Source organism: Peromyscus leucopus, chromosome 1 (genome assembly GCF_004664715.2).
Source record: "Peromyscus leucopus breed LL Stock chromosome 1, UCI_PerLeu_2.1, whole genome shotgun sequence".
Lineage (NCBI taxonomy): Eukaryota > Metazoa > Chordata > Mammalia > Rodentia > Cricetidae > Peromyscus > Peromyscus leucopus.
Window position 1 is genome coordinate 56,374,058 of NC_051063.1, and position 60,948 is coordinate 56,435,005.

Below are 60,948 nucleotides of genomic sequence, written 5' to 3' on the forward strand. Positions count from 1 at the left end.
TCATTCAGAGCTCTGACCGAGAACTTAATACTTATGATTGAAAAAAGCTGAGAAATGTTCAGTACTTATCAAGTATGGCAAGTCTTATTCAGATTTTTAAGGGGTAATCTTTTGTATTTTCATATTTCCAGCTTAACTCGCTCAGTTTGTCTTTTTCTATTCTCTTATTAGTAGTTAGAGCACGCAGGAAAGATTGTTCTTGATGAATCGTCTACATACACCATGGAACATCTGGGAGAGTTAACCGGCGAAAAACAGTTGTCCATGTTCTGAATGTTGTGTAGGCTTTGGGGTTCGTGGTCTCTGTTCCACTGCGATGAGTAGATCTTGAGAAACTCAGAGTGGCGTAGTTTCTTTTTTCTTCTTCACAGCGTACGCGGATATTTCATGCACTTGTGTAGTGGTGTGTCATCTGCGTATTATTAATTTGTCAGAGAGGACTGCTTACATACTTTAATCGAACGATATACTATGAGGTGCTCAGATAGCAGAGATTCATTAAATGACCTGGAGCTAGGATATTTCCACTCCTGTGAGGAGCTTATATTTATTCAAGTAAGGATTCTAGCCAGAAGAGTTACTGACATAGTCAGATAAGTTGTAATATCAGACCATAGTGTCTTTTTCGACTTGGGTGATAAAAGGAGAAAGAGTGCTTTGCGTTTGTGACTATAGATCGATGTGGCCTTTATTTTGTACTGCAAGGTAATGCTTGGCTTTCGCATCATAGTGCATGTGTATTCATGTTCGAGTATTATTAGATTATCTCTAGATACAGGTTATAAGTTATAGAGATGATATGTCAGAACACATCACACCTCATTGTGGAATGATTAGCATTCTACACTTCTTAATATCTAATGTTTAAATCTAAACTATGATCTTGGAAGCTTCGTGGTTGCTTCCAGCACCTAGCATAACAAATAAGCAGGGACGATGCTAGAGGAAGAGGCATGCTGGGAGCTGGTTTGTAATCTATCTAGTGTCTTTACAACTTAAAGGAAAAGAGGTGAATGGTGTTGGAAGGAGGGGAAGAGGGGTGGACGACGAGATGTCTGTGGAAGATGCTGTCCCTGTAGACAGAGAGGAAGGCAGGGCAGAAGGCCTGAGTTGAAAAACACGCCCTGGTGGAGTGGTCATGAGGCTTAGCCTGGATACAAAGCATGAAGAGGAGAAATCAATTGTTCGTAGTGCAATATCTGATTCTTGAGGTGGGCTTCTGTTGATGGGGAGGGAAACCTTTTTTTTTCTGTAGACTTTTTTCAGATAACATCATTGAATCATAACCAGCCTGGCAGTATGATGATGACCTAGCTGCAGAGGGAACAGCTCGTTGGTGAATGATAAGTAAAGGCAGAAAAGATAATGTCATGTCTCCATTGGGGAATGAGCATGAGCCCGAGATTCTTACTACTGATGAAAACCATGTCTCCATATGCAAAAAATTAAGCAAATGAAAGCAACCAGTATAAAGTTACGGAATCTACCATGTTTAAAAAAAATAATAATGGCTTATCAAGTAAAGAATTGATGAAAAACAATGAAGATCAAATGTCCATCTCAAAACACTGCTTTTACAAAAGCAGAATAAAAAAATGAAATGAAATGAAAATGCTACATTAATCATGGAGTAAAAAGAAGCTGAAATTAATTGATATGAGTGGGATCAAGTGGATTGAGAGGAGGCTGTGCAGTGTGCCAATCTTTCCTTTGCCTCAGACAGGTTTCTCTTCATAATCAGAAGAGTTGCTTCATTTCATCTCGGAGCAGGAAACAGCAGACTGCTGTTAAAACAGATAAGTTTAACTTGAATATGCAGTATTGCATGTTAGGGATAAGTGCTTATTTTTGTAAGAGCTGTGGAGGTATTAAATATTTGTTCTTGCCTGACCCCTTCCTTTGGGGATTTCAGGATAGTGAGCAGTTTTCCCATCCAGCCTTTTAGAAGTTCTAGGCCTTGTGCCAATGGGCTTTCATGATGGGACAGTCGGTAAAAGGCTTTTGCATCCTAAATAACTTCATCACAAAAGCCTTGTATACATGATTAGTGACTGCTTAAATCACATTGCTTACAAAACTAAGGAATCTTTTTCACTTGATTCTCTGAAGAGCCTGTGAAAGGGATGTCAGCATTATGTGCTGAAAGTCAGATATGTTCATCTTGCTAAAATTTAAATGTGCTAAATGTACTTGTGCTTAAACCATTAAATTATACAAATTAATAAAATACTTGGCTAGAGAATGTATGTATTTAGAAAGCTGTCTCCTTATTTAAATAAAGTATTGTTTGTCTGTAGTTAGTGTTGGGCAATCTGGGGGGGTGTTCTTTTCTAATCTTTCAGAAATTTTGTCTTCGAACACTTAAACGGACAAGATCAGGACTTGCAGAAGACCGAATTTAACTTTAAGGCAGGAAAGACAAATTTTATTCTCCATACAGTGATGAATGAGCATTTAATAATTCCAGGCGTGGCATAGAGGCCCTCTAAATAAGGAATAAGTACCTTAGACAGGTGGGAGGTAATGGTCAGAGTAAAAGGTAACTACATATTTTGTTTCCAGAAAGTCAGGGGTCTAATTTGACAATGGCTAAACATCTAGGGTAAGATAACTTTTCCACATTTCCAAATTTGCATGTTAAGTTTAAATGCTTACGACCATCTCATCCACTGTTAGCCTTTTCTCACCTCACTTGAGCCAGGAGTTGGGGTGGGCATGTGGGTTTTTAAAATTTTTCCTTTGCAGAGGCTTCATTTCATCCTTCATGAAGCTGCTCAGGATTTTGACTTGCATATGAGTGCTTGGCTCTGTCTTCTGTTCTGCTAGTGAGTGTGTGGGACCTTGCAGTGAGTTTTTCATGGAATCCGGAGGGAAGGGAGAGGGGGGGCTTACTTGTTTTAGCTTTTTTTTACAGACTACACAGAGAATGCAGGTGTCTTGACTTCAGGTCTTGTCTGTTCTTTGGCAAGTAATATGCAGTACTGTTCGAATCTGCTGCTATTAGAATGCATTGTGACCGACTGGATATGGTTAAAAGTTGTGTTTTCCCAAATGTTTGGAGTAGTGATTGTGGAGGAAAACCATGAGTGATACAGGCTGAGTGTTGAGGAAATGGCTCTGCAGCTTAAAGTAACACGTGTTTGTGATTGAAGCCAAGTTCCTTTTGCGTGCTGCTTTAGGTAAATGTTTTTGTTCATTTTTGGTGAGGGGGGATGGGGGCACTGAAGCCTTTAGTCTTTTCCAGATTCAACCTAAAATCTTGACAAGAAATAAATTCAGACAAGCAACATTCTTGAAGAAATTTTAACTGGCAAGTGGAAATGTTTTAACAGTTCAGTGGTCTTTAGTGCATTGTCTGTGTGGGTGTCTCTCTCCCCTCCCTTGGTCTTAATTCTTACATGCAGGAACATTGAGAACAGCAGACAAGTTTGCGAGGGGCCAGAGAAGCCAGACCCAGTAAGGAAAACAATAGCCCCTTTATTTTAAATCATTAAGTGAACCAAGCGTTGCTTTCACTGTGGGGATTGGGAAGCACTAGTTCTTTCAGATGTGCTCTTCAGACTGTAGAGGAGCTTCCCATTGAACTCACCAGTGGACAAGATGAGGACACCAGGTGAACAAGCCTTTTCTTGTTTAAGATTAGTGACTGGTAAATGAACTAGTGTTGGATCCTCTTCAGCTTCATGCTGGAGCGGTTAGCATGTGATGAACAAGCGGTGTGTTGTTGGCCTTGGGGTGGAGGGGTGAGGTGGGCGCTAAGCCTTTTCTTAAGATTTTTCAGGTACCCCTCACTAAAGACACCAAAGGCTTAATGTAGGACAGCGGAGCGAACCTTCCTGTGGCAAGAGACAACCAAGCACTATTATACCAAGGTCAAAGTGGTGTCACGGTCTGGTTTTGGTTAGCAATGAGAACTGCCTCAACACCCTGCTTGGAGTGAAGAATACTGGAGTGTCCCTGGGCTTGTTTTAATGTCCAAAAAAAGCTGTTTTTATAGCAGCTGTTACCAGCCCATACCTCATTGTGCTTGAAGGGGAGGGAAAGGGGGAAAGTGGGCAACCAGTTTTCCCTAGCTTTTCCAGAAGCCTGTTACAAGGTCTCCCCACAAGTGACTTCTCTGCCACATCGCCACCCTGTGCCTTTGGCTTAATCACAGACCCTTCACCCCTCACCTTGATGCAGCCAGTAGCTGGATCCTTGAGGGCATGATGCGTAATCGGTTTCAAGGTAACCACGGTGCCAAGGTCCGGTGGGTTGCACTAGAAAAGGCCATTTTTGTCCTGCCTGTAAATTAACAGAACATTAAATCACAGCTAAGTAGCTAAGATGTTTTTAAGTATGTAGCACCTATTCAGTGACTAAACAAACTTAAACCAGTCAGGGGAATAGTAATGTTTGATATTTGACTGCTGGGTGGGAGTCAGCTGAGCAAGGCAAGCCTCGGTTAGGAAGCTGCTGGGTGGGATTGCCAAAATTCTCTGCTAAGACTTTTTCAGGTGGACATTACAGACTTGACCAAGCTAGCTTCTTAGCGGAAGGAGATTCTTCAGTAGGGCTATAAAGGTTTTTCTTTTCCTGAGAAAACAAACTCTTGTTTTCTCAGGTTTTGCTTTTTGGCCTTTCCCTAGCTTAAAAAAAAAAAAAGCAAAAGATGCCGGTGGTTGGCACTCCTGGTTTCCAGGATGGGGTTCAAATCCCTGCGGTGTCTTTGCTTGATTCTCAATATTAAAAGGCCTTAGCATTTCCTTGGGGCGGTGAAGGCTCAGGAGATGGGAGCAGACACGTTGTGGATCTCTGCCCAGCCTCAGTGTTAAACTTCTCAGTAACTGGTAGCTGCTTTGTCTTTTTCAGGTTATGCCCAATTCGTCTAGTGTTGACATAGCTCCATTATCAGATACTTTTCATTTTACAAAATAAAAGCTGAAAATCTTCATTGGTGTGGTTCTTTGGTGACTGTACAAGAGATGGGCTTATTCTAAGCCTGCTGGACTCCCAATTTTTGATATGCCTCACTCAGCTTCCCAGGTTATACTCAATTACAAGCTTGCCTCCACTCCCTAGGGCTTGATGGGTTTGTTTGGGGGGGGGTGCATTAAGATATGGTTTATGGCGGCAGCGGCACACACCTTTAATCCCAGCACTCAGGAGGCAGAGCCAAGCAGATCTCTGAGTTTGAGGCCAGCCACCACTGCCCAGCTCAGTGATGGTTCTTTGATACAGATTGCTAGCTATAGTATAGGAGAGGCCTAGGTCCTGTGTGGCCCTTCCCTTATGAATGGAGTCACCCTTGGCCATGGATCCCTGAGCTGCCCTTCCTTGCTGTTCAGGCCTTACTCCCTGAGAAGAATCATCCTGGATTGCCCATGAGTGCTCTGGGAAAGATAGATGCTAAAGGTGCTCTACTTGGCTCCTGTATGCTGTGAAGTAGTACTGTGTGGATGACAGTCATTTTCAAGTAGTTCAGGGAACTGTAGGGTGTGTAAATGATGTAATAAGTCCCGATGGCATTCCCAGGAGGGAGAACGGAACTTGGGTGTATGTGACACCATGTGTGGGGATGTGCACACACAGTGCTTGGAGGTTTCAGAGATCACACTAGTCCTAAGGCCATGGCCCAAGTTGGGAACATGTGCTCTTTTTGCCATTGAAGGCTGTGGAGAGAAGACTTCCCATTGCTCTTGAGAACCAACAGCAACAGATCTGGTTTCTCAAGCCAGGAGGACTACATGTTTTTCCTCTGACAGATTACTAGTTCTGGCTGCTGTAAGGATGGGGCTGGCTGGGTCCAGGCTCTCCATCCCTAAGTCGTCCTGCTCAGACTTTATTACCTGGGCAAAAATATTCTGGATTGATAAAGGTTCTGCACACAGCTGGGAACCTGTGGTGGCAGGCTGTACCTAGCACAATTGGGCCTCAGCTGGTCAAACTGAGAAGTCCTCAGGTTAGCAAAACTGGTTGTGACGCTCTAACTGGGTCTCTGCCAAGGCGGTCCTAGTCAGTCTCCCAGTACTCCAGTGTTCCTCCAGTGCAGGGCCGCTTCACAGCTGGAGAGGTAGCCCGATCAGGTGGCAGACCAAGCCAGCTTGTGCTTGACCTGCTTCCCCTGGTATGGTAAGGCTGAACTAGACCCTGCCAGGAGCCTCAGTAAGGGCCCATTCTGGATTAGACCATAGGTCTGTCTCCTGGAGAAATAAATGTGTTTCCAGAGCTGAAGGCCTTGCTGAGGCACAAACAACATTGGAGAGCACGTGATATGAGCCAGGGAGGGGCTAGATGTGGAGCTCGCCCTACCTGATTGGGGCCAGGATTGGAACAGAAAGCAGGCTTGGGAGTTTCCCAAAAGGTCAAGTTGGGGTCCAGAGGCTTCACATAAGGTTTGGCTGTGCAGCCTCCCAGGGTGACTGAACTTGGGTCCTTGGGCCTCAACTTGTGGAGTGCTGCTAGTGTTCCAGGGATGAAGCGCTGTTCTGTACCCAGATGTGCTGCCCACATGCTCTGATTGTACAAAGGGTACTCAGGCTTCATCATCCTGAAACAACAGCATTTCCCCAACCAGACTCGATGTCTATCCCCAGCCACAGCCCCAAAGCTTGTTGGTACAGGCCCAGCAGTACAGTGTCTCTCTGCCAAGGCATGAAGTTAGGGAGGAATCTGGGAAGATGTGCTGTGATTTCTATTTTTTAGGTAGGGTCATAGTAGCACCAGGGGGATTCTACCTATGTGGCTCAGGGGGGTCAGTTTGAAGTCATGACTCCGTCTCCTGAGTGGGATTACACAGGTGCGCCAGTATGCCTGGCTGCCTGGATTTCTGACTCTGAAACTCGGGCCTTTTGTCCTGCCTTTGATCAGTTGACAAACTTGAGAACTGCCCAGCCTCTACAATGCTACCCTTTAAATGGATACAGTGCTTTGTTAGCACTGGGTCAGAGACTAGGGTATCTGGGCAATTCAGAAGTGACTGAATTTTGCTGCCACCTAGTGTACAAACATGGGATTGCATGCAATGTCCTTGAACTGTTCAGGTTAATCTATCTTTCTATCTATCTATCTATCTATCTATCTATCTATCTATCTATCTATCTATCTATCTATCTATCTATCTATCTAGCATCTATCATCTATCTTTCTTTCTTTTTTAATCTATCTTTCATCTATCATCTATTTATTTTGTTTTTTCTAGACAGAGTTTCTCTGTGTAGTCCTGGCTGTCCTAGACTAGGCTGATTTTTAACACTGAGATCCACCTACCTATACCTTCCAAGTGCTGGGATTGAAGGCATGTGCCATCACCGCCCTGCTAATTTTTTTTTTAATTTTTATAATTTTTTTTTGTTGAGTCTCTATGAAATTCTGGCTGTCCTGGAATTTTTTTGTGTAGACTAGGCTGGCCTTGAACTCACAGAGATCCTTCCTTTTGCCTTTGCCTCTTCAGCAAATCTTGCCAGCCTATATCTACATGACCAGCTAAAAATTTTAAAAAGATTTATTTTTAGCTGGATGTGGTGGCACATGCTTTTAATCCCAGTACTTCACTCAGGAGGCAGAGGCAGGTGGATCTCTGTGAGTGCCCTTGTCTACAGAGTGAGTTCTAGGACAGCTAGAGTTTACGTAGTAAAACCTTGTCTCAGACAATTTTAACAAAGATTATTTTAATTTTACATGTATGAGTGTCTTGCCTGTATTTATGCATATGCAACCCATGCAGTGCCTGTGGACGTCAGAAGAAGGGCTTGGATCCCAGGTGGTTGTGAGCCACCGTGTGGATGCTGGGAATCAAACCCAGATCTCTGGAAGAGCAGCCAGTGCTCTCCAGCCCAACCCCTCCCTACTGTTTAAACACAGGATCTCATTATTGGATCAGGCTGGCCTCAAGCTCACAGAGACCCGCCTGCCTCAAACTCTTATGTGCTGGAATTAAAGGTGTGTGCCATGCCTAGCTGCAGCATATCTTTTTATCCCTTAGTAATGTGGTTTGAATGAGAATGGCCCCCATAGGCTGTTACATTTGAATGTTGGGCCCTACGTTAATGGAACTATTTGAGAAGGATTAAGAGGTGTGGCCTTGTTGGAGGAGGTATATCACTGGGGGTGGGCTTGGAGGTTTTCAAAGCTCATGCCAGGTGATCTTGTTCTTTCTTTGCCTCTAGCTTATAGATAAGATGTGAGCTCTCAGCTACTGCTGCAGCACTGTGCCTGCCTGTGTGCCAGCATACTTCCCGCCATGATGATCATGGACTCACCTCTGAAACCGTAAGCAAACCCCCAATTAAATGCTTTCTTTAATAAGCTGCCTCCGTCATGGTGTTCTTCACAGCAGCAGAACAGTGACTGAGACAAATAGTGTTCTAGTATACAGATATCCCACATTTTAAAAATTACTTTTATGCGTATGAATGTTTGTGGATCACATTTGTGCCTGGCTCCAAAGGAGGCTAGAAGAGGGCATTGGTTCCCTGGAACCAATGAGTTATAGCTTGTTATAACCTCTCTTGTAGGTGCTGGGAATCACCCAGGTCCACAGGAAAAGCTCTTTAACTGCTGAGCCATTTCTCCAACCCCTAGTCCATTTTTTTTTTTAATCCATTCAGCTGTTACTGTCAATTTGACTACAAATAAAACATTTGGTGGCTCATGCCTTTAATCCCAGCATTTGGAAGGCAACACAGGCAGATCTCTGAGCTCAAGGCCAACCTGAGCTACATAGTGAGACCCTGTCTCAACAACAAAAAATTTCATTTGCTGTAAGGCTGCTGGCAGAGTTAATATCCCTTTCATATAAGATACTTTATGGTGACGCTTCCCTTTAGTTCCAGCACAGGGAGGCAGAGGCAGGTGAATCTCTGAATTTGAAGCCAGCCTGTACTGCAGAGAGAGTTCCAAGACAGCCAAGGATACACAGGGAAACCCTGTCTCAAAAAACCAAAACCAAAGCAAACAAAACAAAACCCCAAAAACTTTGTTAAAATATCACTAACTCGAGCCTGAATGTATTTGTCTTGGTCACTGCGCTATTGCTGTGAAGGGACACCATGACCAAGGCAACATATAGAAGAAAATATTTGATTGGGGGCTCCCTTACAAAGGGTTAATCCATTATCACAGTGGGGAGTGTGGCAGCAGGCAGGCATGGGGTTGGCAAAGAAGTTGAGAGCTACAGCTTGTTCCAAAGGCAGCAGGCAGAGAGAAAGCTATTGTACCTAGCATGAGATTTTGACACCTCAAGGCCCAGCCCCAGTGACACACCTTCTCCAATAAGGCCACACCTTCTAATCTTTCCCGAACAGTCACCAACTAGAGATCAAGCATTCAATCATATGAGCCTATGGGGCCTTCTCATCAAACCACCGCAGTTGTGACCTGGAGAGGGCCTCATTGCTTTCCACAGGCAATGCCTGAGACTCTCAAGACTGTTCACAGCAAAGGGCCTGTCTTCCTGTGTCTACTGGCTAGACTTTCACATTTTGGGGTGTAGTACTGTCACTGTCCCTTGGGAATCACTCAGTGATAAGAGAGTAACTTTGAACTCTACTACCAAGATCCTATATATGGCCCATGATTGATGGTGTACTCTTTTAATCCCAGCATTTAGGAGCAGACACACACAGATCTCTATGAATTTGAGATCAATCTGTTCTACATAGTTAGTTCCAGGTGAGCCAGGGCTACACAGAAAAACCTGCTTTAAAAAAAATCTTGGGGCTGGAGAGATGGCTCAGTGGTTAAGAGCACTGGCTGCTCTTCCAAAGGATCAGGTTCAATTCCCAGCACCCACATGGCAGCTCACAACTGTCTGTAACTCCAAGATCTGACACCTCACACAGACATGCATGCAGGCAAAACACCAATGCACATAAAAGCAAATAAATTATTTAAAAAAAATCTTGCTGGGCAGTGGAAGCACACCCCTTTAATCCCAGGACTGGGACTGCTGAGACATCCTGTCTCCTGGACTGAAAAAGTACCAAGTTCTTGGTTTTTCCATTAGGAGTCAGGCACTGTTGACTCCGAGGACCACAGCCTGTAAGGCACGCTAATAATCCCCCTTCTAATATACACAGTCATCCTAAAGCTTTTGTTTCCTTTAGAGAACTCTGACCAACACACCAACTTTTATGTGGGAATCCAAACTCCAGTCCTCACACATGCACGGCAAATGCTTTATCCACTGAGCCATCTTTCCCGCTTTAGACTAACCATTATTATTATTACTATTATTATTATAGGTTTTTCAAGACAGGGTTTCTTTGTGTAGCCTTGGCTGTCCTGGAACTTGCTCTGTAGCCCAGGCTGGCCTTGAACTCACAGAGATCCACCTGCCTCTGCCTTCTGAGTGCTGGGATCGAAGGCTGCACCACCACCACTCAGCCTTTTAAATTAACCTGTTTCTCTTTAGCTACCTTTTTTGCCTTGGGGCTTTTTAACCTCCCTTTCTTCCTCCCTCCCTCCCTCCCTCCCTTCCTCCCTTCCACTGCTCCTCTTGGCTGGCTGGCGGCTGCCTGGTTTCTGCCCCTGCGTGTGCCCCTCTCTTTCTTCCTCATTCCCCTCTCCTTTCTCTTCTTCTCTTCTCTCTACTTATTCTCTTTGCCCACCAGCCCTGCCTGTCCCTCCTCTGCCTAGCTACTGGCTGTTCAGCTTTTTTTTTTTTTTTTTTTTTTTTTGGTTTTTGGTTTTTCGAGACAGGGTTTCTCTGCGTAGCTTTGCGCCATTCCTGGAACTCACCCTGTAGCCCAGTCTGGCCTCGAACTCACAGAGATCCGCCTGGCTCTGCCTCCTGAGTGCTGGGATTAAAGGCATGCGCCGCCCCGCCCCCCCCACCCCCCCCACCCCCCCCCGCAGCCTCAGCTTTTTATTAGACCAATCAGGTGCCTTAGGCAGGCAAAGTGAAACAGCACCACATCTTTACATAATTAAACAAATGCAGCATAAACAAATGTAACACAGCTTTACACAGTTAAAGTAATATTCTGCAGCATAAACAAATGTAACACATCTTTGTCTAGTTAAAATAATATTCCACATCGTGTGTGTGTGTGTGTGTGTGTGTGTGTGTGTGTGTATACATGTGTGCACATGTGTATGTATGTTTGTGAAGGCATGAATGTGTGTGTGGAACCAGAGGACAACTTCGTTCTTCCTCAGGAACACCACTACCTTAATTTCTGAGATAGGCCTGAACTGGTCTGGAGTCACCAAGAATGCTTGGCTGGCTGGCTAGGGAGGCACAAAGATCTGCCTGTCTCTGCCTCCCGACCGTTGAGATTGCACGTGTGTAGACTCTGGGTATCTAACTCAGGTCCTTGAGTCTGCAAGACAAGCCCTGTATCAGCTGAGCCCCCTCCCCTAAGCCCTGTCCTATTTATTTGATACTTGGTATCACTATGTTGCTCAGACTGGTCTGAAATTCTTGGGCTCAAGGGAGCCTTGGACCTCAGCTCAGCTTCCTCAGTAGCTGGGATTGCAGCAGGTGCCTATTCCTGGCTTAGAATGGATTTATTTGTTTGTTTGTTTTGAGGGTGAGGTTGGTCGAGCTCACTATCTAGCCTACTGTGCTGGTTAGTTGTTTGTTTGTTTTTGCCAATTTGACACATGCTAGGGTCATCGATGAAGAGTGAACTTCAAACAAGACAATGCCTCCATCAGATTGGCTTCTAGGCGACTCTGCGAGGGTATTTTGTTGATTAATGATTGATGTGGGAGGTTGTGCATTATATAAAAAATATGCATTGCATTAAAACCCAAGTGAGCAAGCCATCGAGAGCAAGCCGGTCAGCACCCTCCATCCCCTCTGCTTCGGCTCCTGCCTCCAGGTTGCTGCCTGAGTTCCTCCATGATGGACTGTGACCTGGAAGTGCAAATAACTTTCCTTCCCCAGTTTGCTTTGGTCCTGGTGTTTATCACAGCAGTAGAAAGCAAACCAGAACACCAAGGCTAGCTAGGAATCAGGGTCTGCAGGCCTGATGGTAGAATGTATTTTTGAGGGGAGGGGGAGATAGCTCAGTGGTTAACAGCGCTTGTTGCTCTTGCAGAGGACCCAGGTTCAGATCCACAAGTCAGCTCACAAGAACTCATAACTGGGGATCTGATACCCTCTTTGGGCCTTCCCTAGCACTGTGTGCACATGGTGCACAGACATACATGTGGGCAACACATCCATACAGGTAACATACAGATGAGCAAATCAAACTGAGCAGTGGTGGTAGTTGCTACGGCACTGATGGGCCAAGGGATGGAAAATCGCCCGCATCCTCCTCAGGGGATCTTGGGAGCCATGGCTGACAAAGCTTCCCAGAACAGAACCAGAGCACAGAAGAGCCGCTCACCCCAGTGCAAGCAGGAGCCTGAGCCCCTCTCCATTGAGACGGAATACATCCCAGAAGGAGGGTCACGATCCCCGTGAAGGCTGTGGGACTAGCCTGGGCCCTTGGCTTCCCCTGTGGAATCCTTCTTCGTCCTTACCACGCAGGAAGTGGCCAAGGACCGTCTGAAGTAGATGAAGGCTCGGCAGAACACGGGGGCCTTCAACCCGGGTGAATATGAGAGTCAGGGGTTCGGGGCCTCCTCCCAGCAGCCCGGTTCCCTGAAGTTGGGTTTGGAGTGCAGACTGGATGAACACCGCAGCCTTGGGAGAGGCAGGAACAGAAGTCCTGTGTAGCCGATTGTGCTCATTACCACTGAAGTCCACCAGAGGGCGTATGGTGTCCAAGCGGCTGCCAGCATTGGCCTCTTCCACACAGAACAAGCCAAAGGTGGGGATGGGGTGATTGGGGGGGGGGGGGAGGAGGGGGAGGGAAAGGAGGGGAGAGGGAGAAAACCAAGCATAATTTTTCTTTTTCTTTTTTTGAAACAGAGTTTCACTGTGTAGCCCAGGCTGACCTCAGGTTCGTAGAGATCCACCTGCCTCTGCCTCCAGAGCGCTGGGATTGGAGGCCTTTATCACCAAGACTGCCAAACCGAAATATTTAAAAAGAAAGAAAAGAATGGTTTTGGATTTAGGAAACAGGTTGCAAAAATTTTTTTTTTTTTTTTTTTTTTTTTTTTTTTTTGTTTTTGTTTTTGTTTTTCGAGACAGGGTTTCTCTGTGTAGCTTTGCACCTTTCCTGGAACTCACTTGGTAGCCCAGGCTGGCCTCGAACTCACAGAGATCCGCCTGGCTCTGCCTCCCTAGTGCTGGGATTAAAGGCGTGCGCCACCACCGCCCGGCCAGGTTGCAAAAATTGTTTGACACATTATGTGTCTTTTTTAAAGCAAGAAACACACAGGATGAATTTGCTGCTAATACATGATGTTTTGACATTGTTTCCAGGCAAAAGCACATTGCTTACCAAATCCAACACAATCTGAAAGGAATGGAATTGAGGGCACACTGGGCTGAGCCCAGAGCTTGTCTTTGCAGGGCAGTCCTGCCAGGAGAGAGGTGGAGTGGAGGAGAGATCGGCGGGCAAAGGAGGAGCAGCACATCACTGCGCACGAAACTGTTGGAGGGCCGCTGTGGAAGAAGAAAATGGTGCCTCTGCTCATTTCTGGTGCTGCTGCTGCTGAGGGTGGCTCCTGGGGAGAAAAGATGGAGACAGGGCTTTTCCCTGCGTGAGGCGTCCACTGCAGATAACTGAGAGTAACTGCAGTGAAAAGGTAACTGAGATCTGTAGACAGATTTTCCTTTGAGCAACCAGCTCACAAAAAATGACAGGGAGACTTATTATTATGAAAGCTGGGCCTTAGCTTTGGCTTGTTCCTAACTAGTTCTTTTTTTTTTTTTTTTCCAGGGGAGAGCGCGAACGCAGTCTTCCACTACCACCAATTATGCAGTCGAGTTTCCCACATTTGGGGAAATCGCAGGGGTCAGCACATCCAGAGTGCAATGGATAAGCCTTGCCCTGGGAAAACCACCTTCGTGATCATGGTATCCCCCCTGCCAGTTAAGTATAACAAACTTTTTTTTTGATTTTTAGAGACAGGGGTTCTCTGTAGCTTTGGAGCCTGTCCTGCCTGGACTAGCTCTGTAGACCAGGCTGGCCTCGAACTCACAGAGATCCACCTGGCTCTGCCTCCTGAGTGCTGGGATTAAAGGCATGCGCCACCACCATCCCTAACTAGTTCTTATAACTTAAATTAACCCATATCTTTTCATCTACGTTCTTTTATGTGGCTTGGTTACCTTTACTCTGTACTGCCCATCCTGCTCCTCAACATTTGGCTGTGGACTCCGTCTTCTTTTTCCCAGGTTCTCTCTCTGCCTGGAAGTCCCACCTATCTCTCCTGCCTAGCTATTGGCCATTCAGCTTTTTATTACACCAATCACAGCAATATATCTTCACAGGGTACAAATATACCACAACATTTCCCCATTTTTGTCTAAATAAAAACAGAAGGTTTTAACTCTAACACAGTAAAACTATATACAATAAGAGCAAATTATTGGGGTTGGGAATTTAGCTCAGTGGTAGAGCCCTGGGTTCGGTCCTCAGCTCTGAAAAAAAAAAAAGACAAAAAAAATTATCAAGTAAGAAATGCATTCACAGTGTCCAGTCCATTAGTATTTCACAAATTCAGAGAAAATATTCCATTACCTATTCTATCTTAGTGAGTCCAAAGTTTTGTATCTGATTTACTTTTTCTTTTTCTTTTTTTTTTTTTTTAGATTTTTTAAAAAGATTTATTTATTATGTATACAGTGTTCCATCTGCATGTATGTCTGCAAACCAGAAGAGGGCACCAGATCTCATTATAGATGGTTGTGAGCCACCATGTGTTTGCTGGGCATTGAACTCAGAACCTCCGTAAGAACAGCCAGTGCTCTTAACCACTGAGCCCCTGATTTACTTTCTATCAAAACTACAGAAAACTATTAACTATTACTATCTAAACTTCAATCCCATCAGAGATCCAAGAAGGATATAATATTACCTGATTAAATAGGAAGTATAGAGCAGGCAACTTCCAAAACTATGGTAATAACAGAAACAGCTGGCTGCCTGGACAGTCACCCAAGGTTCCTTTGCAATGTTGGGGCATCCATCTTCAGCCTACAGGTCTAAAATATCTGACAGATTTTTCTGTGAAGCAGGAATTTTGAAGGACTATCCTACCTTGTCTTGGCAAAGTTCGGCAGTCGCCTTCTTTTGTGTCCTGTTTGTCCAGTTTGACAGCATTCTGTCAGCAGTTGAGGCAAGGGCAGATCTTTGCCCAAATGGTTAGCTTTGCCACAATAAAAGAAAACTCTATATGGAGGTTCTTCCATGCCCATCGCCTCTTTTGAAGTAAATTGGTGCTGCCAGGAGCATTCTCACTGTCATGAAAAGCCTTATGTTATTCAAACATCTTAAATGCCATCCATATTCTGTAGGTCTCTGAAGTGTTTAAAGAGGAATTATCTAAAATATATCTCTGTATGACCTTAAAAACATACCTAACATGGCTATAAGTTTGATTGTTATAGATGATTAACTACTAACCTGCATTTCTTTATTATTCTAAATAGCTTTCAAAGACTAGAAATTTATATTACATTATTAAATGTAAATTTAATAATGTATTGTACTTATGCAGCTTATAAGTGAGCTGCATAGGTACAATACCTTGAACAAGAATAGAAACATATATACAGTACAACAAAAATAACCTTAAATTTGTATCAATATATAAAAATTCATACCAATGTAAATTATTTGAGACTAGTAGTTGTTTTTTAGTTCAAAAGTAGACTCAATAATCCACCCTTTTATCCCATAATTTTTATACTATATTCCCTTTTATCCCTTCAGAAAGAGATTCCTGAATATAATCTCCTCTGTTCAGCTTTTTTCCTGACCATGGTCAATAACAACTTGTAACCAACCCCCTTAATGATGATAAAAATCTATAATCTATTGAATGACCAAACACCACCCATCCCATGTCTTGGGAATGTGGGTGTCGTATACTTTAAAACTGCTTCCTGTTGTCTGGGAATGATGGCATCTTTGAGGGACCCAAGAAAATTGGGATAATGGTCAAGTCCTGGGAGAACTAGCTGTATATATTTTGTGTTTAGTCTCTGTGTGATGGGAAATTGTAGAGATTATCTGAAGTCCTGGCTGGATAGTCTGTGAGGTTGCATCATTTCAACTAGTAACTTTGAAGTTGTTCTCAATGCAGAATTTTGAGGAAACTGCAACAGAGGCATTCTGAGAGACTGGATCACCTGGACTACTTGTCTTCATTGGTGACTGGTTCTTTTGTTCTGAAAACACATAAACTTTTAAAGGTAATGTATATATCTGCATTAACACAAGTATGGAATGTGTGGTGTGCACAAGTCAGTTAAAGATCATTTTTTGCTCTATGTTTGAGCAGGTAAAAGTCATCTGTTAACTTTATGTTTCTTTGGACTGTATAACCAAACCTCCATCCATGCCATATGAAAGGATGGCATGTAATGATAAGTCATGAGGACTCTGTAGCCAACAAGATTTATCATGTCTCATCCAGTCTCAGAGCTGTTCCCATAGTAGAGGGATCAGCATACACGTCACCTGTCATGTAGTCTTTCTTGTTTTTTTTTTTTTTTTTTTTTCAGTTCAGCTCTTTTAATCAGCCAGCCAGCTTGCTAGCAACCAGGGATGGTTTCCTCTGAGGAAGGTCCTGTGGAGTGGGAATGTGGTCACCAGTGACCTCTGTCTTATCCGGGGCTGCAGCAGGAAGCTGCTTGTTCTTCATCTTTGCTTTTGCCATGTTGTAATCCCCAGAATCAAAATACTTTAGCCCTTTCTGCAATCGTTTCCTTAAAAAATTGGAACCGCCAGGCTTTTGTCCCAAGTGTGGATACCTTGCTTTTAATTTTGCTTCTTCAGCTTTCTCTGGACTAGTCACTTTATCTTCCATTTCCTTTTGCTCCTCGGCCGACACTGCTTCAGGGACTTCTGCGGACATGATGCTCCTTCTATCCCCTCTTGGTTTTTTTGTTTGTTTGTTTTGTTTTTTAAAGATTTATTTATTTATTATGTATACAGTGTTCTATTTGCATGTATCTCTGCAGGCCAGAAGAGGGCACCAGATCCCATTACAGATGGCTGTAAGCCACCATATGGTTGCTGGGAATTGAACTCAGGACCTCTGGAAGAGCAGTCAGTGTTCTTAACCTCTGAGCCATCTCTCCAGCCCCTTGGTTTTTTTTCTTCATGTCTGTAGCTAAGATCTTCAGGAAGTCTTCCCTGAATCAAGTCTTATCTTTATTGATTTTGGAGAGAACCATAACTTTTTGTTTCCTCTGGAAACAAAGGCATAACATCTCCCTCAATGCAACATATTTTTTTATTTCCATTTTGAAGTTAAGACATTTTAAAAATATATGGGTTGGTTTAATTTAGCAGTTTCCATAACTCAGTGTTTCTCAGCAGCTATTGTTTTTGTATATTAGCACTTAAAAATTCAAAGTTAACAAAGCACCATACAGGATCCAAACTCCCTATGTATTTCCCATCTTTACATGGCTTTTTGTAATATTACTTTATTCTCTCTTTAAAAACTTCACTATTATTTTTAAACTATTTATTTTTTATGATTATCTATACCCAGTTTATTTATTTATACCCAGCACCAGCCCACCTTAGAGACTGCAGGACTAGGAAGCTACAGCTGGCTCCTTTGTCAGAACTTTTCTTAGCTTTCTCAAGCCCTATGTTTGGATATTTGAGCCCCACACTGGGTGCCATATGTGGACAGATTTTTTTCTTTGGGCTACCACCTCACAAAAAAAAATGACAGGGAGACTTATTATTAATTATGAAAGCTCATAAGCCTAAGCCTTAGCTTAGGCTTGTTCCTAACTAGTTCTTTTTTTTAATTATTATTATTATTATTATTATTATTATTATTATTATTATTATTGGTTTTTCGAGACAGGGTTTCTCTGTGTAGCTTTGCGCCTTTCCTGGAACTCACTCTCACTTGGTAGCCCAGGCTGGCCTCGAACTCACAGAGATCCATCTGGCTCTGCCTCCCGAGTGCTGGGATTAAAGGCGCGCACCACCACCGCCTGGCTATTTTTTATTTTTTATTTTTTTAAAGATTTATTTATTTATTTTGTTTTGTTTTTGTTTTTCGAGACAGGGTTTCTCTGTGTAGCTTTGCACCTTTCCTGGAACTCACTTGGTAGCCCAGGTTGGCCTCGAACTCACAGAGATCCGCCTGCCTCTGCCTCCCGAGTGCTGGGATTAAAGGCGTGCGCCGCCGCCGCCGCCGCCGCCGCCGCCGCCGCCGCCACCACCACCACCACCACCGCCCGGCTAAAGATTTATTTATTATGTATACAGTGTTCTGCCTGCATGTATCCCTGCAGGCCAGAAGAGGGAGCCAGATATCATTACAGATGGTTGTGAGCCACCATGTGGTTGCTGGGAATTGAACTCAGGACCTCTGGAAGAACAGCCAGTGCTCTTAACCTCTGAGCCATCTCTCCAGCCCTATTTTTTATTTTTTGAGACAGGGTTTCTCTGTGTACCTTTGGAACCTCCCTGGTACTCACTCTGTAGACCAGGCTGGCCTCAAACTCACAGATATTCCCCTCTGCCTCCTGAGTGCTAGGATTAAAGCTGTGTACCACCACTGCCCAGCCCTAACTAGTTCTTATAACTTAAGTTAACCCATATCTTTTAATCTGCATTCTTTTGTGTGGCCCAGTTACCTTTATTCTGAACTGCCCATTCTACTTCTTCAAAGTCTGGCTGGGGGCTCTGCCTTCTTCCCAGGTTTTCTCTCTTGCTGGAAGTCCTGCTTATCTCTCCTGCCTAGCTATTGGCCATTCAGCTGTTTATTACACCAATCACAGCAATACATCTTCCCAGTGTACAAACACCCCACAAAAGAGATCAAGGGATTGGAGGGTGGGATGAAGTGAGGGATCTGGTGACTGGGCCCCAGAACCCATGTTGATGGCCTGTTGGGTGTAGGAGAAAGTGTTGGTGAGCCTGGTGTCTGGCACAGACAGATTGAGTCGCTGTTTATGGACAGATGGGCAAAGCTATGCCAGTTTAGGAGGGGTGGATATAGGCAGTGGGTAGAGCTGGGTGGGGGTTGGATGGGGGGGAGAATACAGAGTCTGAGATGGCCTGGAGGTACCGTGTCTTGGCCTGATGTCAGCCCTAAGGTCCTCTCCTGAGAGCCTCCCTCTTCCTACAGCCCACTGTCAATGCCCGTGCTTCTTACAGCAGCACCACAGGCCTCAGGGGGGCAGGGCCTGCCACTGAGGCACTGCCCCTCACTGCACACCGAGCACATCCTGGCCCTGGCTACCCCGATTCTGGTCTCTGCACCCTACTTTTTGCTCCTCAGATTCCTCAATTTTCTCACCAGGAAAGAAAATCCACACTAGCAGTTGACAAGGCCTCAGAACATGGGGTCAGAAAGGAAAGGAGTGGGCACACCAGAACCCCACAGGGACCCCCCTGTCCCCTCCTGAGGCTGCAGGGCAGTGGGTATGGGAAAGCCCGGTGTCCCATGACTTTCTGGGAGTCTGTCCACTCCAGACAGAGAGGACAATGATAAAGAAATGATTCCCCCAAGTGAAGATCCCTTCGCCCCCCCCTCTCTCTCTCTGTGTGTGTGTGTGTGTGTGTGTTGGGCCAGGGTTTCTCTGTGTAGCTTTGGTGCCTATCCTGGAACTCACTCTGTAGACCAGGCTGGCCTTGAAATCACAGAGATCCGCCTGTCTCTGCCTCTCAAATGCTGGTATTAAAGGCATGTGCCACCACCACCCAACAATTTTTTTTTTTTTAATGCACTTGTCCTTTTTTATTCAGAAGTAATTGACCAACACAAAACAGAATTCATGCTTTTCTATGCGTGTGCTTTTCTTGGGGGTGTGTGTGTGTTATAGTTCGGTGTTTTTTGTTTTTTGGATTTTTGTTTTGTTCTTTTTTATTTTTCCTGAGAGAAATAACATGAAATCAGATGGGTAGGGAGGTGGGGTGGATCTGTGAGGACTTGAAGCAGGAGAAGGAATATGATTAAAATATAGTATATGAGAAATTAAGCCAGACAGTGGTGATGCATGCCTTTAATCCCAGCACTCGGCAGGCAGAGGCAGGCAGATCTCTGAGTTTGAGGCCAGCCTGGTCTACAGAGCGAGATCCAGGACAGCCAGAGCTCCATAGAGAAACCCTGTCTCAAACCAAACAAACAAATAAAAACACTTAAGCAAATTTTAATATCATTACACCATTTTCCTGTTCCGGTTCCCCCTTCGAACACTTCCCATGCATCCCCTTCTTGCTTTCTTATTCATAGCCCCTATTTCTTCAACTGTTGTTACATATATGTACATGCATACTACATATATGTGTGTATGTATATTCCTAAGTATTTACCAAGTTGGAAACGAATTGGGGTTATCTTCAGGAGTGCAGGCTTCTTGGGGCAGCTGCATCACCTCCCCTGAGCAATTGCTGACTGATCATCCATCCCCAGAGAGGGGCGGAGCCTCCTGCTGCAGCCTGTGAGCGTTCGCCTTCATCCCTTCTGGGAGCGACTGTTTGTGGACCTAAGCTTCTGAGGTCTTTTCCAGACGACCATGGGTTATTTATTTATTTTGGGGTACAGGGGAACACGCAGTGATGGCGCAGCTGTGGCAGCCAGAAGACAGCGTGAGGGAATCGGTTTTCTCGTTCCACTGTGTGAGTCTGGGGGATTAAACTCGGGTTTGAGGGCAAGGGTCTTTACTGAGCCATCCCGCTGGCTTGACCACGGTTCTTTGATTTCAAGATGGTAACAGCCATGCCCTGCCCAGACGACAGAATTTCATGTTGCCTAAGAAGAAAGATGTGGAGGGCCAGCAAGATGGCTCAGTGTGTAAAGGATGTTTACTGCCAATCCTGATGACCTGAGCTCAATTTCTGGGCCCCTGGTGAGTAAACAACTCCTAGCAGGGCGGTGGTGGCACACGCCTTTAATCCCAGCAAAGCCAGGCGGATCTCTGTGAGTTCGAGGCCAGCCTGGGAAGGCGCAAAGCTACACAGAGAAACCCTGTCTTGAAAAAAACAAAACAAAACAAAACAAAATCCTGAAGGCTTGTCTCTGACCTACACACACACAGTGGCACATGTGTCTACACACATACATACAAATATACACACAAATTTATGTATTTATGTAAAAATATTTAATGTATATATATATAGAATAAATATTAAATTAAAAGTAAATAAATTTAAAGGATGTGGAGACACAGAGCATGGGACAAGGGGGCCTCTTACACCCATCCTGGTATGTTGGGAAGCTTGGGAGTCAGCAGGTTCCCAGGCTAGTCCATCTTGAAGCTGAGATGAGTCTGGGCCAGGGTAAATGAGAAGCAACACTAGTTAGTGCTGGACCTGTTTCTGCTCATGTGGATCCAGATGGAGACGACAGTGCCCTTTATAACATGAAGGCCAGGTCCCATCCTGCCCATGGCTTGCCCACTTCCTCTCCCCTAACACTAGGACAGATAACACCAGGTATCACTGAGTAAGACATGAGCCCAGATGCCCCAGCACCTGCCCCTCACGCTGTCCCGTAGCTGAGCATCGTGATAGACAGCTCATGACTGTTGGTACCTGGATGTCAGCTCAGGGTCCTAACTGGGCTCCTAAGACTTCCTGGAGGAGGAGGCACCTCAGACAGACACACACATGAGAAGACAGGGGTGAAATCACCACAGCCAGAGGCACAGGAGAGCTGTCTGCCCTTAGGGCCACATCCCACTTCTTCATGTTAGCAGCTTTCCACCCAGCCTCACTTCACAAGTCCCCCGCTCCCTTTTACTTTTTTATTTTTTTGAGACAGGGTCTCACTGTGTAGTCTTGGGTAGCCAGAACTTGCTATGTATACCAGGCTGGCCTTGAATTCACAGATACCTATCGTCTACCTCAGCCTCCTGAGTGTTGGGATCAAAGATGGGCTCCATCATGTCTGCCTGGGTTAAGGGTATTTACCCACACCTGACTCACCATTGCTTGCTTGGTTTTATTTACTTCATGTTTAATTGACATATAATCATTGCACATATTTATGTGGTACAGTGAACCAGTTGATACAGCAGTGTGTTATTTAGCAATGATCAAGTTAAGGTAATTAACAGGTTCAGCACTTCAAATAGTAATTTCTTTGTTGTGATATCATTCAAATACCCCTTTTGTAACTAGCTTTCTTTTTTTTTTTATTTAAATTAAGTTTTTTTTTGTTTTTTGTTTTTTTGTTTTGTTTTCAAGACAGGGTCTTTCTATGTATCCCTGGCTGTCCTGGAGCTTGCTCTGTAGACCCGGGTGGCCTCATACTCAGAGATCTGCCTGCCTTTACCTCCCAAGCGCTGGGATTAAAGGTGTCTGGCACCACCACCTGGATATTTATTTTATTTTATTTTTTCATGTGTTTGTTTTGAGACAGGGCCGGACACTATAACCCAGGCTTGCCTGGGAACTCCTATGTAGATCAGGTTGGCCTCGAACTCACAGAGAGCCACTGCCTTTACCTCCTGATTAAAGGAGGGATTAAAGGCGCCACCATACCTGGCTCTTTCTTTTTTAAAATTGAAGATTTATTATTTATGTTCACATGCCTAGGTGAGTTTATACCATATAGATACAGTACCCTCAGAGGCCAGAAGAGGACATTGGATCTCCAGGAGCTGTATCAGGATTTGTGAACCACCTGATATGGGTGTTGGGAACCAAACTGTGTTCCTCTGGAAGAGCAAAAAATGCACTTAACCAAGGAGTGATCCTCCAGTCCCCCTTCACATGTGCGTTGCCCTTGTCTCCTGAATCCCATCACCTTGGCTCAGACCAAGCCGTAGGCAGGCCATCTGTGGCCACTCCTAGCTACTCTCTGGACTTATTTTCCCACTTTTGATCCTTCCTGGGCTGCACTTGATGGGTATTTAGAACTTGAAAACCTCGTCATAGCACACAATTCGATGGCTCTTTATTTTCTTCTAGATAGGCGACCTGTCTCTGCCCATCTTCCCCACCTCAAACAGAAGCTTCCTCCCATGTGTCCTCACAGGAACCACCTTTGGGAAAGATTTTTATGTGCAAACAAGTGTCATTGGATAGTCCCCAAAAAGAGATATTGTCACACTGTTGTCCTACATCACCAGCTGCTGTGGGTGTAAGACTCTTTGAGGATGTGTGGAACACACTTAAAAATAGGTGCTTTGTGGCCGGGCGTTGGTGGCGCACGCCTTTATTCCCAGCACTCGGGAGGCAGAGCCAGGCGGATCTCTGTGAGTTCGAGGCCAGCCTGGGCTACCAAGTGAGCTCCAGGAAAGGCGCAAAGCTACACAGAGAAACCCTGTCTCGAAAAACCAAAAAAAAAAAAAAAAAAAAAAAAAAAAAAAATAGGTGCTTTGCAAAGATTCTGTTTTTTGGCTTTCACTCTATGCATCAAAGGCAGTGTGTGTGCTATCTTGTTTTAGCTTAAGAAGTCTGTTGTGGGATATTTGTGAAAGGATAAACGGGGCTGGTTTATTGGCGGAAGAGCCACGAGCCATGGCTACCAGAGTTAGAATGGGCTTTATTAGAAAGGAGAGGAATGGAGAAGCCAGGCCTGGCAAAGAGGAAACAGAAAGAGGGACAGAGAGAGACACAGAGAGAGAGCGTGGGGGTCTATGTGTGGCTTTTTAAGGCAGGGATGCAGTCGCCTGCTGATGAGGTAAGGCATTAAACCTGGAAGAGTGAGAGCAGGATCCTTATAATTTGTACACTGGGAAGATGTATTGCTGTGATTGGGGTAATAAAAAGCTGAATAGCCAATAGCTAGGCTGGAGAGATAGGTGGGACTTCCAGGCAGAGAGAGAGAAACTGGGAGGAGGAAACTAGGCATGTTTGCCCACAGACTTGGAGCAAGTTGGATGTGCCAAGCCACACAATAGAATGTAGATTAATAGAAACAGGTTAATTAAGTTATAAGAACTAGTTAGGAAAAAACAAAGCTGATGCCAAGCTTTCATAATTAATGATAACTCTTTCATAATTAATAATAACTCGCTGTGTTGTTATTTGCAGGCTGGCAGTCCAAGGAAGTCTGATGAGAAAGCTTGCTACAGAAGTCCTGGCTGGCCTAGAACTTGATGTGTAGACCAGGCCCTGACCAGTCTGTGGAGCTATGTGCATGTGAATGCAGACAGAGGCTGGCCTAGAACTTGATGTATAGACTGGGCCCTGACTGGTCTGTGGGGCTATGTGCATGTGAATGCAGACAGAGGCCAGAGCTGTCCAATCCCCTGTATGGGGAGTTGTGGTGGTTTGAAAGAAAACGGCCCCCAAAGGGAATAACGCTGTTAGGAGGTGTGGCCTTGTTGGAGGAAGTGTGTCATTGTGGGGGTGGGTTTTGAGGTCTCTTTTGCTCAAGCTTCCCTCAATGTGACACTGAGTCTACTTCCTGTTGCCTTCTGATTAATATGTAGCCAGCATAATGTCTCCCTGCAAGCTGCCATGCTCCCCATCATGATGATAAGGGATTGAACCTCTGAAACTGTAAGTGAGCCTCCTCAAATGTTTTCTGCATAAGAGTTGCCATGGTCATGGTGTCTCTTCACAGTAATGAAAACCCTAACTAAGACAGAAAGAATTTGGTACCAGGGACTGAGGTATTGCTGTGATAGGCCTGACCATGTGCTTGTTTGGAGGAATTTGGACTTTTGTACTTTGGGTTAGGAAAGCAGTGGGATGCTATAAGCAGTGCTTTATGGGCCACACCAGTAGGAACATGGAAGACAGCGGTGCTGAGAATGATTTGAAATGCCAGGGACTCACTCAAGAGGTTTCAGTAGAGAAAAATATTAATATATGGCCTAGAGATTGTTCTAGTGATGTTTTGGTGAAGAATTTGGCTGCCTTCTGCCCTGGTCTGAAGAGTCTGCCTGAAGCTAAAGTGAAGAGTTTTGGATTAATTCAGTTGGCAGAGGAAATCTCAAAACAGTCTAGTGTAGACTCTGTCATGTGGTTATTAGTGGTAACTCTAATGAAGATTTATAATGAAAAGGAGCAAGCTGAGCAGGGTAAATTACAAAATACAAATTTTGAAGAGAAAAACAGCACCAGGCAGTGAAATGGAGCTAAATCCTGTGTTCAAGGAGATAAACAGATTAAGAAATGGAATATAGGAAGTGGTGACTTCAGGGCAAGATGCTACCCAGCCAAGTTTCCAACTTGTAAAAAGGAACTAAAGAAAAGCTTAGAGCTGGGTGTGGTGGTGCATGCTTTTAATCCCAGCACTCAGAAGGCAGAAGTTGGTAAATCTCTGAGTTTGAGACCAGCCTGGTCTACAGAGCAAGTTTCAGGACAGCCAAGCTTAGGCAGTGAAATACAGAAAGCTAGCTAGCACAGTGGAGACCCTGGCAGCAAAAGTAGCTACCACAGTTAATTAATCTGTCATTCTATTGGGCATGATAAATTTAATTCAATAGTTACATACATTTTGATTGGCTTTGAAAATTATAAATTTATAAACTCAAGTTCCATTTGCTTTTGGGATACTATCTTACAAGGACTCCAATTTGCAGTAAGGCTCATTAAGGAAGGGAATAGCTCAGTTGCCTTTCGCCTACTGGCTATGGGTGGGATAGGATCTCTGTTGGCATTTTCTGTGTCAAACACACAGATTGCAAGCCCAGCACCACTTTGAGATCTTTGGCAGCAGTTAACTTTGAAGCTCACACACAATTGAGCCTGTATGATAATGAGTATTCAGAGACGGGTAATGCCTGGGGGCGCTCACTAACCTAAGACAGAGCGCCTGTGTGGCCTGGGCAGGCATCTCCATGACAGGTAAGGTGACCTGCTGACGTGCCACAAAACCTAAGTCAGAAACTCATTATTTAGTAAAAGGGGGACCTGTAGGGCCCTGGCCCCCGTTTTGGGTAACTATTGCCTTGCTTGCTGACTTTGACCTTGATATTCTCCCTATGCTAATTCCCTGCCGGGTTCCACCCTCCTGAATGCTTAAGAGAAGTTCCTTGTCTGTGTATCCTGCATAATGGGCGTTAACAGTTTAGATGCAAGATTGTAAAACATCGGTAGCAAACTTCTGCCCTCCTGGGTTCTCCCATTGTGCTGTAAGTCTGTATTTAAGACCTCTTCCCTCCTTCAATAAACAGCATTCGGCATTTAAAATAAAAAAAAAAATAAAAAAAAGAAAGATAGAAAGCTAGTGAAGATGTATTTGAACAGGGAGGCCATGTTCCAGCCCCAGCAAGCAGCAGAACTTGGCAGTGTTGGGAATCTTCCAGCTCCAGTCCTATTCCAAACTCTACCCTCAAAAAGGCCACAAAGGATCGGCTTCTCCCCCAGAGCTACTCTAGACCCATCTACAGGATATTTAAGACCCAATCCCCAGACTCAAGGCATGATTTTTCTCCTGCTTCCTTTCCTGGAGAGTCACCCGGGAGTTGCTTTGCTGAGATTAAACCTGGTTTCATTAATTTGGCTAGATTTGACTGATTGTATTGGTGGAGAGACAGTATCAGGGCACTGAGAACTTGTCAGGCAGCTTCTGCTGCGTGGCCCTGGCTTTAGAGGAAAGGAGAGAAGAAATGGGCTGTGGAATTTACCCCCAGGACTAAGGAAAGCTGCTGAGACCAGGTGTGTGTCAGGAGTTTCCCTGAATGGAGGCCCAGAGAAGACATTGCATGAAGCTGTGAAGTTGAAGCCTGGATTGCCTTGGAGATCCCAAGATGTTAGAGATGCCAGAGTTGTGGGACACCTGCTGAGGAGACCTGCTGTCAGAGAGTGGAATCAGCTCAAGAGGAAGTGTGCTGTAGTCAACAGAGCTGAACAGAGGGGAGATCGGAAGAATGTTTCAACATCAGACATGGAGATGCAGAGTTTGGAGTTGTCCAGCCGGTTTTTGGTCTTACTTTGGTCCAGCATTTCCTCATTGTGCTCCCTTCTCTATGTTTTGGAATGGTAATGTATATCCTGTGCTATTATGTGTGTTGGAAGTATGTGATCTGCTTTCTGATTTTTATTTTATAGGGAGTTTAGTTAAGAGATTGCATGAATCTCAGAAGAGACTTTGAACTTTGGACTTTTAAACATTATTGAGACTGTTACAGACTTTTGAAGTTGGACTGAATACATATTTGCATTATGTTATGGCTATAAGCCTTTGGGGATCAGGGAGTGGAATGTGGTGGTTTGAAAGAAAATGCCCCCCAAGAGGAGTGGCACTATTAGGAGGCGTGGGCTTGTAAAGAAAGTGTGTCACTATGGTGGCAGGCTTTGAGGTCTCTTTTGTTCAAGCTTCCCTCAGTGTGACACTCAGTCCACTTCCTGTTGCCTTCTGATCAAGATGTAGCCAGCACCATGTCTGCCTGCATGCTGCCACACTCCCCACCATGATGATAAAGGATTGAACCTCTGAGCTATAAGTCACCACCTCATTGAATGTTTTCCTTTATAAGAGTTGCTGTGGTCATGGTGTCTCTTCACAGCAATGGAAACCCTCACTAAGACAAGAGTGGACGAAGTCCTGAGTGAATGTGTATTATTGACATGAGCACAGCCATGCCAAGGACTCCAATGCCTCAGACCCATGGGAATTGCAAGGCCTTCCCTGGGTCAGGCTTGGAGAAATAGCAAGGCCTTCCCCTGGTCTGAGTATAGATGTTGGTGAATGGTTCACCTTTGGTAAACCAAGTGAAGAAAGTATCGAGGGCTGCTTCCTCAGTCCAGATGTTGACCCTGTGTTGTAGTGGGCAGCTGTTCCAGCTATGACCTTGAAGCACCGCCCCCAGGAAAGCAGCAGGTAACTGCTACACTTGTCTGTGACCTTGAAGTCCATGCCCCTGGGGCGTGGCCGTTCAGGACCTTTAAGACCCGGAATGCATGTACAAAGCATTCTCTTTGGTCCCTCATGGTTTGTATGCTGGGACAGACCAGGCAGATCTTGGACCAGGCAGAAGATCAGCGTGGGGCATAGCTCGGCTTTCCTAGACCCTACGATAAATCTCCTGTGCTGTAGTGAGTTTTGTCCCCTAATAAATTCCTTGGCTCATTAAATAGACTCCCTGGATTTCTCACAATATTCTGGTGCCCAACATGGGGCTCAAAACCACGACTCTGAGATTAAGAGTCTCATGCTCCACTGACTGAGCATGCAGAAGCTGTCCACCATAGCTTTCTTCTCCTGGATGGCTGTACCCTGAGACCCCACAGAGACTTCCTGTCGAGACTGGCTAACCTGCCTCCCTCTCAGTGGTGCTAAATATAACAAGTGTGCTGAGTCTCTCAGCGGATGTCAGTATAGCTCTGTCAGAGAATTTGGCCTTGGCTCCATCCAGGAGCTGAGTACCAGCAGGGAGAGAGAGTGTGCGAAGTTTGCTCCTAATGGTGAGAGAGGAAGACGCCCCCCCCCCAGATTTCTTTATTGTTGGTTTGTGTGTTTGTGGTGTGCAGGGGCATGCACATGTGTGCACATGCATGTGGAGGATATCTTCAGTCAACACTCATCGTATTTTTTTGAGATGGGGTCTCTCACCAAACCTGTTCTGCTCCAGTGTGGCAGGAACTGGCTCCCCAGTTATCCCCAGGGATCCTCTTGTCTCTGCCTTTCCTGAGCTGAGATTACACGTGAGTTCCTAGCCCCTATTAGTAATTTCTAATTCAACTCTACTGTTTTTGGAGAAGGCGCCGAAGATTAGCTCTATAATAATTATTGCTTTATTTATTCATTTTTTTACTTATTTGGTGTTTTGAGACAAGGTCTCCCATAGCTCAGCCCAAATGAACTCACTATGTAGCTGAGGACAACCTTGAATTCCTGATCCTTCTGCTCCACCTCCTACCACACCCAGTTTACTACCCAGGTTTAGTTCTGTGCTCTAGTTTACAGACTATTCTTGGGATTGTTCCATATGCGTTGGAAAAGGGTATTTTCCTGTGTTGGTTACTTTTTAGTTTTAAAGACCTCCATGGGCTAGGGTTGTGGCTCAGATGGTAGAGGACTTGCAAGAAGACCTGGGTCTAATCCCCAGCATCAAATGAACCAGGCATGGTGCCGCCGCCTGTACTTCCAACACGTGGCTGCTCAGGTAATAGGATTAGAAGATTGGGCAGGCAACATGGCTCAGCAAATAAAGACACTTGCTGCCAACTCTGATCACCTGACTTTGATCCCGGGACCCACATGTGGGAGAAGAGAACCCACTCCTGTGAGTTGTCTTCTGACCTCTACAGACATGCTGTGAGACACAGGCACCCCATACAAAATACACATGCACAGAACATGCATGTAATAAATGAATGTAATAAAAATTTTAGCTGGGCGGTCATGGTGGTGGTGGCGGTGGCGGCGGCGGCGGCGGCGGCACATGCCTTTAATAACAGCCCTTGGGAGGCAGAAGCAGGAGGATCTCTGCATTTGAGGCCAGCTTGGTCTACAGAGTGAGTTCCAGGACAGCCAGGACTACAGAGAGAAACTCCAATCTCAAAAAACGAAAAATAAAAAGTTCAAGGTCAGCTTCAGGTATATGTTGTGTTTGAGGTCATTTTGAGGTACTTTAGACTGTCTCAAAAACCAAGTTCTTGCTGGGTGGTAGTGGTGCACACCTTTAATCCCAGCACTCGGGAGGCAGAGCCAGGCAGATCTCTGCAAATTTGAGCCCAACCTGGTCTACAGAGTGAGATCCAGGATAGGCACCAAAATTACGCAGAGAAACCCTGTCTCGAAAAACCAAAAACAAACAAACAACCCCCCCCAAAAAACCACCCAAGTTCTTTTGTCAGTGGTGGTGTCACATGTCTTTAATCCCAGCACTCTGGAGGCAGAGGCAGGTGGATCTCTGAGTTTGAGGTCAGTCTGATCTACAAAGAGAGTTCTAGGACAGCCAGGGCTACACAGATAAACCCTTTGTCTCAAAAACAAACAAACAAAACCCACCCACCACCAAAACCCAAAGAAGATCCAAGTTTTTCTTTCATCACATAGCAGAGGGCCATGAGAGACATTTCTAGAAGGAAATGTTTAGTCCCTGGCTTTGTCATGTTCCTCCTGATAGCTCAGGTTAGTGACCAGAGCATCTTCCAGCTCAAAGCTCTTGCAGGACCCTGTGGCTAGCACCCATACCCACCCTGGGGATATGGAGTGCTTCTAGAGAGGCTTCCTCCTGTCTTAGGAAGGATGTGATGATTAAACTGCTGTGAGGAAACACCGTGACCAAAAGCACCCGGGGAGGAAAGGGTTAATTTGTTTTAGATGACCCAAGTCACTGTCCACTGAGGGAAGCCAAGGCAGGAACTCAAACCAGGTGGGAACCTGGGGCAGGAGCTGACGCAGAGGCCATGGAGGGGTGCTGATTACTGGCTTGTTCCCCATGACTTGCTCAGCCTGCTTTCTTATAGAACCCAGGACCACAAGTCCAAGGATGAAACCACCCACAATGGGCTGTACCTCCCCCATCAATCACTAAATAAGAAAATGAATTATGCCCATCACCACCAATGGCTAATTAAGAAAATGCCCTACAAGCCTATTTACAGCCTTTTCTCATGGAGCCATTTTCTCAGTTGAGGCTCCCTCCTCTCAGATGACTCTAACTTGTGTCAAGTTGATTTCATAAAACTAGCCAGAACACTTCCCTAGCAACAGTTTCCCAAGAAACATAGATCATTTTCCAGCACATTCCACAGGACCAGCATAGCCATTTGGGAACTTCTTCACTACCCAAAGCAGCACAGCCAGCCAGCCATTCGCTCTCCAACAGGGTCTGGGGTTCAGACTTAGGGGTTGGGCCAGGGTCTTCCTGAGACACTGTGTCTGTTCAACTTAGAGCCTACTCCTGCTCTCTCTGTATTCTTTCTGTCTGTCTATCTATCTATCTATCTATCTATCTATCTATCTATCTATTAATCTATCTATCTATCTATCATCTACCTATCAATCTATCTATTCATTTGAGACAGGTCTCATAGAACACAGTCTGGTCTTAGCGAGAGTGTTCAGGTCAGTGTCTGACATACAGGGAATTAGAGTATCATTACCATCATCACTGTCATTATCATCATCATCATCATCATCATCACTACCATGTGATTAAAACAGGCCTACAGGTACTCCCGATCATCTATGTATCCTAAAATCTGTAATCCCATTGACTTAGGTACCGTGTTCATAGGTTCCAGGAATTAGGATTGGAACATTTTGGGGAGCATTTTTAAGGCTACTATCCTTGTGGGATAGGTACTACTATGGTACTCTTTTACAGCTGAGAAAACACACATAAGAATAAATAACTTAGCCGGGCGGTGGTGGCACAGGCCTGTGAGTCCAGCAGTCTGGAGGCAGAGGCAGGTGGATCTCTCTGAGTTCAAGCCCAGCCTGGTCTACAAAGTGAGTTCCAGGACAGCCAAGACTGTTAAACAGAGAATTCCTGTCTCGAAAAGCCTAAAACAAACAAACAAACTTAACTCAAGGCCATACAGCTCATCTTTAGTAAACCTGGGAATCAAATCCAGTCTATGTGGCTTCAAGTTTTAAGAACAAACAACTTAGTAATAACCCTCCACTCCCATGCTCTATTTATTTGCTTTGCAGAAGACTATTTGGCACAGTGTAACCGCAAATATTTGGCAGTGTAAAAGAACTAGGGCGTCCACACGCCTGTAAGCTTGTACGCTACATGTGTGCAGGTGCCCACAGAGGCCAGAAGGGGGTGTTGGATCCCCTAGCATGGGAGTTATAGGACGGTGTGAGCCAGCAGAGGGCGATGAGAGACATTTCTGGAAGGAAATGTTTCGTTCCTGGCTTTGCCATGTTCTTCCTGCCAACTCAGTTCAATGACCAGGGCATCATTTTCCGTTCCAAGCTCCTGCAGGACACTGTAGCCAGCCCACCTTGGGGATATGGAGCGCATCTAGAGATCCTTCCCTAGCGAACAGTTTCTCAGGGTTCCTGGGCTCCCAGGACATTTGCATCACCCCTCACCTGCTTCAGCCCTCCTCTCAAGGTCTCTTTGTACCTTTACTCTAGTAATTCTAACAACTTCCTCACTGAGCCCCGAATCTGCCCCTCGCTGGAGAAGGAGCTTCTGACTTAGGGATAACCATTCTCCTGACTGCCCTACTTTCCCATCTGACCGTCGGTCGTAGCCTGTCTTTTCTATCTCCGCATACCTTGCCCTCTTGCTTAGAAAGGATCTATTGCCACGCTCCCTTTGTGACCCCGTCCCCTCTTAACCTTTCAACTGTTGCACCCACTACTCTCCATCACACTCCGTTTTTCTATCTATACGCGGCCACAAGTTTGGAGCGTGCAGGTGACCAGCCAGAGATGAGCCGGTGGAGGGCGGCTTGGGGCTCTGAAGCCCAACACTTTCCGGCTCGCTCCGCCTTGTCCGACAGGCCTGCCTTTAGCCCCGCCTCCGCCCCACAGAGGCCCCGCCCAAGACTCGCCCCCACACAAGAACACGCCCACAGGCCAAAGTGGCCCCGCCCTCGGCCCGCCCCGCCCCGGCTCGGGCGGCCGGAGGACCCGGAGTGGAGGCTCCCGAGCCCGCCGCGGCGGCGACGATGTGGTTCTTTGCCCGGGACCCGGTCCGGGACTTCCCGTTCGAGCTGAGTCCGGAGCCCCCCGAGAGCGGCCCGCCCGGGCCTTGGGCCCTGCACCGCGGCCGTAAAAAGGTGAGGTACCGCGCTGCTCCGCAGGCCGCGGCCGACCTCGGCCTTTCCTAGTCTGTACGCCGACACCGCTGCGTCGCGCCGGGCCTGACGTGGCCACCGAGGCTCCCGGCAACGGGCTTGGGAGCGGGGCGGGCAGTGACGACGTGGCGGGCGGAAGGACCGAGGGACGGACAATCGGACAGGACGGGGGTCACGTGAGCCTGGCCAGCTCCTGAAGAGCTGTCCTGGGGCGAGACCCGCCGGCGTCCCTTCGCTGCTCTGGAGACGGACTCGGAGCTGGTGAAGCCCAGGCAGCTTGCAGTGGTCACCTAGCCCGCGCCTCTCAGGTTGCTGTGTCCTCCACCAGGCCACAGGCAGCGCGGTGTCCATCTTCGTGTATGATGTGAAACCGGGAGCTGAAGAGCAGACCCAGGTGGCCAAAGCTGCCTTCAAACGCCTCAAAACTCTCCGGCATCCCAACATCCTGGCCTATATCGATGGGTTGGAGGTACCTGTCGCCCGATCTGCCCACCTCACTGTTCTCTGGCCCTCACTTTGTACCCAAGTGCTTCAACACCCTCAGATTTGGTATCTTCTCCACTACCTCTTTCCCGGTCATGTCCCTCATCTTCCCTTCCTCGTCGGAAACCGTGCCCTAATACCCTTTTCCTTATCCAGACAGAAAAGTGCCTCCACATCGTGACAGAGGCTGTGACCCCACTGGGAACATACCTCAAGGCACGAGCAGAAGCGGGTGGCCTGAAGGAGCAGGAGCTGTCGTGGGGGCTGCACCAGATCGTGAAAGCCCTCAGCTTCCTGGTCAACGACTGCAACCTCATCCACAATAATGTCTGCATGGCCGCCGTCTTTGTGGACAGGGCTGGAGAGTGGAAACTTGGGGGTCTGGACTACATGTACTCAGCCCAGGGCAACGGCGGGGGACCACCCAGCAAGGGGATCCCTGAGCTTGAGCAGTATGACCCCCCGGAGTTGGCTGATAGCAGCAGCAGAGCACTCAAAGAGGAGTGGTGGGTGACTGAGATCATTATGCCTTCATCTGTCCTGCGGGAGGCCCCGGACTAGCGGGGAGGCCCCTGGCCTTTGCTGCCCGGCTGGCACGGGAACCAGCATCTCAGGAAGAGGGTGGTTGGTCAAGGTGGACATAGCCTTAGGTGTTTGGGGCCTCTGAATTGGAAGCTCTGTGTTGGAGGCTCTCTGAGTTGGGGCTTCTTTGTTAAATGGGGCGAATGAAACAAACTGCTTGGGGCTGAGGGGTCAGTGCAAGGACACAGGCAGAGCCTGGAATGCAGTGGGTGCCTGGTACCTAAAGGGGAGCCCTGAACAGCTCTGGGTTACTGCCACAGGTCAGCAGACATGTGGCGCCTGGGCTGCCTCATCTGGGAAGTGTTCAATGGGTCCCTACCTCGGGCAGCTGCCCTGCGAAATCCTGGGAAGGTAAGTGTCCAGCTCCTGCCTACCTCATCTGGTCCAGGCCCTTGTTCCTTGCCAACCATCTACCACCCTTTTCCTGACATGGAACATTCTCCTGCAGATCCCCAAATCCCTGGTGACCCATTACTGCGAGCTGGTGGGAGCCAACCCCAAAGTCCGTCCCAACCCGGCTCGCTTCCTGCAGAACTGCCGGGCACCTGGTGGCTTCATGAGCAACCGTTTTGTGGAGACCAACCTCTTCCTGGAAGAGATTCAGGTGCGCTCCACTCTTCCCTGGGATTCTTTGTCATGGCCGCTCACCTATGTTTTGGTGTCTCTCAAATTTGCATTTGTGAAAACAAGCACAGGCAGGGGAGTTAGGTCCTTTGGGTGCGAACCCTGGCTTTGCCTCTTCTCCCCACGTGACGCTCCATGCCTGAAGTTCCACAGATCATAATGCCTCCTTTCCAGGAGCCTGGGGCAGAGTTTGCATAGCACAGTCCTCCTTGGAGTCTGTGGGTGCCCTGGTTTACTTTCTATTGTGCTAAGACCCCATGACCAAAAGCAAGTTGTTGAGGAGAATGTTTCATTGGCTTATGCAATCACAGTCCGTACTGAAGGGAAGTCAGGGCAGGAACTCAAGCAGAGGCCATGGAAGAAGGCTGCTCACTGGCTTGCTGCAGTTAGCTTTTTTAATTTTTTTTTTTTTAAGATTTATTTATTTATTATGTATACAATGTTCTGCCTACATGTATGCCTGCTGGCCAGAAGAGGGCACTAGATCTCATTATTGATGGTTGTGAGCCACCATGTGGTTGCTGGGAATTGAACTCAGGACCTCTGGAAGAGCAGTCGGTGCTCTTAACCTCTGAGCCATCTCTCTAGCCCCTGCAGTTAGCTTTTTTTTTTTTTTTTTTTTTGGTTTTTTTCGAGACAGGGTTTCTCTGTGTAGCTTTGCGCCTTTCCTGGAACTCAGTTGGTAGCCCACGATGGCCTCGAACTCACAGAGATCCGCCTGGCTCTGCCTCCCAAGTGCTGGGATTAAAGGCGTGCGCCACCACGCCCGGCTAGCTTTTTTATTATAGCCTGGGACCACCTGTGCAAGAGTCACTGCCCACAGTGGGCCCTCCCACATCAATCATTAATCATGAAAATGCCCCTGCAGGCAATCTGATGGAGGCATTTTCTCAGCTAAGGTTCCCTCTTCCCAGATGACAGAAAACTAACCAGCACAGTGGGAATTGGCTCTAGGACCCTTGAGAACTGGCAGATGCTCTAGTCCCTGATAAAGAATGTCATTGTATTGTTGGCATATCATTTCTGTCCTTCCATAACCCTGTGTGTATGTTTATATGCATGAGTAAGGAGGTGGACATGGCTATGTGCTAATGTGCAGAGGCCAGAGGAGGATATCAGGTGTCCTGCTCTATCCCCAGATGACTCATTCCCATTACTCAGGGTCTTACTCAGCCTGGAGCCAGTGATTTCCAGTGATTCTTCTGTCTCCACCTCCATAGCACTGGAGTTGCAGGTGTGTAGGGCTGTGCCCAGCTTCTTACATGGGCGTTAGGTATTTGAACCCAGGTCCTCATGTTTGTACAGAAATACTTTACCCACTGAGCCATTATCCCACCCCCTCTTCCTGTGGTGTTTAAATTATCTGTAGCTAACTTATTAGCACCTTATATGATATATGTGATGTGTAAGTAGTTACTAAACTGTGATATTTGGGCAAATAATGTCAAGAAAAAGTAGTCTGTATGTGTGTGGTATAGACAGTGCCTTCTTTCCTGACATTTTGGTCTCTGATTGTTGAATCCACTCATGGAGGCAGACAGGGAGGGCTGCTACGGAGAGTTGAACTCACAGCAGATGCTTAATGACTGCCCTGTCACTCCAGCAACTCCTTACCTGTTCCTCATGGGTGCCACACGAAGTGCTGGAGAGGGAGGAGAGTCAGACCTGCCCTCCAGGACTCAGCAAGGAGTAAACAGAACAGGTCCCCACCTTTGGGGCTCTCATTACAGGAGAGAGACAGGAAACGTTAATGAGAAAACCTGTGCTCCCTGAGTAAGTGCTGGAAGGAGAATGACCTTGTGTTCTGAGGCCCCCCTCAGAGAAGAGAATTGGGATGGGACCTGAAAGACTCAAAGGCAGGAGCCATCTGGATGGTGACTTGGGGAAGATGGTCCCAGGAGAGAGAAGAGCACATGGGGAGGGGGCACCTCTGCCTCACCTCTGAATCTCAGCACCCATATCTGTGCAGGGGAGAGAGTCACAGCATCCACCAGCTCTTAGGGGCACCACAGTGACAAAGGACCGAGGCTCTGCTCTGACCCAGCTACACGCAGGGACACAGAGACTCAGGAGCTGGGCAGAGGCACCGACCCTGAAGGAGCAGAGTGCAGAGTTGGGGTAGGGCAGGAAGGACTTTATCTGTTTTTGAGGCAGGGTAACACTGTGTAGCCTTGGCTATCCTGGAATTCACTATGTAGACCAGGCTGGCCTTGAACTTGCAGAGATCATCCTGCCTCTGCCTTCCTGAGTATTGGGACTAAAGACATGCCCCACCCTTCCTGGAACCAAAGTTTTTTTATTTTGAAGAAGCACCTGAGTTGTTGAGCCCTGATGTCTCCTGGCCAGTGTGGGGGCAGCAGGAATGTTCTTACACAGAGTTCTCCTCACATGGCTGACTGTGCCAGGCCACCTGTTCCCTGAAGATGAGCTCTTTCTGCCTAACCCCCTAGGAGAGTGTGGGAGTTTGGTACCAGGGGCTCCTCTTCATGTTGGGTGGACTGTGAAGAGAACCCACTGTGACTCCCTGGAAGGGTGACCTTGGCTGTGATTTGGGCTCTTTGAACTTTACCCATTACCTTCCCTGTGCTGGGGTCAAAGCTTGCTTCCCATGCTGGACTAAGCCACCTGGGCATTCCTTGTCTTCGGCCATGGTCGCTGGTTCTGGGCCAAGCTACCTCTGTGGGTTTGTGGGTTTTTCTTCTTCCTGAGGCAAGGCTTGACTATGCAGCCCAAGTTGGCCTTGAATCCTCAGTCCTGCCTTGGTCTCCTCAGTGTGGGGAAGGCATGTGCTGCCATGCCCAGCTCCTGGCCCTGGTACCCTTTACCCTCAGTGTCTTCTGTAATGGGGGAGTGACAACATGTTTTGAAGTGTGCAAGGTTGCAGAGCCATGCTGGCCACTTCTTAGCTGTGTGTCTTTAAACAAGCTCTCCTTTTGTTTGTGGCTTGCTGAGGGGACGCTATCCTGCCTCATGAAGTTGTGCGAGGGTTATTTGAGATGCTATGTGTAGAGGTTTTAGTTTTCAATATGTGCTTAGGAAATTTGTGTTGTGGGTATTACAGCCTCAGGTGGGGGTATTAGGAAGACTGATGGACTGTTGAGCCTGTCTGGGCCCAGGTCTAGTGGCAGACTGTGCCTGTTCCTGGACTTTTTCTATGGTTCTCCAGAAACTCGACCCAGTGTGCCCAACCAGGCCAAGGCAAGGAGCCAAGTGCGATCCTTCCTGCTTTGAGCCTCAGTTTCCTCGTGTGGGTTGTTGTGAGCTGCAGAGGACGTGCTGATGAGGGGTTTCATCTCTACAGTGGTTGCCTACCTTACAGGTTAAGGGAAAGGGATAGCAAGGGTGGTCACTAGAAGACGCTGGCTGTGTGCCAGCCCTGGGTCTGACTGTATAGCCTAGGCTGGCCTTGAACTCACTCTGTGGTCTAAGCTGGCCTCCAGCTCTAGGTCTTCCTGCCTTAGCTCTTCAGTGCTGGCATCACAGTGTGGACGGTCAGACCTGGCTGCTGGCAGTGTTGATGAACATTTCCTGGTCGAATCAGCGGTAGAGTTGTTAGGGCCATTTTACAGGTGGAGAGGCTGCCCCTGAGCGCCCCTTAAGTGGAGAGCTGGGCTCCATAGCATTGCCCCGTTCCTCCAGGCTGGGGTGGCCCTCACCCTCACTTGAGTCTGGAGTGTGCATGGTGAGGCTGTTTGTCCCCCGACCCTGTCTTTGCTCCCCCAGATCAAAGAGCCAGCTGAGAAGCAGAAGTTCTTCCAAGAGCTGAGCAAGAGTCTGGACTCGTTTCCTGAAGATTTCTGTCGGCACAAGGTGCTGCCCCAGCTCCTGACCGCCTTCGAGTTTGGCAATGCTGGGGCTGTGGTCCTCACGCCCCTCTTCAAGGTAAAGGGAGCCAGGAACTGTGGGACCCAGAGCCCTGGATGGATACAGCTCTGGCTGAGAAGCACATTCAGGGTAATTGCAAGCCCAGGGTCCTCAGGACTTAGCGGGCCAGGGCCACCTGACCAGTGGGAGGGAGGCTGGGGACTTCCAGCCCTTGGAAGGACAGTCCCTGTGCTCCAGAGCTGTGCTAATAGAGCCCTTGCTTCAGAGCCTTCCTCCTCTAAGTCCCCCCCATCACCTCATTCCTAGCCTGGAAGCCAGCAGTGAGCTCAGACAAGTTGAGGGAACCCTGTGAAGTTGCCCTAGCCCTGTGGATGTGGCCAAGCCCTTCTTCCTGCTCCTTCCTCAGGTGGGAAAATTCCTCAGTGCTGAGGAGTACCAGCAGAAGATCATCCCCGTGGTGGTGAAGATGTTCTCATCCACTGACCGTGCCATGCGCATCCGCCTCCTCCAGCAGGTAGAGGTCTCAGCCAGCTTCTGCCCAGGTCCTTCTCCCAGACCCTATCCTGGTTCCAATCACCCCCAGTCTTAGACAGGTGAACCCCAGAAACCCTTACCATGAATGTTACAGAGGTGAAGGGCCCGGAAAGCTCTTGGGAAGTGGAGCTGGTCCCAGGGCTTCTTGTAGCCTTGGGACTCTCCAGACTCAGTCACTTAGGTCCTCTTCCTCTAGAGCAGGACAGTTTCTCCTGTCAGCCCCAGGACAGCTGGAGCAACAAATTGTTAGCCTCTATGTTAGAAAGTTCTTAGGAGCCAGAGAGAACTGGTGACTCCCAGGCACCGGGGCCATCCCTGTCCAACTGTCAAAAGCACTTTCCTCCTGAGGACATGCACATGGGCTGGGCTCAGGAGGCTACCTGGTGGCCAGTGTCTGCACTGGACCACCCAAAGCCAGAGTAGCCCTGTGACTTTGGTGGGGATGCAGCCATCTTCTCATGCCCCACCCTGGGCCACAGATGGAGCAGTTCATCCAATACCTCGATGAGCCTACAGTCAACACCCAGATCTTCCCCCATGTCGTGCATGGCTTCCTGGACACCAACCCTGCCATCCGGGAGCAGACAGTCAAGGTGGGTGGAGTCAGGCCTGCAGTGGCCATCTCTTGGCTCCCAAGATAGGGAAGTGGTTCTCTCTGGAACACAGGCCTTGGTTTGAGACGGTGGGTGTGGTGGGAGGGTCCAGATGCATGCATGCTGCCAATCCAGTCCCTGGGTACAGCTTTGAAAGTGGGAAGGATCTGGGGGACTTTCAGCTGACGCTGAGCAGCTCCCAGGGCCTGCCTGGCCCCATTACTGGGACACAGTCCACACAGACAGCATGTCCTTCTGTCCTTGAATGGGACAGACAGTGGGCCTGGCAGATGATACACGGGTGACGTGTATTTCATCAGAAAGGGAAAGGGGATTATAGGCAGGAGGGTTTGTAACTTTTAATATGTGAGTACCTAGCAGCCAATATGGCAGGCAATACCTGTAATGCAGTACCTGCAATGCCTGTGACACCAACACTCGGGCAGAGGCAACACTCACAAGCTGGCTGTGAGTTGTAGGCTAGCCTAGTGTCCATAGCGTGTTTCAGGCCAGCCAGAGATATATCAAGACCTTGTCTCAGAAGACCTTCCTTCTCCTCCCAAAAAGACTGCCCTGCTGAAAGCCACAGCCCACTGGTGGCCTGTGCACTCTCTCAGGAGTCCATTCTTGCTCACAATACCTTCTGTCCCCTCCGCTCCACAGTCCATGCTGCTCTTGGCCCCAAAGCTGAACGAGACCAACCTCAACGTGGAGCTGATGAAGCACTTTGCAAGGCTGCAAGCCAAGGATGACCAGGGCCCCATCCGCTGCAACACCACGGTCTGCTTGGGCAAAATCGGCTCCTACCTCAGTGCTAGTGTGAGTGTCCTGGAGAGCTGTGGAAGGATAGCAGCCTCCTTTTAGGCTACAAGGCCTATGTGTGTGGGGGTCCTCATTGTTCCAGAGACTCAGCCCCGGAGCATCGTGAGACCTAATGCCTGGGCTTCTCGAAGTGGAGTTAGCCGTAGAGCACACAGTCAGGTGATGGATCTGGGTTCTGAACCCAGGTCTGCTTGATTCCAAGTCTTCACGCATCACCTCAGCCGAGGTCTATAAACTTGAACTTCTGCCAGGCCTGGATACTTAACAAGAATGAATGAAAATTGGGCATGGTGGTGCACGCCTTTAGTCCCAGCACTAGGGAGGCAGAGTCAGGTGGGTCTCTCTAAGTTTGAGGCCAGCCTGGTCTACAGAGTGAGATCCAGGACAGTTAAGGCTACACACAGAAACCCTGTCTCAGAAAACCAAAATAATAATAATAAAAGAAGAGAATACAAATATGTACCTAGGCTTCTCTTGGATCATTGGGTTCCACACTGCCTCAAGGTGTAGGACTAGAGCCCTCTTCTTTTAAATTATGAGTGATACGTTCACATTTTCAGACCTTGGGTCCAGTGGATGGCCCCTGTCCTGGGAAGTAAGGTCTGGTAGTTGGGACCCCTTGTTGATTCTGTACATTGAAGCATCCTTTCCCTTTTCAATCTGGGCTCTCAGACTAGACACAGGGTCCTCACCTCTGCCTTCAGCCGGGCCACTAAGGACCCGTTTGCGCCGTCCCGGGTTGCGGGCGTCCTGGGCTTTGCAGCCACACACAATCTCTACTCGATGGATGACTGCGCCCACAAGATCCTGCCTGTGCTCTGCGGCCTTACTGTGGACCCTGAGAAGTCTGTGCGGGACCAGGTAAGGCACAGCCAAGGCAGACCCCAGGGCTGGGCTCAGGGATAGCCAATCTCCCAGAGGCCTGGCAATCCCTTGCAGTCCTGGAGCACCCAACTTGGCTTCTTGCTACTCCACAGGCCTTTAAGACCATCCGAAGCTTCCTGTCCAAATTGGAGTCTGTGTCAGAGGATCCTACCCAACTGGCAGAAGTGGGTGAGTGGCCCACACTGTTCTCTTTCCCTTCGCTATGTCCTTTACTGTTCCCTGCTATGCCCATCCCATGGGAGCATCTGAAAGCTGGGAAACCCCAGCAAGCAGCTTCCTCTTCCATAGTGGAGAGGACTGAGCAGACAAGGGAGGGTTTGCTGTGGACCACTGTTGCAGAGCTGGCCCTTCTGTCCTCTCTCCATGAAGCCTATGCTGCTTGTCTCTCGTTATCCAGAGAAGGATGTCCATGCAGCATCCAGCCCTGGAACAGGAGGAGCTGCAGCCAGCTGGGCAGGCTGGGCCGTGACCGGGGTGTCCTCACTCACCTCTAAGCTCATCCGTGCTCACCCCACGCCTCTGCCGTCTGATGCCCCTGTGCCCCAGAGACCAGGGCCAGAGGGTGAGTATCCCAGGCCCACTGCGTCAGCGGCTGAGGGCTGAGAGCTGCTATTGTCACGTAATGTAGTGACAGGAACGGAAAGGATGGGGATGCTGGCCACTCTCCCTGGTACCCTTCTCCTTCACTCTTTGCTGCTTGGCAACCTCTACCCCTCCCCGAGAGCTCAGACTCTTTGTTCCCCAGGAAACCCTACTCCAGCCCCTGCCCCCGACACCCCGATGACCTCAGGCCACTGGGAGACACAGGAAGACGACAAGGAGGACACTGCAGAAGACAGTGCCACTGGTGACAGATGGGACGACGAGGACTGGGGCAGCTTAGAGGTGAGCGGGCTGAGGAGGTCTCACCAGGGAAGCCCAGCTCGACCACAGGCCACCCTTCAGGGGAGTGCACAGATTAGAGTTGGGCCTGCCCTCATCTGCACGGCCTCCTGGTAGGTGGCCTCACAGAATGGTCATGATAGACCAGCACCAGCCGCTGAGCACTATTCAACTTTCGGGTCCCCAAGAGCTGGGTCAGAAAGGAGAGGGTTGGTAGGTCTCAGAAACAATAAAAAACTGAAGTGTAGCCGGGTGGAGGTGGCTCACATCTTTAATCCCAGCACTCAGGAGGCAGAGCCAGGCGAATCTCTGTGAGTTCGAGGCCAGCCTGGGCTACAGAGCGAGATCCAGGACAGGCACCAAAACTACACAGAGAAACCCTGTCTCGAAAAAACCAACTCTTCCCCCCTCCAAAAAAAAACCAACTGAACAAACAAAAACCAAAACCAAAGGGCAGCTGAGCCGTGGCTAACTGTACTTGCCCTCTCGAGGGCGGAGAGTATCGCCGGTCATGCCTTTCTCCTCCTCACCCCACAGCAGGAAGCCGAATCGGTGTTGGCACAGCAGGATGACTGGAGTGTCAAGGGCCCGGGGAGCCGAGCTGGACAGGTGGGCTAGGTCAGGCAGGGGATATATGTGGAGCACTGTTTGGCTCTTCTCTCTACCAGCCTACCTCTCTTCCCATTGTTTGCTCACAGGTCAGCCACCCAGAGCACAAACCTCTGGAGTCAGACTGGAACAGCTGGGAAGCCGAGGGCTCCTGGGAGCAGGGCTGGCAGGAGTCCAGTTCTGTGCAGCCACCCCCAGAAGGCACCCGGCTAGCCAGCGAGTATAACTGGGGTGGTGCGGAGCCCAGTGACCCCTTTGCTGCCCTGTCGGGTCGTCCCAGCACCCAGGTACTGGCCCGTGGAGAGCACAGCTTGGGGTGGTCTGCTGTGGGAGCTGAGACCCACTGAAGCCCCCATTTTCCTTTCAGCCCAGGCCAGACCCAGACTCCTGGGGTGAAGACAACTGGGAAGGCTTGGAGGCCGAGAGCAGTGAGTATTTCCCACGAAGGGCTGGGGGAGCGGGTCTGGGGAGGGGGAACGGGTCTGGGGAGGGCAGGGCTGGGAGCGGAGCGCTGCTCAACCCAGTCATCCTCCCCTTCGACCCCAGGACAGGCGAAGGCAGAGCTGGCACGGAAAAAGCGTGAGGAACGGCGGAGGGAAATGGAAGCCAAGCGGGCAGAGAAGAAGGCCACCAAGGGGCCCATGAAGCTGGGAGCCCGGAAACTGGACTGAAAACCCTACCCCTAACCCCCCACTCCACCCCGGGCACTTCCAGTCACTGGAGAGCAGGCCTGGCGGATGTATTTATTGTACAAACCATGTGAGCCTGGTCACCAGGCCAGGCACATCTAGTGTACATAATCAGAGCCACAATAAATTCTATTTCACATCCTGGGTTCCAGCTCAGCCTAGCCCCTCCCAAGCAGTGGCTCCTGGTGCTGCCATCCCAACCACTTTTGGATGTGAATATAAATTTGCTTTGAAAGCCAAGAGTAAATTAAAGGGGCAGATCTGACTTCGCAGTTTCTAGGGATCATCCTCAGGGAGGAAAGCAGACAGCACTCTGCAGACAGGAGCACCCTTGGGTGTTGGGGCGCAGGAAGGAGATCTGTGGGCCCCGAGGGTCCTTGGGTCCATCTCTGATTTGGACAGGGATATGCTTGTCTCCACTGTCAGTAGAAACTCCCTCGACGATCAGCAAGGTAGGTGCAGGCGAGGTGCCGTCAGCGGCGGCGCTGAGGCACGCAGGCCCCGTGAGGGCGGCTGCGCGTGAAGCCAGCTTTGCAGACACAGCGGAAGGAGCCGCTCGTGTTCACACACCGCTCGCTCTTGCACAGCAGCCCCCGCTGGTTCAGCTCTCGGCACTCATCGATGTCTGCAAGGTGGGGTGACGATGCGGTCTTAGGTTAAGTCACAGTGTGGTGCCACCCAACTCCTGCTGGCTCTGCCCTCCTGTCCCCAACGTCCTGCTCACCCACACAGCGGGCGCGGGAGGCGTCCAGCTGAAAGCCGCCCGGACACTCGCACACCGCCCCGCCTGGCCGCGGCACACAGCGGCCGCTCACACAGCGGCACTCATCCGAATCTTCTTCCGAGCTGTCCTCGTCTATGCGGGCCAGAAGAATACAGATATCAACACCGGCTCCCACTGATGGCCTCCAATCCACACCTCTGCTCCCTTGGCCGCACTAACCTCGCGGAGACTTCCCCAGTAACAAGGGGCTCGTGTCCCAGAAAGAATTGCTCTCACTCTGTGAAGTCGGGCACTGGGACCCTAGAAATAGGTCAAGAGTCAGCAACACTATTCTAGTCCCTACCCCTCGTCCCTCAGGGGTAGCTCACCGGTGCCACGTGGCGGGCATGGTCTGCACTGGGTGCCCCAGCCACGGCCCTGGCGGCAGCAACAGTCATCAAAAGTGAGGGCAGGTCCGGTCAGGGGCCCCATACACATGCCATCCTCTCCTCGCTGGCCCCAGCACACTTCACGTCGCTCTGGGGTGTGCTCTGTGAACAAGACCCTCATCAGCAAGGAGGGAGGGCGGGACTGCCCACCTCGGTCCCATCCCACCTGCGGACTGTGGCCCGGGGGCATCACCCCGACAGGACTCAAAGTCAATCGGCCCAGGACGAAAGTCGCCCTCACCCGCCTGGCTCTCAGGGAGCTGGCAGTCGCGGCCGGAGAGCCCGGGCACCCAGGGTGGGTGACATTCGCAGCGGTAGGAGCCCGGGAGGTTGACGCAGCGGCCAGGGCGGCAAGCAGCCGGATCCTGGCACTCATCCACGTCTACGGGGCATGGGGGGGGGGAGGTAATCACAGTTCAGTCTGGGCTCTGGCCCCTCCTGCTCCCCACGCTGATCCCCTGGGCCTCACCCATCTCCTCTGGGCTCAGACACTGGCGCTGCGTGGGGCTATACTCTGCGGGCGGCGTGCAGGCGCATCGGTAGCCGCCGCGCGTGTTCTCACACACTCCGTTCCTGCAGTTGGACTCATCTAAGCACTCGTCCACGTCTGCGGGGAGACAGAATTGCTGGCGACAGGAGCGGCCCGGATCAGGGCAGCCGCTTCCCCGGGCGCCAGCCGCTGCTGTGCTCACCCACACACTCCAGCAGGTTGCCGTCGTAGTAGAAGCCTTGCTTGCAGTAACACTCGTACCCGGGCTGCGTGTTCACACACTTGCCCTCCTTGCAGATCTCTGCCCCGAACAGTATGCACTCGTCGATGTCTGTGTGACCAAGGAAAGCGTGAGTGCCCAGGGGCAGGCCCCGGCCTGAGACACCTGCGCAGGGCTTAGGGAGAGTTGAACCCAAGGCAGATGATTGGCGGGAATGTTGGGATCAAGCTGGTACAAGAAATGGGGTTTACCCAGCGAGGGGCAGACCCAGAAACCAAGCTTACCGCGGTGGGCTGGAATGCCGTAGTTCACGATGTTGTTGTCCTGTGTGTATCCCTTTCCGTCAGGGCAGAGGCTGTGGAACTCAGCTGCGGGGCCAGAGAAGCCAGCGGGTCTGAGCGCAGGCCTGCTCTCTCCTCCTTTCCCAGCTACCCAGAGGGAAAGCCCTTATGGCTTCCCGATGAACAGGGGTGTGTTCCTCTGACCTGAGCTGTAGACCGGACAGGGGTAGATTTCGCAGTGGTCCCCCCAGCCAGCTCCCAGAGAGCAGCAGCACTCTTGCTGCGTGACATTGGTGGCCAATACACTGTCGCAGAACACCGTGTCGTCGAAGTTAAGGTAGCACTCCTTCTTGTGGAGGGGCTGCTCCACCTCTGGGGAGGGGTGACAGTTCAAGTTGATGGAGACAGTAGCTTCGGCCTGTCTACTGTACCCCAAACCGCACCCACTCCCCTGATCTCCTAGTGAGAGGTCTAGCTCACCCCACTTCTCTCAGGCAAAGAGGATTTCTTCCTGTTCTGGGAATTCAGAAAGGTGGAACCAGGGCCCATCTCAGCCCAGCTGTAGCTCCGAGGATTAGCCAGTCTGAGGGAAGGGGAGGGTACTCACCCTCGCACCCATGCTGGTCCTGGGTGAGTGTGTAGCCCTCATCGCAGACACAGACGTAGGAGCCCTGCAGGTTCTCACAGGCCCCATGGGGCAGGCACAGCCCTGGGTCCTGGCTGCACTCGTCTATGTCTAGGAGAGCAGGAAACAGGAGCAAGCTCAGCTTTGCAGACACCCAGCCCCTCTTTCCTGGGGTGTGCCCAAATGCCTTACACAGGCTCCGAACCTGAATTTCTCCTTTGGTTTTAAAGCGCACACAACACGTGTCCCCTTGGGTCTGTCTATGTGGGTAGGTTTGTGACACTCCCTGGTGTCAGTCTTGGTAAACCCTTAGGTCCTCCTGGCAATGAACTCCTGATTCAGTTGGCATTTGGAGACCTTCACACCCCTCACTACCTTCCTGTCCCATCACATATTTGCTAGTCTTTGAAGCAAGGCCTGTGTTCTAAGCTAGTCTTGAACTTGAGATCCTCCTGCCTCAGCCTCCCATGTAGGTGGAATGACAGATAAAGTCATCCAACTTGGCTCATCACTCTGCTGCTCCTCCCAAAATTTGGCTCAAGACCTAGTCTTTCCCTCTCCTCTAAGACACACAATGAGAACTTTGCAACCGGTTCTTGGGGTAAAATCCCACCCACAGCCCCTGCTGAGAGACCCCTTCCCACCCACAGCCCCTGCTGAGAGACCCCTTCCCACCCACAGCCCCTGCTGAGAGACCCCTTAGCTTCAAGTCCCCGCTCCATAGCCATCTCCCTTTAAGTAACTTCCCGGCACCTTTCCCCTGAACCTGAGACTCATTTCCACTCTCCCCTCCAACTGAGGAGCCCCAGGTTATTGCTGAGATATCTAGTATAGCACTTGGCAAACGAGGTCTGCAGGCATCACTTGGTGGTGACCTACATACAGAAGAGTTGATGGGTCGGACTACTCCATCTGTAAAGAGCTGAGCAAGGGGATGGAGATGGCTCCGCCCTAAGAGCACTGGCCGCTCTTCCACATGACCCAGCACCCACTGTCCACTCACAACCACCTGCAGCTCCAACGCCCTCTTCTGGCCTCCGTGGACACTGTATGCATGTGGTGCCCAGACATAGTTCAGGCAAACACATATACACATAAAACAAGAGTAAATGAAATCTCAAAAAGCTGACAGAAACTGGAATGTAGTAGGCAACACTCAGAGGCATGATCCTTGTTACCAAACAAACAAGAGCTAGATAGATTGATGGATGGACAGATGGACGAATGGAAAGACTACAGAAAGGCTACACCGTGTCAGATCACACTGCCCAACACTCCTTTGTGAGTTCTCAGCCAACTCCGCATACCTTGGCACTTCCTGCCGCCCACCAGACGATGTCCCTGGGGACAAAGACATCTGTAGGAACCATTGGTATTGATGCAGTCACCCCCAATGCAGGCCGCAGGGAAGTCACATTCATCAATGTCTGTGGAGACCAGGGTTTGGAGAATCTCAGGGGGTTGACCCCATATACACAGCCTGGAGCTATCAGAGTTCCCTACTCTGAGAGCCCTGGGTCACTCCCACACCCCCAAACCACCACTGGGATCTGGATGGGGACTGGACCTGGGCAGTGGAGATCCTGGGGTAGGTAGGAACAGGCCAGCGCCCAGGCTCTAGGATCCCTCACCCTCACAATGGCTCCGGTCCCTGGACAGATGATAGCCAGAGAGGCACTGGCACTGGAAGGAGCCTGGAGTGTTCGTACAGACGCCATTGTCGCACACATTCCCAGCCTCACACTCATCTTTGTCTGCAGGGCACAGAGGAGTGTCAGGGGCCCAGGCTGGAGGTGGTTTCCGGCTTCTGTTTTCCCTCTGCTGCCCATTTGTCTGGAGCATTAGAGCCGAGCCTCGGGGGCCCTCGCCCCGCTCCCACACACAAACCATGCATGATGTCCGAGCCAAGTGCTCCCAGGATTCTTCAGCCATGTTTGATGCTAAGGAGCTCATGTCTTCCCAACCTTCTTCCACACTCACCAGAGGAGAGGTGTCCTCTCGTCTCATACTGCTTAGGGCCCCAGCTTCTCAGATGGTGCTCTGCAAGCCCGGCCACCTTTCACTAGCCTACAATTCCTTTGCTCCCATCTCCTGATGCCCTTTCATCTGCCCCTGCCTCCCCTAGTCTCGGTGTCCATGAGGCTCTGTTAGATGCTCTTACCTAATGCTGCCTCGTTGGTACACAGGCTCACCTCCACTTCCTATAGCCCCGTAGTCCACAACTGAGAGTTCCATGTGGACAAGACTGCCAACCCACACCGCTCCACTTCTCAGTTCAGCACCTCTGACTGCGAGACCCAAATAGACCTCCCGACCCAGCTTATCTACCATGGACAGGCTCAGCACCTTCCCTCTCAAGGGGCCCCTCCCAGTGAACAGCATCCCCCATGGAGTCACCAAAGCAGACTCTGGGAGGGGCCATCACTCCCCCCTCTCCTTGACCTTGACTTCCCTAGCCAAAGTTGTTCTAATATCACAGCATCCCATGGCCACTCCAGGCCACCAATCTCATTTCATCTGACCACCATGCATGCTGTTCTCTTGTCCTTTGCTTAGCTAATTCCTGCGGTCCTTTAGAGAGACTCAGGCCGCCTTCCTTCAGCTCCTGGCCCTGCAGTAGACAAGCCTGTCAAGTTTCCCAGTTTCTCTGAATTCCTTGCCTCCAGCCTGCTTTTCTGGTCCATAATAAACATTACCACAGGGAAGAGGACTAATGATCCTTCAGTCTGACACCTTTTTTTCCTTCACATTAACAAGATTTGCAAGCAAAAGTTCCAATCCTCATCTCTTGAGAGATAAGAGATGGCTCAGTAGTTAAGGGCATTTGTTGCTCTTACACAGGGCTGGGGTTGGATTTCCAGCACCCACTTGGCAGCTCACGGAGGCCAATAATTTGAGTACCAGAAGGTCTGGTCCCGCCTTTTGGCTTCCGAGGGCACCAGGTATGTACGTGGTGCACGTACATGCAACAGGTAAAGCATTCATCTACATTAAAAAAAAAAAAAATCCACCCTCCAAATCCCAGCTGCTTGGCTGAGGACATCAGCCATTGTCTGCGGAGCATGCTGGAGCTCACCCACGCAACTCCGGCCGTCCGGCGCGGGCTCGTATCCCTGGGCGCACGTGCAACGGAAGGAACCAGGAAGGTTCTCGCACCATCCGGGAGAGCAGGGGCTGCCCTCGGAGCACTCGTTGATGTCTGCAGGGAGGAGCACTAGCGTCACCCGGTGCCCTACACCAATTTGCAAGCTGCTAAGGGTGAGGCTCCCCTCTCCAGGGCTAGGGGAGGGGCTCTACTCCCAGGAGGCCCGCCCCCCGCGTGGAGTCTGAACCGCCCTCACCACGACAGGCCCCGCCCCCCTGGCTGCGATAGCCGGGCTGGCAGGCGATGCACTTAAAGCTGCCAGGCTTGTTTTCACATTTGCCATCGGGGCAGGTGCTAGGGTCGCGACACTCGTCGATGTCTGCACGGAAGGGAAAAGGAAGAGGACAGGTCTGGGGACAACATGGCTGGTCCGGTGCTCAACATGACAGGGCCTCCCTCTGTCACAAATCAAGGCAAAATGGACCGGTTTGGGATTTCCTGACTCCCGCCTCAGAGGACCATAGATGGGTGCAGGCCTCCCGGCCCCACCCTAGGTCGAGGGACAGTTATAAAAGCCCGCTTTCATCTGGACGGGTACCCCACCTTCACACACGGGCGGTCGGGAGGCTTTGAGCCGGTAGCCGGGATAGCAGTTGCATTTATAGTGACCCGGGAAATTGATGCAGAAGCCGCCGTCGCCGCACAGGTGAGGCTTGGTGCACTCGTTCAGGTCTGAGCGAAGACAGGGCGTGCAATGGGCAAGGGGCGGGTGGTGGGAGCCGGCCCCACCCAGTATCCCCAGGGTAGCCCAGGGTCGTCGGTGCTCACCCACGCACGAGCGTCCCCCTGCGCCCACGTGGAGGCGGTAGCCTCGGTTGCAGTGACAGTTATAGGAGCCCCCAGTGTTCATGCAGATGCCTTTCCCGGGGCCACACGGCTCCGCCTCGCACTCATTCACGTCTGAAAGGACGGGCAGGCCAGGAGGAGACATCAAAGGCAGGTTGAGAGCCCCGGCTATCCCCTGGGCCACCCGCCCCACTCCGCCTCCCACAGTCCCGCTCACCAACGCAGTAGCGGTGCTGCGGATGTGACCGGTAGCCCGGGTTGCAGTAGCAGGAGTAGTCGGAAGGGCCAGGCACACACTGTCCGTGGCCACAGATGTTCTGGTTCAATCGGCATTCATCCGTCTCTGCGGCATGGGTGGATCGGGTCAAGGGGCTGGTTAGGGAATACCTGCTTTTTGCCACACTCCAGGGGTAGATGCTTGACACCCCAGCCCCACTGCTCAGGAAAGCTTGGTCGCAGAGGGACCTCTAGCTTCTGCACATGGGTATTTGAATCCTAGGAGCTCCTGAACTTCACCTCAAATAATCCCAGTGCCCCTCCTTGTTGCAGAAAGTCTCCAGATAGGACCCCCGTGTCCTTGCCATCCCTGCCACCTCTGTTACTTCTGTCCCTAACATTCCAAGAGCCTGACCCACGTCACCTCAATACACTTTCCCCAAGGGTCTCTGAGATAACATCCTCCCAGTCACCCCGGCAGTTTAAACCTTGTAGTCTCAGGCTTATTAATATCTTCTAGGCAGTGACTTCAGCTCCCCGTGTTCCAAGGACCTGGGTCCTCCATTTTCCAGTGGTAGAGGAGCCCAGCTCGTGCCAGAGCTCTGTCCAGATGATCAGACGGAGGACCCTTCTCACCCTCTTGTTCCTAGGCTCCATCTCCTCCTCTCCCCTTTGACCCGGCCTTTCCCAGGAAGCCCGGGGTGAGGATGAGAGCTGTTCTGCCTAAACCAGACCTGACCAGCGGCCATTTGCAGGCTGCTCTCGGCTGGAGTACCTCTCTACAGGCTTCCTTGCTCTCCTCCCAGGTACCTGTCCTCCACATCCTCACAATCCCCAGGGCGCAGTCACCTCCACCCCAGCCCTCATCTCAGGAGCTCATCTTGACTCAGGGTTTCAGTCAAGTTTAATGACTGTGGCTTTGGAGTCCATGTCACAGGCTTGATATGGCTCCACTGTGACCCGGGACACATGGTTAAACCTCTCTGAGCCACAGCTCTTTTTCATCTGGAAATGAGGCAAGCATTTGTTCCCTTCAGAATACGAGAAAGTGAAATGGTGTTCAGTTTGTGAAGCTCTTCACGTAGAGCCTGGCAGAGACTGCTCAGTCTGTGCTGGCAATCATTATAATGCTCAAGTCCTTGCAGAAACTTCTCACAGCTTCTGGCATCAAACCCAAGCCTGTTTGTTATGGTGGCTCCATGAACTGGCCTTCCCCTGGTTCTCTGTGGTTTCTCCCTCCTCCACCAATGATTCATACTTTTCTACACCTTTGCCCAGACTTAACTTCTCTGGAATGTTCTCTCTCTCTCTCTCTCTCTCTCTCTCTCTCTCTCTCTCTCTTGGTTTATTGAGACAGGGTTTTTCAGTGTAACAACCCTGGCTGTCCTGGAACTCACTATGTAGACCAGGCTGGCCTCAAACTCACAGAGATCTCTGTCTCTGCATACTGAGCGCTGGGATTAAAGGTGTGTGCCACCACCTCCTGGCTGGATTGTTCTTTTTCTGAATCTGCATGTCCCTCTCCACTTCTCTTGAATGTCTAGCAATCTTTAAAATGTTACACATTCACATACACACACATTCATACACCCCCAACCTCTTATTGCTACCTAAAGTCACAACCTTCAGACTTCCAGTCTTCTCTCACTTATCTTTTCATAGCATTTATAAGAGATGCTGGACTTTAGTTATTGATCTGCTTTGGAGGTCTCACACGATCGTCCAGTCCAGACTGACCTTGGACTTTAGGCAATTCTGCCTTCACCTCCCGAGTATTAGGATTGCAGGTGTGAGCCACCACACCTGGCTCCATCATTTGCTTTGCTTGCGGTTTATTTGGGAGGCACGTAGTAGGTGCTCAATACACAGGAGCTGAATGGTGAATACTCTCGGATTGAGCTGAGCATCATACTAGCAGGCCCCCTGGAACTTCCCAGCTCCCAGGTCAGGGCAAGTGCTAACCCGTTAGCCTAGGAAGTGACGGAAGGAGGGAGCCTAAGCTGATGGGAAGCCTATCCAGAATGTGGCCCAGCTGGCAGGCCTTACCTGTGACCTGAGTCGGGGCGATCTCCACCGCACTTCTGGACGGGGGCAAGTCTGGCAGGAACCGGTGCAAGGTGGGCGGGGAGGGGCGAGAGATCAGCTCTGCAAGCAGAAGAGGGGCTTTTCAGAGAGCAAGGCTGGTGACTGAGCCTCCTACCCCCTGCAGGCCACACCCAGGCTCCACTACTCAGTGCTCACCGGAGCCCCCCCCCCCCAGAACTGCCTTCACCTGCAGTGCCGAGCTCACCTGGGTAAGGCCGGGCAGGTGAGGTGGTGGCCGTGGGGTGGCTCTGCTGTACTGAGCGCTCCTCACTCACTGGCTGTGGTTGACAGCAATATAAGCCCTCCCTGCTTCCTCTGGCTCCCCACCCCCTCCACCTGGCCTCCTGTACTCACTGGGTCCATGGTCACTCCTAAAAGAGAAGATGAGATATTAAATGTCAGGATGGGAGGTCAAGATCAAGGAGCAACAGCTGGGGCTGTATGACTAGGGGCGATCTCTGAGAGTTCAAAAGTCATGCCTTTGGGTCAAGGGTCAACGCTTAGATCCTGGGATTATGGTATGTTTGCTTTAGTGGTCATGTCTAGAGAGCAATGGTTGAGCTAGGTTTGTTTGTTTGTTTGTTTTGTTTTGTTTGTTTTCCAGACAAGGTCTCTCTGTGTAACAGTCCTGGCTGTCCTGGAACTCACTCTGTAGACCAGGCTGGCCTCAAACTCACAGAGATCCACCTGCCTCTGCCTCCCAAGTGCTGGAATTACAGGCATGTGCTACCACCTCCTGGCATTGAGCTAGTCTAGGAAGTGATAGCTCATGGTCAAATCGAGGCTGAGGGTAAGCGGTAAGTTCTGGGGTCAGTGGTTTGGGCTAGGGATTTAAACCTTACAACAGTGGTTCTCAACCCTCCTAATACTATGACCCCCCAACACCTGGCATTACTGTGACCCTTTAATACAGTTCCTCATGCTGTGGTGACCCCCCCCCCGTGACAAAATTATTTCCTTGCTACTTCATAACTGTAATTTTGCTACTGTTATGAATCATAACATGTAAATATCTGATATGTGACCCCCAAAATGATCAGGACCCACAGGTTGAGAACCACCGCCTTAGACAGGCTGTGAGTCTTATCTGTGGATCTAGAGTCACTGGATCAGGCCAGACCTCTCTCTTCCTCTGTGTCTTCAGGTGGCGGTGCTCTGCTGGGGCTTTCAGGGAGCTGCTGGGGTTTGGGTGGTCCGTCGGGGTGCAGGAAAAGGGAAAAGTCACTTTCACCCTGGATGGTGAGCGTCTGGTGGGAGGTGAGGATATGGTACCCCTTCCCAGCTGGGCAGATTTCCTTGAAGGCTGCTGTGGTCAAGATGTGGACACAGCAAGTGAATTCCTGGGCAGGCACACAGCTCCTCTCCCCACATTACCTACCCCATGCGCCTGACTGACCTGTACCGTCTGCTGGACAGCGCTGGCAACGTGCCCCCCACGCTTTACCCACACTGCAGCAGCAGAGTTGGCGGGTGAGGCGTGTGGTCAGAGGATGCTGGCATTGGTGTTCAGGGCTCACCAGGCGGAAACACAGGCTTTTCTCCTCTGGTTTGTCGGCTGCAGGGGTGGTAGTGAGGGCAGGACCTGAACATTGTCCTCTCTCAGCCCAGTTGCTCCAGACTCTGCCTCTCTGGTTCAGTCAACTCTCGAGCCATAGGTGGCCCTGAATTCTTGTGACTTCCTGACACCTTTGTGACCTCTGACTTCTGATTCGAGTTCTAAATTTCATTTGTTCTCCTCATCAAACCAGTGATTTATAGGACCCTGATTTCATCTGACCTCTTGTGAGCTCTAACCTCAAGCTTTCATGTGACTCACTGATTCTATCCGCTCTGGGCCTTGTTGCTTCTGCTATCAGCCCTTAACCCACTGGTGATTTCTTGTGACCTCCGACTCCGTCTGGTTGGAGCTGTGCCCCTCCCATCCATGCCTTGTGGGTTCCCAGGGCCAGGAGTCCAAGTCTCACCAATGCACTGTGTCCGTGAGGGGCCCAGGCTATGACCGGGTGGGCAGACGCAGCGATAAGAGCCAGGGTTGTTGAGGCAGTCTCCATGGCGACACATGCCGGGCATTGCACATTCATTGATGTCTGTGATAGCAGTTTGATCGTTGCAGCTGGGGCCATGAGGTGCCCGCAAGCTGCTCCATACTCTTCAGGCTTCTGCTTTAGTTAGAGTTCCCTCTCTCTCACTTTGGGACACCACCCCACCGTGACCACCTGCCCACCCCACAGTCCAGACTCTCCAGCTGACCATACCCTGGCAATGGGTGCTGTTGAGCCTCTTGTAGCCCTGGGGGCAGTCAGCACCCACCTCCCCACGTACAGGTCCCGGCTTCTGCACCCCTGTATCTGCAGAGAAAGGACAGACACAATAGCAACAAGGAGAGGAAATACTGGGGCTCTGCAGGGGAGAAGAGAGGGCGGGCTCTTGGGAGGAAAGAGATCATCTGGTGGGCATAGGGCTGGAGACGCCTGTGCAGGGATGCGGAGGAAGATCGCTGGGTCACCCTAAGGGAGATACCGCCGAGCCAGGCACTCACACTGGAGCTGTGGGCACTTGTGACACTTGCTTTGTCCCCAGGCAGTACCGATGCTCCCACAGCAGTCTTCCTGCTTGGTGAGGCCGGGCAAAGGGTTGCTGCCACACTAGAGAGAGGGATGTGGAGAGTAATCAGAGTGCCCCGCCCCCACTTGCCTCCCTCCCGAAGCCCCTTTGCTCTTTTCCAGCCCTAACCTGTGACACTCAGTTGCATGCTGTCCCGATAGGAAGGGTGACCCTGAGATAGAAGGATTGTTCTTCTGGAATTGCGGATTTACTCACGGGCTGCTTGGGCAGTGTATCCTGGAAGCAGCGGCCCAGTGGCTTTTGGGTGGGTGGCCTCGGGTGAGGGGGCTTGGGATGCGGCAGCAGGAGCTGGGAGGAGGCTGGGCCCTCTGCATTCGGCCCCTCTATGCGGTGCACCTGAACGGAAGCTTCAGGAGGGTGATGGACACGCACGTTCACCACGGGGGGCGGAGCCTGCACTGGGGGGGCGGGGCGCAGTGGCCTCAGGGTTGTCCGGCGTCTGGAGGGTCTCGTCGCTGAGCTCCTCCAGGGCCTGACGCGCGCCCAGATCTAGCCACCCTTATTGCCTGCCCATTTCAGCACCCCCGGGTTGCCCGTCTCCTAGTACCTTCTGCTGAGATTTGTCCTGGCCCCAGGGGCACCAAGAAAGCTGCGTGTTGGGCAGGGGGTCCCTCCCCCGGCCCAGGAGGATCCGCGATCACCTGCACCGCGTAGATGGCGTGTTTGCTAGCCACAGACTCGCCTTCTGGAGCAAGGGGCGGCAGCGGGCCTGTGGACATGGCCCCAGTCCGGGCCAGTCCGGGGCCTGAGCTGCCGGTGCCGGCTCCAGTTCCTGCCGCAGGCACCTGGCAGAAGCGCCCCGTGAAGTCCGGGGGGCACAGGCACTGGTTTCGGGAGGAGCACTGGCCACCGTTCATACAGGGCAGAGGGCACACCACTGCGGAGGAGACAGGGGTCAGGGCCTGGTTGCTCTTCAGTCCCCAGGCCATCATCACCCACATCCTGGCTCAACTTCCTTCCACGTATGGGCTCTGCCCTAATTGGGAAGCTGACTTTTCTAACAGGTCACACACATGGAAATGGCCTTCTGTGGGTCATCAACACCTTTCTATCCGTGATGGATTCTGAAATCTTAAGTTCCAGGCTGAAATCCTGGTCATTCGCCCTTATGTCTCTGAGCAACTTCCCCTGCCCATGCTTCTGGGCTCTCATCCACGGTGGCAATGTTCCCTTGAACAGATGCTTGGCCCAGTGTGGTACAGATGGAAGAAGTGAGAGCTAAAGCTCTCCCCTTAGTTCAGGTCTCAAGTCTGTCCCCTAGCTCATCCTCACCTCCTCCCTCCATCTCGCTACCTACCCCAGCTCATACAGCTACCAACGACTGGACATGTCTAATCTCACCAGGATCTGGCCCAGGATACTGACAGAACTCAGGACCTCTCTCTGTCCAGCTGGAAGTTCTTGTCTGTTAAGCTCAGACTCCAGCCCTCCCAGTTACAGCCTCTGTAGTGTCCCCTGAGGTCATCTCCCACCCTTCTCAGGGTCTCTGCCTCTCCCCCACTTGTCCACAACCCCAGTGTGACTGGAGAGACCCGCCTCAGGCAAAGTTCTAGCAAAAAAGAACCCCACCCCTTCACTCATCTTATTGTTCTACTCCCTGTCTGAACATTTGAGGCCATGTTCCAGAACCTTCTCTCAGTCCGACTCCCTCTATTCTTCCCCTGCACACCTCTGGCCCAGAACCTACCTACCCCTTACCAGTATTCTCACGGTTTTATCTCTTTCCTTTCCCTATTCCAGAGTCCTTCACTGTTGCTGCATGTCCAGACCGGACCCTTCTGGGCCCAGCTTCTCTCCTAGATAGGAATCTTCCTCGCTCTCCACTCCCTGCCCAGCCTGGCCGGCACTTTCCTGAGTTGTGGTCATACAACTGAGAGGGTCTGCCTCTCCCACTATGAAAGGTGTTTTGGAGGACAAGGCCTGGTGATCCTCAGCTCTGTGTTCCAGAGGAGGTACAGGGGTGAGGAAAAGACTTGTGTCTTGTGTCCCTGAGCTCCATCTCCAGCCCTCTCCTGCCTGTTCCAAGGCTGCTCCACTTTCTGGGGGTGGGAAGGTGGCTGTGTCCTCACAGAGGGCAACCCTAACTCATTCCTGATCATCAGGGTGTACTCAGAGCATCCCAGACTAGCCCATCCCATCCTGCATCGTCTCCAGAGACCAGGCCTCAAGGGCAACAGAGGTGTGTCCCGGCCAGAGGAGGCAGGATCCTCTCCTTCCTGCCTTCCAGTGAGTCACCCACAGTGGTGAGAGTGACCTCTCAGTGACACCCTCCCACTGTGGCCCGGGCACTGAGCCTGGGGGATGTGGGCAGCATGGATAAAGACAGCAGCCTGCACAGGATGACCAGGCAGGGGGCCTGAGAGGCTGGTCACACATACACTCCCATGCACAGTCATCCCGTCACACACACAGACTCATTCTGACACAAACACGGGCTTACTGTGTAAACACTCCCAGACAGTGACTGGAGACACACAGAACGCGAACTAATCTCAGTGGGCCATGCCAAAGTCTGTGCATGTCCCTGTACACACACACACACACACACACACACACACACACACACACACACACCCCTCATGAGAACTGTGAAACACATGACGGGGACTCCTTTGGTCTGGAGCTGTGAGTAAACCAAGGAATTCGTGAGAGGGGCTGTTTTCCTGGTACCATCCTGGGCATGGCCTAATTACCCTGTCCAGGAGGGTAATTACTGCTGGGACACCTCCCCCTGGCCGGGCCCGCAGGGCTCCAGGGGAGGAGTCTTGAGCCCCAGGCCTTCTCTTTAAAGAGATGCTGAGGAAGGGGTGGGCTCTAAGCTGACCAGGAGGTGGAGGCAGCTCTGGGGCCTTTGAGATGTTTGGAGCTTATGAGTGATATATGAAATGGATTAGCTGATTGAAGACCCAAAACGATCCCCCTCCAGGCCTGTACCACTTCTTAACACCCCACTATTAGGCCTCAAAGCTTTCCCCCCTAGACTTTGCCAACAACCAACTCCCTCAGCAGAGTCCTGACCTTAGCTCCTCCTCCCAGAGAACACAGGTGTCTCCTTCCACCATGACAAACTACACAGTTTTAAAAGATGTCCGTTTCTTAGGGAAATGTTTACCTGCTTCTCTGGACTTCCTACCCCGGCTCTCATCTCTCCAACCCCGGTCTGCTCCTTCTTAGAACTGAGCACGTCCTAAGAAGCCTGCGTCATCCGGGACCCCAGTCCAAGCCTCAACCCGAATCCAATACTTAAGTCCAGGCTTCCCTGCAGCCCCTCAACTCTGGCTCGCTCCTAAGGACTGCAGCCTCTCAAGCCCCTTGGCCCCCAGATCTCCGATCGCTGTACCCATCTCTTATGCCCAAATGATCCACTCTGCTTCCTGCCTGGTACTGCTTTTCCCTGTGCCCCCAGCCAGCGCCCCCGGCCCTCACCCACGCGGAAGCCAGAGCCGGTGAGCGTGTCGGTACTGTGGCCGTTCTCTCCGATGAGCGTCATATTGGAGCCCTGCTGACAGCTGTCCCGACACTGGCCCTTCAGACAGGTCCGCTTGCAGATCACCGGCGCAAAGACCACCTTGAAGCGCTCGCGGGCCAGCGCCCCGCCCCCGCCCGTGCCCCGCTCACCGGCCGGCCCCCCCTTGGCCCCGCCGCCCGGGCCCAGCAGCGCCAGCAGCAGCAGCGCCAGCAGCCCCGATGTCCCGGCCCGGCGCATCGCAGGGGCCAGGCCGCGGGCAGCCCCTCGGGGCCCGGGCATCCGGGGCCGCACGACCCCGGGGAGGTGACGGGGGCGGGGGTGGGGGAGCCCGGGCTGGGGATCAAGAGCTGGGAGCCCGGAGAGGGTTGCAGAGGGCAAAGCGGGGGTGGGGGGGTGGGGGGGGGAGAAGCCGAGGCCGAGGGCAGGGAGGGGACAGCAGGAGCGGCCGGGATCCCCGCTGCGAGGGAGAGCGACGGAAGCCGCCCCGCGAGTAGAGCGAAGAAAACTTCCCTGGCCGGGAGAAACCCAGCCAGGCCCCGAACTGAGGCAGGAGCGAGGAGGCCGGAGCAAGTGGAGGCGGAGAGGAGGAGCGAGGGCAGAGGAAGGCCGGGCGGCCGGCCCGCTCCGCGCCTCCCCCTGGCCGGGCTCCTCTCCCGCGGCCGCCGGGAAGCAGGGAGCGCGCGGGGAGGACGCAGGGAGAAGTGAGCAGTTGTTTTCCCTGGCTGGAGCGCGCCGGCGGCGAGGGGGGCTGGGACGCTGGCCCCGGGCCAGGGAGACAGTTTTTTTTTCCTTTCTCTCTCTTTCCCCCCTGGTTCAAGCGTCGTCACTGCTGCTGGGAAAAGCGACGGTGTGCAGCAAGGAGGGTCGCCGGCTGGAGTGGGGGTTGTCCCCCAGGTGCCCGCCCGGCGCGGGAACCGAGCTGGGTCCTTTCCAGAGTCCTCACCTGGGACTCGCGGGCCTGTCCCGCCAGATTCCTCCGGGCGGGGTGTGGAGGCCTGAGCACACCTCCCCACCTAGCTCCTTTCTCTCCCGGTCAAAACGGGGAAACCGAGGCAGATGGGCCTTGCTTGGAGGACCAGAGGCCTGTTAACTTTTGCCCATTGACCTTTGTACATGTAGGGGTCCTCGAAGCCCCGAAGTCATAGCTTCTTAATCCTTATCTTCTCTCGAAGGAAAGGATTTAAGTAGGAGCACCTTCTAGCCAGTGTTCATTGAGGCCCGAGAAAGAAGTCTGTCGGGTCAGGAAGAAGAGCAGAAAGAACAAAGCTAGAAGCCCAGCTTCCCTGCCAACCTCCCTTTTAGAGGGCTTCCTGGTGCCCACCCTGCCACCTCCCCCTCTCCCTTCGTCTGGCCTGGCTGGCGGCGCTGGCTCTGGGCCTCAGACACTCTGGAATCGCCAAGGTCTGAGCTCAGGGCCTGGCCCCCTTCCCAGGCTAACAGCCGAGAAGGGGAGCGCTACTTGAGTGCTCAGGGGGTTGGGGAGGGGCAAGGCCCCGGGGCAGGGGTTGGCAGGGGCTGGGGAAGGGTCTTGAATTTGCTCAAGGCTGGAGAGGAGCTGCCTAACTCACTGGTTTGAAAGAGAGGCTGTGGTGTCCTGGAGCTGGACCATTGGGTGAGAGCATGCCAGGAGGCGGCAGGATCCAGTGTCTGACTCAGAGAACTTAGCAGGGCTAGGGGTGACCAGGGTCGGGACTATGCCAAGTCAGGTCCATGCCAAACCCTCTCACGGGGGAACCATGGGGTAGTGATCTGGCGGGAAGAGGGGGTTGGGCTTAGCTTTAGGCACAGGTCTGCAGGGAGCTAGTGGTTCTCACTTTTAAGGCAGAGTTTATTTGGGTAGATTCAGAGGGACCAGGGAAGACCATTTGATGAGACGGGCTTGAATCACTCAGTAGCTTGGGCCACTGCTGCAGTGCTGGGAGGGGGTGGCCTCCATGTCCCCGGAGGGTTCCCTTCTGCTGGAATCCAGGAGGACTTGTGAGGGGGGACCCCCGAGCTCCTGCTCTAGTCACACTCTGCAGCAGGCAGTAACACTGAATACTTACCACCTGCAGGAGAGGTGCTGAACATTTCTACATTCATTTTTTCCTTCACACTCATAGAAACCCGGCCCTCCCCTGCCTAGAGTAGGCGGCAGCTCACCTTGGAACACAGCACAGTCAAACAGTCCAGGCGTGGAGTCTCAATCTCTCCAAGCCTTGGACTTCTTGCTCACGAAATGAGATCTAGTTACCCAGCCGAGAAGCAGAGAAAAGCAGTGGTCGGCTGCAGGAAGCCTTCTTTCCAACAGGCTTTCCCACCAGACGCTGAAGGAAAACCCCGGGAAACTGGGGAAGGTGGAAAGGAGGCTGCAAAGGTCCAGCCACGCCACCGAGGGAAGTGAGGGAAAGAAGATCTGTTCTTTATCCTTCCCAAGTCTGAGCAAAGGCCGGGAGAGCAACAGGGCCGGAATGGGAGAGGGCAGGGCAGTCTGGGTCCGTGTGGGTCATGGTAAGGAATTTGGGTTTAATTTTCATCAGCGGGCACTGAATCAGGGCAATCGGGGTGGGGGGGGGAGGCTGCTGACTTCACCTCTGGGAGGAATGTGACTGCTTGGATTTGGGCTGTGGAATGTGAGAGATTTTGTGAGAGGCAGGTGATATGAATGAGTCTCAGGGTTTGGCCTGATCCCCTGGCTGGGT

General features: G+C 50.6%; 3 protein-coding genes and 1 non-coding gene across 7 annotated transcripts; 1 reads left to right on the forward strand and 3 right to left on the reverse strand.

Moving 5' to 3' along the window:
• Positions 1 to 13,760: 13,760 nt before the first annotated feature.
• LOC114682138 lies at positions 13,761 to 13,924 on the reverse strand. Its single transcript, XR_003732991.1, has one exon. It is a non-coding gene; the product is annotated as a U1 spliceosomal RNA (small nuclear RNA).
• A 2,628-nt stretch (positions 13,925 to 16,552) lies between these two features.
• Positions 16,553 to 16,921, reverse strand: LOC114682100 (cAMP-regulated phosphoprotein 19-like). Its single transcript, XM_037203248.1, has one exon. It carries the CDS (start codon positions 16,906 to 16,908, stop codon positions 16,570 to 16,572), a length of 339 nt encoding a protein of 112 aa, XP_037059143.1. The 5' UTR covers positions 16,909 to 16,921; the 3' UTR covers positions 16,553 to 16,569.
• Positions 16,922 to 32,435: 15,514 nt separating this feature from the next.
• Positions 32,436 to 43,312, forward strand: Scyl1 (SCY1 like pseudokinase 1). 2 transcript variants are annotated; one of them, XM_028855867.2, is made up of 17 exons: positions 32,436 to 32,627; positions 32,974 to 33,114; positions 33,285 to 33,634; positions 33,971 to 34,061; positions 34,159 to 34,314; positions 38,058 to 38,216; positions 38,566 to 38,673; positions 39,173 to 39,286; positions 39,950 to 40,105; positions 40,781 to 40,969; positions 41,086 to 41,161; positions 41,391 to 41,555; positions 41,739 to 41,878; positions 42,413 to 42,484; positions 42,574 to 42,771; positions 42,852 to 42,912; positions 43,031 to 43,312. In XM_028855867.2, exons 1-17 carry the CDS (start codon positions 32,517 to 32,519, stop codon positions 43,153 to 43,155), a joined length of 2,412 nt encoding a protein of 803 aa, XP_028711700.1. In that variant the 5' UTR covers positions 32,436 to 32,516; the 3' UTR covers positions 43,156 to 43,312. The 2 variants fall into 2 exon arrangements, with proteins under 2 accessions (XP_028711700.1, XP_028711701.1); XM_028855868.2 differs by having other exon boundaries at positions 42,416 to 42,484.
• Ltbp3 (latent transforming growth factor beta binding protein 3) lies at positions 43,214 to 58,561 on the reverse strand. Of its 3 annotated transcripts, XM_028855863.2 has the most exons (28): positions 58,225 to 58,561; positions 55,346 to 55,675; positions 54,994 to 55,196; positions 54,713 to 54,818; positions 54,429 to 54,521; positions 54,138 to 54,260; positions 53,570 to 53,728; positions 53,294 to 53,479; positions 52,528 to 52,544; positions 52,379 to 52,451; positions 52,135 to 52,233; positions 50,090 to 50,215; positions 49,855 to 49,986; positions 49,630 to 49,758; positions 49,283 to 49,405; positions 49,018 to 49,140; positions 47,573 to 47,695; positions 47,249 to 47,368; positions 45,924 to 46,052; positions 45,521 to 45,688; positions 45,320 to 45,403; positions 45,018 to 45,146; positions 44,795 to 44,932; positions 44,567 to 44,707; positions 44,266 to 44,427; positions 44,117 to 44,197; positions 43,898 to 44,029; positions 43,214 to 43,798 (listed from the first exon to the last, which is right to left on the reverse strand). In XM_028855863.2, exons 1-28 carry the CDS (start codon positions 58,544 to 58,546, stop codon positions 43,647 to 43,649), a joined length of 3,903 nt encoding a protein of 1,300 aa, XP_028711696.1. In that variant the 5' UTR covers positions 58,547 to 58,561; the 3' UTR covers positions 43,214 to 43,646. The 3 variants fall into 3 exon arrangements, with proteins under 3 accessions (XP_028711696.1, XP_028711697.1, XP_028711699.1); XM_028855864.2 differs by lacking the exon at positions 49,283 to 49,405; XM_028855866.2 differs by lacking the exon at positions 44,567 to 44,707.
• Positions 58,562 to 60,948: the final 2,387 nt, after the last annotated feature.

Coding starts and splice junctions, on each gene's coding strand:
- LOC114682100 (XM_037203248.1), bottom strand. CDS start 16,908: ATGTCCGCAGAAGTCCCTGAAGCAGTGTCGGCCGAGGAGCAAAAGGAA.
- Scyl1 (XM_028855867.2), top strand. CDS start 32,517: ATGTGGTTCTTTGCCCGGGACCCGGTCCGGGACTTCCCGTTCGAGCTG. Junction 34,062..34,158: donor CCCTGCGAAATCCTGGGAAG/GTAAGTGTCCAG, acceptor ATTCTCCTGCAG/ATCCCCAAATCCCTGGTGAC. Junction 40,970..41,085: donor AGAAGTCTGTGCGGGACCAG/GTAAGGCACAGC, acceptor GCTACTCCACAG/GCCTTTAAGACCATCCGAAG.
- Ltbp3 (XM_028855863.2), bottom strand. CDS start 58,546: ATGCCCGGGCCCCGAGGGGCTGCCCGCGGCCTGGCCCCTGCGATGCGC. Junction 49,987..50,089: donor GCAGCACCGCTACTGCGTTG/GTGAGCGGGACT, acceptor CCGTCCTTTCAG/ACGTGAATGAGTGCGAGGCG. Junction 44,428..44,566: donor GCTCCCTGAGAGCCAGGCGG/GTGAGGGCGACT, acceptor TCTTGTTCACAG/AGCACACCCCAGAGCGACGT.